At 32.2% G+C, this 63,737-nt stretch overlaps 2 protein-coding genes across 2 annotated transcripts; one reads left to right on the top strand and one right to left on the bottom strand.

Annotated features, from left to right (window-relative positions):
• Positions 1-6,167: 6,167 nt before the first annotated feature.
• Positions 6,168-21,275, top strand: LOC134690480 (C-type lectin domain family 19 member A-like). Its single transcript, XM_063550451.1, has 8 exons — positions 6,168-6,267; positions 11,057-11,180; positions 12,717-12,938; positions 14,533-14,648; positions 16,136-16,223; positions 18,579-18,692; positions 19,737-19,858; positions 21,155-21,275. The coding sequence occupies exons 1-8, from the start codon at positions 6,250-6,252 to the stop codon at positions 21,167-21,169; spliced, it is 819 nt and encodes a 272-aa protein (XP_063406521.1). The 5' UTR covers positions 6,168-6,249; the 3' UTR covers positions 21,170-21,275.
• A 21,075-nt stretch (positions 21,276-42,350) lies between these two features.
• On the bottom strand, positions 42,351-43,828 carry LOC134690180 (sialate:O-sulfotransferase 2-like). The gene is made up of 3 exons (XM_063550157.1): positions 43,509-43,828; positions 42,986-43,113; positions 42,351-42,497 (listed from the first exon to the last, which is right to left on the bottom strand). Exons 1-3 carry the CDS (start codon positions 43,813-43,815, stop codon positions 42,351-42,353), a joined length of 582 nt encoding a protein of 193 aa, XP_063406227.1. The 5' UTR covers positions 43,816-43,828.
• Positions 43,829-63,737: the final 19,909 nt, after the last annotated feature.

The raw sequence follows: 63,737 nt of genomic DNA, 5'->3' as shown, positions 1-63,737 counted from the left end.
CGCTAAAGCACGTTTTAACCATTCAAAGTCTCAGAAAATATCGATTTGTAGTCCAAAGGAAAACATTCACCCAAATGTCGTTATAAGAATATCCAAGAAGTCGATTATCAAGTTGATTTTTGATGGATCTGAATAGCATGCTTACATGAAGTTAGGAACACAATTTCGGATAACTGTAGTTTCTAACAAAATAAAGGACGGACAGATAGACGAATGAATGTAAATACTGACGAAGCGTTGAATGCAGGAAGAACAGATGAACGGACAGAATAACAGATAGACGGACAAACGTTAACAATATATATTCTCCACCTTTAACATGGGGTTATAAATAAAACCATAACATAGTTTAATCTTTGGACATGAGTTTTTACTCTTACACAATACACTATTGCAATTTCTATTATCCTCAAATGTTTTTAAAACAGGGACGAAAGATACCAAAGGGACAGTCAAACTCATAAAATCTAAAACAAACTGACAACGCCATGGCTAAAAAATGAAAAAGACAAACAGGCAAACAATAGTACACATGACACAACATAGAAAACCAAAGAATAAACAACACGAACCCAACCAAAAACGAGGGGTGATCTCAGGTGCTCCGAAAGGGTAAGAAGATCCTGCTCCACACGTGGCACGGTAAAATACAAATTCCAAATTATGTTCACCTATGCGCGTAAAAAGAATTACTGATGCTAGATTAATTGCAAAATGACAGAACTATTCTCATATGAAACCATTCTGTTGACATTAAACGATCTCATGTCTAATCTTTCAGTTTCAATTTTGAAAAGAAGAAGAAATATAGTCGACAGGTGTTGTATTGATGTACAGCCTACAGCTCTGAGATTTCAATATGATATCACATAATCTATTAATAGTTTTATCAAAACAAATTGGACTACATTTGTAATTTTGAGGCCGTTTATAGCTGACTATGCGGTATGGGCTTTGCTCATTGTTGAAGGTCGTACGGTGACATAAAGTTGTAAATTTCTGTGTAATGTTTATCTCTTAATGGTCTCATGCATATGGGCAATCATGAATCATTTTTTTTTAATTGACCATTAATTGTTAACTTTTTACAATTTGCAACTAGGAAAATTTAACATCACAAAGACAGTGAACTCAAAAATTGAAAGTCCTTATTCAAATGGCAAATCAAAAGCTGAAACACATCAAATAAATAGATAATCATGATAGCAACTGCAATGATAGGAAAAACTGTCAAAAATAGGGGAACAGAAGTCAACATTGTGTTAATGGCAATAAAACAATCAAATATTGAATTAAAAAGAAGCACACAAAGGCATATAGAAAAAGCACATTAAGAAATACGAAAGACGGAGAATACAAAAAAAACGATGGAGAGTTGTCTCATATGCACGTATACCATGTATTTTTATGTCTTTATACATTATTTTCTTGGTCCCTCTGAAACAAATATCTCTGTAGTAAAAACAATGTGTTTCAAATATATATTGGATTATGATTAAAATGTACACAGTACATTAGACATACTCTTCGTTCACCTTTCGTTTGGAACTAAATTTCTTTTCTTTATAATTACGGAAATAAAGAAAACAGTAGTATATCGCTGTTCAATAGTGCTACATTGATTAAGCGAAATAATTTCCGTGGTATTTAGTAACGTTTCAGACCATTGTGTATCTTATCAATGTGAACAGGTACAGACCGCTAACTTGTCTTATGATATTGAACAGATGCTAATGGACTGCAAGGAAGTTCTGAAATTTTTTGATTGATGAATGTCATTTTGCTCGTCAATCTGCACTCGAATACAAAAAATAAACTACCAGACTGTCTTTTACTATTTTTAACAGGATAAATAAGCTGCAAGCAATTTGTCTAGGTATTTCTACATGTATGTGATTGACGAATGTCATTTTGTCTGTCAATCTGCACTGATATACTAAAAATAAACTTCTAGACTGTCTGATAATATATTGAACATATATAAATAAGCTGCAAGCGAAATTGTCATGGTAGTTCTTAATTATCCATTGATCGATGTTTAAGATCTTTTGTGGCCAAAATGGTCGTTTCAAGAGTAAAAAAGTCCCTTATCAGATGGCAAAATCATTAGCTCAAACACAACAAATCAACGGTTGACAATCGTCACATTCCTGACTTAGTACAAGCATTTTCTGTGGTTGAAAGTTTGTGGATTAAACTTATACATGTTATAGCTAGCTGAATACTCCCACGTATATGACAATCTCATAGCATTCCATTATATTGATAACGATATCTGAAAAAAAAAAAACCAGTTATATATTCAGCTTTGAAATTTTAAAATTCTTTAAAAAAATTGTGCCACTCTGGTTTGGATATTTTTTTTCTCGTGGGATTTTGTCTGATGCTCAATCCGTTTCTGTGTGTGTTACATTTTAGTGTTATGTCATTGTTCTCTTATATTTAGTTTGTTACCCCGATTTTGTTTTTTTGTCCATGGATTTATGAGTTTTGAACAGCGGTATACTACTGTTACTTTATTTCTCATTCCTCATTGAATTTATTGCACATATATGATTTGTACTCAAGAATAAACCATCGTTAGAACAGTCATTGATTCTATTCATTTCCGGTCTTGTTTCATTCCCAATGTTTTGTTGTTTTTGTTGATGTTGTTGTTTTGAATTTTACTATTTATATTGTGCATACATTTCGTTCAAATTATTAGTCATTTCTCTATAGAATCAATGAAGTCCTTTCCTGGATTTGATTTATTAAACATTTGTGAACGAAAACACATGTTCAAAATAATTATGTAATATATGTTGTTAAATTTGCAAAAAATGACGATGCTTTTGCAATACAAATTCATTCATTAATTCATTCATTCATTCATTCATTCATTCATTCATTCATTCATTCATTCATTCATTCATTCATTCATTCATTCATGCATTCGTTCATTCATTCATTCGTGCATTCATACAATTGCTGTGTATCTCAACACATAAAATTTAAGTCAACTCAGGATAATAATCCAATTAGGTATTTGTCCAAATTAATATCGAGTACTGTAAACCAACTAATTTTCGCGAATACCGAATACTTTATGTCGCATTTAGCCTTTTCTTATCCAAATTCAAGGCGATTTGTTTACCCGGTTTTTGAAATTACTTGATGTAATAAGACAAGTGAAGATCAATGTTTTTAAATTTTCGCTACAATTTATTTTCGCTTTGTTTTTCATCTCGCGAAATTCGCGAAAATTATTTGGTTGACTGTAATATTATATGTGATCTTCTTTCTGCTGTTTACCTCAATACAAAGCATTTATTGTAATCCATGATAATAATTGAAAGAAATGTTTGTTGAGAATGATATCGAATATTATTATACTTCCTGTAAGAATGTCCTTCTATAATAAAGTTGTTCTATTTCTGTTTACAAAACTTTGAATTTTTTAAAAACAATAAGGATTTTCGCCCCATGCATAATCATAATCTTTCGATCAGTTTAATTGAAGTCTGGAGCTGGCATGTCAGTTAACTGCGAGTAGTCTGTTGTTATTTATGTATTATTGTCATTTTGTTTATTTTCTTTGGTTACATCTTCTGACATCAGACTCGGACTTCTCTTGAATTGAATTTTAAATGTGCGTATTGTTATGCATTTACTTTTCTACATTGGCTAGAGGTATAGGGGGAGGGTTGAGATCTCATAAACATATTTAACCCCGCCGCATTTTTGCGCCTGTCCCAAGTCAGGAGCCTCTGGCCTTTGTTAGTCTTATATATTTTTAATTTTAGTTTCTTGTGTACAATTTGGAAATTAGTATGGCGGTCATTATCACTGAACTAGTATATAAATAAAGGCAACAGTAGTATACCGCTGTTCAAAACTCATAAATCCATGGACAAAAAACAAAATCGGGGTAATAAACCAAAACCGAGGGAAACGCATTAAATATAAGAGGAGATCAACGCCGAAACGCAGAAACGGACCATGCATTAGACAAAAAACCACGAGAATAACAAATATAACATGAAAACCAAATACATGAATTTGGGATAGACAAGTACCGTGCCACGTCTTATCTCAAAAATAAGAGAAAACACAAACGACTCAACGCTAAAATGCAACACACACAGAAACGAACAATAATATAACAATGACCATCTTCCTGACTTGGTACAGGACACTTTTAAAGGGGAATAAAAGTGGTGGGTTGAACCTGATTTTATGGTATGTCAAACATCGCACTTTAATGGTAAAGTTAAATATAACATTAAAATGCCAACATAATATTACAGGACAACAATACAAATAAATAGGAGAACATATTAGACAAAGAAAAACATGATTAATAGATAAAAAAAAGCATCAGGTTTAAAATTCAATACGCCAAAAACGCGCCTTGTTAACACAAGACTCACCAGTGACGCCCAGATATAAAAGATCGAAAGTGAAAAAAGTACAAAGTTGTACAGCACTACAGATCAAAAGTTGAAAAGGTTTCGCCACATACGGCATCGTTTTTATGCCCGGGGTAAGAACATTCTTATTATATAGAACAATTCATGCTATTGCAAACGGTAAATTTTGTCAAATGAATAGGAAAGAGATATACACAAAGAAACTGATATATTTGTTTAGGGGCCAGCTGAAGGACGCCTCTGGGTGCGGGAATCTCTCGCTACATTGAAAACCTGTTGGTGACCTTCTGTTGTTGTTTTTTTATATGGTCGGGTCGTTGTCTTTTTGACACATTCCCCATTTCCATTCTCAATTTTATAGATTATCTTAGACGTATTTGGCACAACCTTTAGGAATTTTGGATCCCCAATGCTCTCTAACTTTGTACTTGTTTGGCTGAATTATAATCCTGGTACCTTTGCTAACTATTTGCATAGTTTTAAAAAGATAAATAAAGCGTTAACTGCACTATGCGAAGATAGTATGTCTTGCTTTTGCAACAGACTATGGATTTTCACGTCAACCATTTTCAATTTCACGTGCAAAAAGGCGAAGCGAAGTTGCTGTGACCGACAAATGGGATTGATTTATTAGCCTGATAATTAATTAACAATAACAATTGAAGAATACGGGAGAGATATCTTTTTACTTTTTCTGACATTTTAAGAGACTTTAAAATACTGCAGTTTCTGTTAGAACATTTTTGTTCTTTGTTTCCTTCTGCGTACTGCCGTTGAAGCCAAAATTGTTTGAATACTTTAGAAGTCGTTTGTAACAGATAAATAGTTATGATCTGATCACTGTTTTTTTGTAAGTTATTGAGTACTATGGAAAATTTTAATGACAATGAAATGGAAGGGGTATGGTGTAAACCTTTAAAGACAATACCATGCAATCATAGCTATGACACGATGCCTTTTTGGTACTTTTTCATCTTGAAGTCAACATGAGTTCATGCCTGCAAAAATGACCAAATGGAGGTACATCATAGCAAGTTTAAGAAAAACTCTAGCACTAGCTTAAGCAGAATTCTACTTTTTTATATTCAGAAAGAGTAAAATTCAATCATTTCAATTCAAAGCTCTTTTAAATCTATTTATTTGTAACTCTTTCTAACAGTCAAGTAGAAAAAATCAACATTCTTTAAAACAGCATATTCATATATGCAGAGTTACATAAAGGACTTTTTTGCATACATTCAAATTTTTTTTAACGTAGAAATACACAATTAGTACCAATTAAAATAGTAAACAGTCAGTATAAGAATGATATCAATGTTGTGTTTAAATTGACTATGGACAATTGTAGCCAGGGTGATAGTCAATAGTGCCCTTTACTTCTAGTCGAGCACCATCGAGTCTCACCCTGGATACTATTGTCGCATAGTCAATGAGAAACACAACACTATTATTTAAATATTATGGATGTCCTACCTGTAGATTCATGCTTACTTGTGTTTCGCCTAAATTATAAATAAATCTATTTTCAAAACCACCAAAGAGTTTATGGTGCACTTGATTTATCTTACATAATATTTGAATTATACAACATGTATGTATAGCCTGTAACCATCCGCGACAATCGGTGATAACACACGTAGAAATCGTCACCTACTTGGTTTGCATTGATTTTAGTGAAGATGGACATGCAAAATGACAGTCATCTATCAAAATTAAAAGCCAAGCGATTGGGTAATAATCAAATCAATTGAATTTTTAAAAATCTGTTCTTCCCTTTTCACGCTATATTTAAAATGTTATGTTTGGACCTTTAGTAAAACGTTAACCCGCCAGAAGGATGGTAAAGCAAAACAAGGTATGCATTTACATATATTTCTTAATGTTAAGTATAAGAATTTCACTAACTAGGGTTTTGATAATATTCGTACCTTTTCAAAACGCAAACCCGCGAGGAGGATGGTAAAGTATAACGAGGTATGCATTAACATATATTTCTTAATGTTAAGTATAAGAATTTCACTAACTAGGGTTTTGATAATATTCGTACCTTTTCAAAACGCAAACCCGCGAGGAGGATGGTAAAGTATAACGAGGTATGCATTAACATATATTTCTTAATGTAAAGTATAAAAACATCACTAAAAGGGGTTTTAATTATTCTTCTTAATTCATATCTTGTGCTATTCTATTAAAACATATATGTACAAGAATGTGTCCATAGTAAACGAATGACCCACTCGCACTATCATTTTCTATGTTCAGTGGACCTTGAAATTGGGGGCAAAACTTTAATTTGGAATTAAAATTAGAAAGATCATATCATAGGGAACATGTGTACTAAGTTTCAAGTTGATGTAACTTTAACTTCATGAAAAACTACCTTGACCAAAAACTTTAACCTGAACTTCGCACTATCATTTTCTATGTTCAGTGGACCATAAAATTTGGATCAAAACTATAATTTGGCAGTAAAATTAGAAAGATCATGGGGAACATGTGTACTAAGTTTCAAGTTGATTGAACTTCAACTTCTTCAAAAACTACCTTGACCAAAAACTTTAACCTAGAGTGAACGGACGAACGGACGCACAGACGAACGAACGAACGGGGACACAGACCTGAAAACATAATGCCCCTCTACTATCGTAGGTGGGACATACAAATGTACAATATGAAGGGAATTACGCAGCAGTATATTGAATTCTCGATTTCAAATTTGCTATGACAAAACGTGTTTTTTTCAGAAGAGTTTCCCATGATTTAGTCAAGCAGCTTTATTTAGAATATTTTATTTCATAAATTTAACTAATATGGTACTGTACTTTTGATAAAAACAGATGAATCAATTTGATTTTCATTTATTGAGTACATTTGAAAATTTTCATTGAAATAACATGTGCGAGTTTGACTAATTGCTAGTTGAATTGTACATGGTGCTTTTAAGGACTTCACGCTTTCAAATTGCTTTGAGTTTTGTATTTGTATTTATTTGTCTTACTACATAAAATATACCTGTGCTAGGGTTGTTCAATGATATACAAAAGTGCTGAGAGAGTTAGTTCTTTAAAAATCAGCTAAATGGTTTAATTACATAAAATTGGTATAGAGATATCAAACTTCTGAATGTTTATAATAAAGGTTTGTCAAACTAATATTTATTGGACAAACGTTTTCCGTTAAATTGGCTGGATAATTATTTTTTTTAATTTTCTATCTTCACCAACAAGTCAATTCTACTATTTTTTCAAACATTTATGAGCTTTAAAACAGACCAATAAAATTTAGTCAAAGTATTGAGTACCCTCTCAAATGAGCATTATAAAAATAATATGAGATTATATTTAGATCTTGAATTTAATGTGGATGATATGTTTGATTTTTGATGTCGCAATTTGATAAGGGATTTTCCGTTTTAGGATTTCAATGACGTTCGGTATTTTACTTTATACTATTGACCAACACAATACCTTCATTATAAATATTTTCATTAGTTAGATTAGTTTAGCATGTTAAAATGATAAAAGTATATACTAAAATATTATGTACTCCTATGAGCAAAGCGATTGGTGCCACATGTAAGGCAGGATCTTCCCACCCTTCCGACACACTTTAATGTATCAACGGTAAGATAAGCTTTGTATTTCTCAGTCTTTTGATTTTTATGCAGTGGTTTGTACAATATTGTTTGTTTTGTGGATGCTTTTTGTTATTGCTTTACAAATTTTCTTAGACTTGATATTTTGGAATTAATTGTGGTGTTTACGGGCTAAGGTTTAATAAAGTTGTGAATATATTGTCAACGCATTTGTTAATGTTCGAAAGGAGTTTTATGACATTAACGGTAATGAGAAAACTCTGCCAACTTGATATTGTGTTAAGGATGTATTTAAGTGAGGTTATGGAATTCATGTTCGGATTCCTTGGTGTTTTTCTATACGATTCAAGGTAAACTATATTGTCCCATAACATCTGTTTATCTTTAGATATTAGACTAAATTGCTCATAAAAGGTCATTTGACAAAATTTAAGCAGATTATTGATTTCCTTTCTTCAGATTTGAGAACAAAATAATACCAATGCAAATATAAGGTGAAAGTCCGATTCACACTTTTCCCGCCATATTTTATAAATCAAATATATCAAAAAGGAGCTCCATGACCTATCAATTTTTTTACTTATTTGGATCCATAACAAATACTCTCCCTGTTTCTAGTAACTATTTTAAATTCTTGATTTATCTCATTCCACCTAAATCCCCTAAGTACCTCCTTTAGGATGAAAATTTCAGGAACTCAATTTTCGGCTCTCCCTCGACACCATTTGCGAGTATGGTCTTGAGGAAACGATGATAGTCCGTCGGAAGGGGACGATAAATGGCTGACCCGTGTAAAGAGAGAGCCAGATCTCTTGCACGTTAAAGACACCCTTGTAGATTTCGAAAAAGAGTAGGATAATGCCGCTACAAGGCAGAACTCGCACCCGCAAAGTGGAAAGGGATTAATATAAGTTGCAAAACTTGTATCCCAATCCACTATAAATAAATATGTTTAAACTAAGTACCTCCTTGAAGCTATTTTTTTCACCATTTTGTCTTAAAATGTTCTGTACAAAGACAGGAATATGGCAGTTGTTGCCTTATATTTCCTGTCTGTGTGTGTTGCATTGTCGTTTTGGTATTTTTGCACTTCAGTGTTTCTGTCATTCATTGTTTCCCTCTTATTGTTTAAGTGTTTACCTCAGTTTTAGAGTTGTAACACGAATTTGTTTTTTCTTACTCGATTTATAACTTTCGAACAACGGTATACTACTGTTGCCTTCATTAAAACTGTAGATATGTTACTTAAACTTCTTATAAAGTTGATAATTGTTTGTCCTTTTCCTTTTTGACAATCATGACAATGGCGTTGTCAATTTATTTTCAATTTTGATTTTGAGTTTGACTGTCCCTCTGGTATCTTTCGTCCGTCTTTAAGGTTTGTTAATTCCTGGAAAAAATATATTTCGGTTATATTTGATAATCTCAACGATATTGATTTTTCTCGCTTTAGCCGATACGGTGAAAGTAAGAAAAACAATCGAGTTTAGATGACCAATGATAATCGGTGTATGGCTTTTTTTCTTACCTATGACGACGTAGTCAATTTCATTTCAATGTCCTTGAAAACGCCATGTGTCCCCACGCGACAACAGTTCATATTACTCAACGTCGCTGAGAAATAAAATTCTCATTCAACAAGGTCAAAGGAAAGATTCGTAAAATAGAGATTACATCCTTTCTATATGTAAAAAAGTTTAAAGTCAAAGCAAGGTTCAAACCTCTGGTTAATTTGTTACTAAGAAATTCTATACTGCAGTGGAAAGTAACTAAGACAGATAAATGTAATTTTTGTAAGCAAGAAGAAGATTATGCTCACTATGTTTTGAAGTGTAGATATTTGAATACATTTTGGCAAAAAATCTATGAACTCTTTAGAAGAAGTAAAATAGATTTTGATATGAAATTGCAACATCTGGTATTTGGATATAAAATCACAGATAGTAATTATTATTTTCTGAATTATATACTAACAGTATTAAGTTTTTCCATATACAAGTCATACTATGTATCCGAGCAGAGAACAAAAACTGTTGATGTCTTTAGCATTTTTGAAAATGAATTTAATAAAAGAATAGATGCATATAGATCAAGATGTCCAATATTATTGTCAATTAGAAAGAATGTTTAGCATTGATAAATCTCTGCATAAGACAACTATACAACTTTATATTATTTTTTAACTTAATAAGTTGGATCAGCTGTTTATTTCCCTGGATAATCAGTGGAGTGTAACAGGGTAAATCAAGAGAAGCTTGGACTCTTGGTGAAACTTGTAACAAGCAAGATTAGATGAATAAATATTATTATGTTGTTAAAACAAACAAAAAAAGAAATTCTATAGGTTGTTAAGGTGGTACCTAACACTACAGGGAGATAACTCTGTAAAATCAGGTAAACGTTTTAATGACGTTGTGTTGTAAAGGGAATATTAAGCTTCTCAATGATCAAAATTGGTGTTTGTCAAACTGCTATATAACCAGTGTAATTTTTCTGACAAAACGGTTGGTTCAAAATTATTGACATTTTTATATTTTTGTTAAAGGGTCAAAGTAAATACATTGACAAGATTTTATGAAAATTAAACGAGCCAAATTAATTTTAGTGAAAGTGTTGGGTACCACCTTAATTGCTAAAAAAACTAATTTGAATATATCAACATTTTGCTGTGAAAAAGACTAAATTGAGAACACATTTAAAACTATAATAATAATATTAAATGAATAATATCTTTATTTAGAGAACGTAAGTCATTTGAATATACAATAATAATTACATTAAAAATAAACAGTACATATTCAATAATAATGCTAAATAAAGATTAGATACACTTTAAAAATACAATAAACAAATCATAATATGGCATTACAGTACAAATATCATGGTGATGTTAAAAGTACATAGAATTGTATCATTAGATTGCGTGGTCATTACGCACTGAATTGACAAAATTGTAAAAAAATTCTAAAACAATTAGGTATCAGTTGATGTTACAAGTTTATGTTTATGAATATATATCATGTTTATAAAATGACTGTTTCAATTGTAGTTATTCCTGTTCATAACTTGGTTATTGCTGTCTCAAAGTGTATGCCAGGCACAAGTCATACCGTTACGGAATGTAGTTGACCAGCAGCAATCTATTTTTCTTATCGATGATGTTGAGGTTGGAGGTAAAAACTAATATTGCAAATCTTAGTATGGAAAACTGAATATTATTTTCCTTTGTAAATGTATACTTTTATAATAATGTTTTTATTCGTAATCACGTCTTTTGTATATTTGGTATGGTTATGCCATAATAGTCCTAGAAACAATTTATACTAGTCAACAACAGAAACGATGCAAGAATTTTTTCAAATTAAAGATAGAGTTTTCTGTTCATTGGACCAATATTGAAGGTAGTAATACTTAATTATTATGGAAATATAAATCCGTTAAAAAAAATTTTTTTTTTTGCTTTTGTGACGTTTTTTCGCAATTTTTTTTTTTTTTTACAAATTTTACATTAAACGACAATTTTTAAAACAGAAGTTCCGACAAATGATGTCAACCTCTCATTTAAAGGTGTTTGCCATCAATTTGTTTTTAAAAATCATTAATTTTTTTCGTTTATTTGTTAAGCAAAGTTTGGTCCTACGAGAAATCGTTGAAATGAATACAATCATTATCAACTGATTTACCATAGACAGTATATGTAAAGATGCTGAGATTTCAAAAAACACTTTTTTCCCCAAAAATTTGAAAAATCAATATTTCAACCCATCAGTTACATCATTAACAGAACTTGATTATCATATTGAATATTTTTAAACAAATTTGAAATTTAATTTAGTGCTTAGAAAATTATTTTTTTGCAACTTTCCGCAAAACTAATTTGTACCCTTTGATCATTTACACGGGATTTAGATACTTTCCGACCAGTTTTGATTTTCATTTTTACATGTGCATACATTTCAAATGAAAGCTTTTCAAAATAGTGTATCTCATTTTTTTTTTATATATTAAATACTTTTTGATTAATTTCATTTCAAAGTCGTGTATCGTTTCTTTTGTTGACTAGTATATTATAGTAATGCCCAATTAGAAAAATAAAGCGGGTGAATGTTACTATCTTTACAACGGGACATTGATTTAAGAACCCCCTTATTTTAAGTGTTAGCCTTTTAACGCATTTATTTGTTAAATCCATCCATATTAATTTATACGTTATATTCAAATATATAGTGACGTTTATGAAACGAAGGAGTTGATGAATATGAAGAGATTATTCGTCAACTACTGTGGATTCAATATTATTCGTGGGATACCAATTTTTCGTGGATTTTATTGGTACAGGCAAACCACGAAATTTGATGTTCAACGAATGACAAATTTTACAAAGGCTTGTATGCAGACTTCGGTAAAGCCACAAAATTAAATATCCACGAATATGTAAGTGTCTCTGAATCCACGAAAATTGGTACCCACGAAAATAAATGAATCCACAGTAGATCAAATGTCTGCTTTACATATGTTTATCCAATGCACATCTCTGATCCCAAACATTTGAGAATCACGTAAAGGACATATTCAATCTATTTACAGATGAATCGACTATAGAAACATTTCAAACCGTCTGTTAAGACAATTTGTGTCATCTAACGAATTCGTAAGAGCTTTATATATTTTTCTTCTTCATGTACCTCACTTAGTTTTATTTTAAAAAGACGACCAAGAACTTGGCATAGGAAGTGCTGCTCTACCTGGTCTTGCATCCTTTCCATTTCCTCTGATAATATTGGTTCCACTAATGACAATGATGGCAATGACTATGATGGAATCTATGAGTTTGACGGCGGTAGCACAATCTGTAACGAATCAAACCGCTGTGGAGACTGTGACGACCGCAGCGGTAGCTTGTCCAACACCAGAGCCACTTCCAGCAACAAGTGAGTTTAATCAAGAATGTTTTATACTCTTGTTGTTGGATTGTTTTTTTTTTTTTAGATATTTGGAACATCTTTGGTTTTAGCATTGTAGTGTTTTTGGACCACTTATCCCTACTTTCATTTTAAAGATGACGTTGCTAAGTTGAAAACTTGTGTCTAATCTATATGTCACTGTTGAACAATAAAATATGTTTAAACTAAACTAAACTACTTTAATTTCCATTATTTGATAACAAGTAGTTTAAAGTATCATCTTTTAAAATCTTATGATAGCTTTAATTTTTTTTTTAAATTTAAAAACAAAAAGGGGCTTATGTTACATGCATGATTTATCTAGAGAGAAAAGTAAACCACAACATGCACATCATTTTCAATGGCTTGTACAATATATGACGAAACAGCGAAATAACAAGACCTAATCTATATTGTATTTAATTAAAGAAGAATGAGTTTACCTTTAGTGTTTATTTGTAATTGCTTCGTGCTACTGAATAATAATCTTCATATTTTTTTTTATATAAAACAGCTGCAGCGGTAACTTGTTCAACACCATTGCAACCGCAGTCGACACATGTGTTGAATAATCGATGTTCGATTTTCTTGTTTTTTGAATTTTTGCCAGATATTGGGAATTCTCTGGTTTTATACATGTAGCGCCATTAAAGCCCCTACATTCCATAAACTGATTTCATATAGTTTAAGATGTCATTTCATTTAAATCTTATAAAATCCTTATTATTTTTTCAAATTTTCGCTCCTCCCGTGACTTTTATTTGTCAAATATTTGGAATCATCTGGTTTTATCTCTGTATTTTAGATTTTGCTCAATAACCCGTACTATTCTTTCCATAATTTGCAATTGATTAAATAGAGTACCATCTTTCAAAAACTTATAAAATCATAATTTAACGTTGTTTTAAAAAAGGTGCATGATGTTGAATGCATAGTAAATTTAGAGAAAATTTTACCCACCAATTTTTAATGGCTTGTACAGTTTATCTCGAGAACAAGAAAACAGACCCCTAATTGTTTCTGTCATTTTGGTTGCGTTACTCACATAATATCAATATATAACGGTCTTTTATAAAGCGTGTTATTTTGAACATAGAAGCGAACATCTTGAAAATATTACCCAGGATGCAAATTTAAATAATTCTAAGACGGCGAATTAACAACACTTTATTCTGTATTTTTATAATTTAAGGTCAATGAGTTGTCTTTTCGTGTATACTTAAAAACAAATGTTTGTTAACTTTTTTTTGTTAAAATGTATTTTATTAAAAAAATAACGATCGCCAAAATATAACCGTGTAATATAAAATTATACTATATAATAACTTTAATTCGATTCTTTGAAATATAAATCTTGAGTAAAAAAGTTAAGCAAATATAAAAAACAGAAAATTTTGTTTTTGATTGCCCGTGAGACAATTCTCTAAAAGAAACCAAATGCAGCAGAAATTAACAGCGATAGGTTGCCGAAAGGCCTTCAACAATGAACAAAGTTCATATTGCATTTTGTACGTTATCAATTTGTCGTTAAAGGTTAATAATTGATTAAGTAATATATACCTCTCGTTTGTCATTTTAACAGCTCCATGTGTTCCATCAAGTTGCCCTGAGGGGTATAGGTTGTTAGATGATCAAAATGTCAGCCCTAACTGTTACATGTTTAGTGGCACTACCAGGAAAAAATGGTGTGAAGCTCTTGTGAGTATATGTTATGTACGGCCTTATATTGTTCTCATTATTACCAGATGTCCAGATTAAGGATTTAAAAAAAAAGAAATTTAAATTGATTATATAAGTTAAAAGAGCATCAATTAAAGAACAAAATAAGCTTAAATGTTATATGGAGCTCATTTTTTGAGATATTTGAGTTTTGAATTATGGCGGGAAAAGACTGACTCGGACTTTTACCCTACATAAGCATTGGTTATATATGAGTCTCAAATCGAAAGAATAGAAATAAAGAATCTTCTTAAATTTTATAAAAAATGACCTTTCATGAGCTTTTAAAGTCTTAATGAAAAGAAAAGTGAATCATGTGAATGATATGGGGCAATACTGTTTTGTCTCAAAATCAATGTGTCTTAAAAGAAAAAAAAATCCCCAAGAATCAATTATGGTATGTCATAGAACAAATTATCAGCATTTTGTAATTTCAGTCCCTATTCAATAGTTATCAAAGGTACCAGGATTATAATTTAGTACGCCAGGCGCGCGTTTCGTCTACATAAGACTCATCAGTGACGCTCATATCAAAATATTTATAAAGCCAAACAAGTACAAAGTTGAAGAGCATTGAGGATCCAAAATTCCAAAAAGTTGTGCCAAATACGGCTGAGGTAATCTATGCCTGGAATTAGAAAATCCTTAGTTTTTCGAAAATTTCAAAGTTCGGTTAACAGGAAATTTATTAAAATGACCACATTATTGATATTCATGTTAACACCGAAGTGTCGACTACTGGGCTGGTGATACCCTAAGGACGAAACGTCCACCAGCAGTGGCATCGACCCAAAGTACCCTTTCTTCAGTGTCAGTCAAAATTTCCCGGACCATCCACCCGGATGGCCTTTTTTTATTACAAGACATACCTATTGTATTTATTGTTAACGCGTTCCCGACCTAAACATGCATGTAATATTTGCCACTGGACTTAAAGCAACCAACAGTAAATCAATCAATTAGCGGTTTGTATCAAACAAAAAACTGGACATGTACTTCACATATAAAACACCAAGTACCAATAACTTTTGCATTAGCAAAACAGCACGGTTTGAACTAACGATTAGAACCAAATCCATTAGACTATGAATTCAAGAGAAGTATAACATCTAGATGATTTATTGTTTCTCTTTAAAAAGATACTATCTAATTATTCAAGTCTTATGAGAAATACATCACGCTTTGTTCGCCTCTACTATGTCAGGATCATCTGTTCTATGTTAACAATGTATTTATGTTTTAATGTTAAATATTTTACCGGTTTTGGAGTTTAGAATGACGTCACATTTCACTAAACTAATACACACTTTTATTCAGGGGTAAAGTGAGGCCCAGCTCCTGGTGCGGGATGTTGTCGCTGTGTTGAAAGCCATTGTTCGACTGCGGCTGTTATCCGCTCTTTGGTCAGGTTTTTTGTCTTGTTGACATATTCCCCATTCACATTCTTAATTTTATATAAATTGTAGATGAAATGTACCATGACAAAAGGAGCGACTCTATGGGTACCAAACAGCGAGGCAGAGGCGAATGCTGTTAGAACAACATTTTCTATTCGTAAGATAAGAACAAACCGTAACATTTGCATTTGATTGTTGATGTTCATGAATACTGAACAAAAAAGTGCATTTAATTTAATGTTTGCACCTGTCCTAAGTCAGGAATCTGATGTACAGTAGTTGTCGTTTGTTTATGTAATATATACGTGTTTCTCGTTTCTCGTTTTGTTTATATAGATTAGACCGTTGGTTTTCCCGTTTGAATGGTTTTACACTAGTAATTTTGGGGCCCTTTATAGCTTGTTGTTCGGTGTGAGCCAAGGCTCCGTGTTGAAGGCCGTACTTTAACCTATAATGGTTTAATTTTAAATTGTTATTTGGATGGAGAGTTGTCTCATTGGCACTCACACCACATCTTCCTATATCTATCTACTGGCTAATAATTTTATGATGTTTGGTCAAATACGGCTAAGGTAATCTATGCCGGGGATAACAAATTACTTACTATTTCCGAAACCGAATGTTGGATGAAAATCAACGTTCTGTGACATATGCACACTCAAATATGTAAAAGTGAGAACTGCAGTAAATTATGATGCTACTCCATTTTTCTAAATGTTTTCAATATTTAATATAATGTTTAATAGCTCAAAATTATCAAATTTTGAGTGATATGAAATCAGTATTACAGAAATTGAATTTATGGAGTTGAACCTTTAATTCACCTACACGAAAAAGGATAGAGCTCCCTCTTACTTTGAAAGAAACAAATTTTGAAAAGAAATAATTTTATATTTTCAACGGGATATTCCATTGATTTAATTATGCTTAATTAAGTTTAATTCTTCATGACATTAGTAATGCTTGGTTTGCTTAGAAGAACATGTAACTGGCTTCAAATAATTCCTTATTACTACTAAGATAGCATTTTTGAAGAGTAATATATAAGAAATACAACTCCTCAATAATGTCTGAGTTTCCGTTGTCCTACTAAATAAATCAGCTAGCTTCATAATGATTCACTGTAAGTGGGGTAATACATTAGCTATCGACCAATTAAGCTATATATAATTGGGCGACATTTGTATTCTACTGTACAAAAGTAATAAATCGGTTGAGAGAAAACCGATGAAAACACATCCCCTTTCAGAGAAAAATAAAAAAAAAATAACAGAACACGTAATTCTAACAAAAAAGCAACAATGCAACATTCATAGAACTAAACTTTTAAATAACAACTGCTATGTTCCTAACCTGGAACATGACATTTAAAAACATAATGACGGGTTGAATCTGGCTTCAACATGCTCAGTATGCTTCTTACAAAGCTCGTACAAGTTAGAAATTTGTATGTAGAACATTGTGTGATTTTCAATTTCTTTAAATTGGACCAACAACACAAGAAAAGCATCTAAAAAGAGATACACTTAGATATTAATTTAAAAAAATGTAATACGTTTGTCTTCTCACTAACTTAAGGCTTTTCTACATCAGGAATATATCATCTTAGCTGTATTTAGCAAAGCTTTAAGGATTCTTGGTCCTCAATGCTTATCAACTTCGTACTTAGATTGGTCTTTTAACTTTTTACGATTCGAACGTCACTGATGAGTTTTTTGTAGACGAATAGCGCATCTGGAGTAAATATATTTGTGTTATTCCTAGTATCTACGATGAGTTTATTTATATCAAATTCGCCACTAGCATTCGAATCAACACTGTTGAAAAGCGAAAACCGTTGACAGAGGTTCTTTGTCTTTGTTGAAGTTTTTCAACCCGTGCCAGTTTTTCTTTTTTCTTTTATCTTTTCCGTCCTTAACATGCTTGATCAACTTGCCATTGAACATAAACGATAAAAATGAACGTTATATGGACGATCTTATGCTAATAATGCTATAAATCTAAGACAATATGATATAACTATTGTTTTACGATTAACTTAGCTGTATTTGGCAAAACTTTTAGGAAATTTGGTTCTCAATGCTCTTCAACTTCGGACTTTATTTGTCATTTTAAACTTTTTTGGATTCGAGCGTCACTGATGAGTCTTTAATAGACGAAACGCGCGTTTGGCGTATATACTATATTTGCCCTGGTATATATGATCACTTTATTTACAACTAGCCGTTTCAGAATCTAAAGAACGGTAATTTCATAGTTCGTACCCCAAAATGAAAATAACGTAAGATCATTGGATGCATTTCTATTGTTAATGATATTTTTAACCAAACACAACGTTTTGATGTACACTTTAAAAATATTACCCAGGATGCATTAGATTCTCTGACAGCGAATAGAAGGGGGGACGACTTCTACGCTTCTAGGATCCACTACTTGATTAAAACTATTATTTTTTAGTAGCCTGTGTCACCAGAATATAAAAAATTACTCAGAATGCATTACTGTTTTGTAGCCCCTGCTACCAGGATATGGACAGGGGGAAATGATCTGAAAGATAATAATGGAAATTTTGTATTTGCTATAGATAATAGTGAATTTTCATTCGATAACCTTGAGTTTGGAACAGGTAATTTCGATTTTATCATATAATTCAGTGACAAATGTAACAATATTATTTTTATTTTTTTTATTTGGATAACCATAGTTATTGTGATTCTGGTAGACTATAAGGTCAGGCAATTAGAAACATAAATCAGAAACTTTAAAAAAAAAAATGACAAAGACATGAAGAGGTCAATATATTGTGTTCAATAATCGTTTGTTGATTAACATATTATTATGTTCTACCATCCCTTCAGGTTTGTTTTGAGTTTGGGGTTGATTTTCCTGTCTGAATTAATTTACACTCTGTTTGGAACACTTAATAGCTTGCTATTTGGTGGTAATTATGACTCCTCTTTGCTGGCTGTATTTTGACCTATCACTGTTAACATGTCACAAATTATTACTTGGATGAAGAGGGGTTTCTTTGGTGCTCATACCACATCTTCTTATTTCTTCCAAGAAATTTTAACAGAGACAATATCACATGACTCATTTTCATCTGAAAACTTGAAAATAAACATAAGATACGATAGTAGAGGGGCATTATGTTTTCTGGTCTGTGCGTCCGTTCGTCCGTTCGTTCGTACGTCCAGTCTGTTACACTTCAGGTTAAAGTTTTTTGTCAAGGTAGTTTTTGATTAAGTTGGAGTCCAATCAACTTGAAACTTAGTATACATGTTCCCTTTGTTTTAATGCCAAATTAGAGAATTTATTCCAATTTCACGCTCCAGTAAACATAGAAAATGATAGTTCGAGTGGGGCATCCGCTTTCGGTGGACACATTCTTGTTTATTATTATTTATTATTGTTTTTGTAAAAGCTGACAAACAACCGACACCAAACTTGTCAAAAATTATTTTTATAACAAAAATACAAATCTCTGAGGAGCAAGAAAATTAGAAAGTCCCAAATCGAATGGCATAATTAAAAAAAAAAGAAATGCAATGAAATTGAAGATCCACAAGCGTAATGAGCGTGGTTTTTAAGTATTGTATTTTCTTATAAGGTATTGTGATATATTTTTTTTTAAAACATGACATATTTATAGCAACTTTTTTTTGTTCAGGTGACGACGGCCCAAAGGAATCTAATTGTGTTATTATAAGATACCTAGAAAATCCACTTCCTTGGCGTTGGAATGATAGAAACTGTGATCGTGATACGCTCTTCGTTTGCGAACTTCCAAGAGTAAGATAATTGACCCCCTCTCATATTACCCCCCTTTTTAAAGTAAAATAAAAAAAAGTACGAGGAAAATTCAAAACGGAAAGTCCCTAATCAAATGGCAAAATCGAAAGCTCAAACATATCAAACTAAAAGATAACAACTGTTAAATTCCGAACTTGGCAAGGCATTTTCTATTGTAGAATATGTTGGATTGAACCGGGTTTTATAGCTAGCTTAAGCTCTCAGGTTTATGACAGTCGCATCAGATTCCAAATGTCCCCTTCCTGCTGTGACTTATCTGTAAAATTAGACCTGCGATGCATAGAAATCAACCTTATGCAAATAAAATAAATACAGCTGTTAATGGTTTATGAAATGTCTACGGATAGTCTGAAGCTGATTAAAAATTGAATGATGTGTATAGATCCGTTCAAAACAGACTACGGATATGTGTGACAGAGCAGCTGTATATATACCTCTTCTTAACGATGTTCGTTGCTCAGTTTGAAAATAAATAACTTTTCATAAAATTAGTATGTATTGATAGGGAATAAATTGAGGAAACAAAAAAGCACAAAAATATAGAGGTCAATGTGCTTGTTTTCGAGATATTAGCCATTGAAATTTTGGAGGGAAAATGTTCTCTCTTGATTTTTCATAGCTTTATCATTGACCAGTTGAAGTTCTCAAATACTATTTAAAACTAAATACAATTTTATAATACTTTTACAAATGACTTATGGTTATACATGTAAAAGATTTATATAAAGAAAAATGGGGTTCATGGGGATTTTTTTTTAAGGCATTCAAATGAATACAATCAAAGAATCCGAAAATCTGACAAAAATTCCTAAACATGACAAGCAGACATCCTTAAATAAGTTGCGATAATTTATAAACATGCGAGGTTTGAACAATTAGAATATAACCTTGACTTTATTTTTATTTTTTTTTTGTTCCAGTAGTAATTTTTCTAAGGTGTACATTTTAATACCATGCCATTTGAACTCCATATGTGAATGATTATCCAAAGTGTGATATAAGGACTGAACTTTATTATACATTATATTTATATATATATTAGTAAAATAAAATAAAGTAAAATAACAAAATATATATATATAAAGGTAGTTAGGATAACAGTTGATAATAGAGAAAAAGTCTTAACTATTTGTATAGTGTGTTTACAAAATAAAACAATGAGATTAATATGTTGATCAATTTATTTATAGTGAAACCTGATATAGAATGTTTTAACACATTTCCGTCATCCACGGATACATTCTCAATAAAACTTTATCATATTGTATATTTCAGACACCTTGTCCATAAAGAAACGTGAGCTGTAAAAGCAGTACAGTACATGGGAAAATACATCGCTATGATTGGTGTAATCATCTGAATAAAAGAAGTGCCTACTTATGTGCTTCGACTTCGATATTGTTGTTTTTGTGCCTGTTAGTGGGGTTGTGGAGCGGGAGAACAAGGAGTAACACGTTTAGTTTGGTAATATGTGTGCAAAATGTGTGCAGGAAGAGCTGGAGTTTTTAATTCAGAGGTTGTCAATTCTTATCTAATGCAAATTAAAATTACATATAACGGCTTACATAACCCATTTTCCCCATAAAGGACGAGTCTTAATCGGATCAACATCAGCGAGTTATATGAGAGTACTCAATACACAAGCAAAAGTAAACAAAGGAATAGGGATAGGGACGGATATATTTGAAGCAACCTAATTCAATAAAGTCAACGGTGTTAAGCTATAAAATGATTTTATATAACTAAGGAATACATTTATTTTTATTGAAGACTGCTGATTATCTAATCATATCGAAATAAAAAAGATTTTTTTAGTCTATTTTTTTGTTATCTGTTTTGTTTTAATTTTAAACATATTAATTCAAAATATAAAAAAGATGATAAAGTTTCATTTGGAAATGAATAGATAACCAGTAATTACAAGGGATACATTGAAACTTCTTTTCTTCGATATTAGTTTTATTATTATAAAAATTATTCCCTCGAGGGACCAAATATACACAAGGTTAATAAATATTTTGCAAATATGGCATGTTTGTTAGAGAAATAATTTGCCCGCAATCAGGAAAAATATTTGTATATTGAAAACCATGAATCTGGTACCCAAAGAAACTAAGATTCACCATAAACCATGAACAATTCAGTATACTTAAGAACAATCTTATTTATATAACGTTATTAATAAAGAACAAAATACATCCATAAGAGGGCCAAAGGTCGTAAGTTTTTTTTGTGAAATCGACTCCAGACTTTAAGAAAACTGACCATGATTATCTTGATTTAATTCTCCTTTTTGAAACAGCTTATGATACACATTTTAAACAGACAGATTCAGATGTAATAGTTTTTTCTAACTTATCATGTACACAATGTAGTGTTTCTATGGGTACATTATGCTAATGAATCTTTTTTTAGCAGTTCTAAGCATTGCAATATAAAAACAAATAAATAGGTATATTACGCATTAAAAAATCCATTATTGATACATAATAGGAATTTTAATAAAATGGGATATTACGCATTAAAATATCCATTATTGATATATAATAGAAATATTGTAATAAATATTTCAAAACTTTGATTTTATTGAAGTGATACTTCTCCAGAAAAGGACATATATGAACGGGTTGCTCTCGCTTTCTTGACACATTCCCCATTTTATATATCATTTGACTAAAAATCTTGCACTATATAATTAGTTAACAAAGATACCGGGCTTATAATTTAATACACCGGACGAGCTTTCGTTACATAAGACTGATACGTGACGCTCAGATCAAAATAATGAGAAACTAAACAAGGACAAACTTGAAGAGCATTGAGACCCCAAAAATTCAAAAATGTTTACAACAGAGAAAAAAAACACCCAATCACACAATAAGTAATTCATCATACATGTAAATTCGAGTCCTACATTACCTTATATGTCTTGTTCACAGTCAGTCCAATTATATTTCCCAACAGTTGAAAAATGGAGAGTACACCTCTCTAAGATTTTTCAACGATATGTCAACTTCCTTAGACATTATACTTTGATTTTGAGTGATTTTGAACTGTCTAGACTTCTACAATATATCTTTCAGGTATTACACATTTGCAAGTGCGAACATTTACCTCTGGCAAATTTAAATCTACTTCCTGACAGAACGTTACAAAATGAGGGTCTGAGTTGGGGTTGACAAAAAAGATTTCAATGGACTAATTGTTTGTCAATCGGACCTTGTAGACAGTGAAGTTGAATGTCAGTTCACAATAAACTAATTAGATAGATACCCCAATTGAAATATTCCCTTCTTGTAGTGAAAATTTATTCAATGTATTTATCATTATGGATAAGAACGTTTTTAACAAGTCGGAGAAAAACTTAAGATAAAACAATGTGTATAAGCCACACTGTGTTTTTGTTTGAAATATTTCTTTCATATGATAGGTTAAGCCTTAAAGTTTTCAACTGATTTTTATAGTTCGTTCTTATGTTGTACTGTTACACCAGTGTCCCAGGTAAGGTGAGGGTTGGGATCCCGCTAAAGGTTTAGCCCCGCCACATTATGCATGTATGTGTCTGTCCCAAGTAAGGAGCCTGTGAATCAGTGGTTGTCGTTTGTAGATGTGTTACATATGTGTGTTTCGTAAATATTTTTTATATACATTAAGGTCGTTAGTATTATCGTTTGAATCGTTTTACTTCGTTATTTCGGGGACTTTTATTTCTGACTATGCCATGTATGCGGTATGGGCTTTGCTACTTTTATAAATTTTTACTTGCATTTTTTTAGACACGGAAGTGAAAGTGATATGTACATGGAACACCTGGTATATATGAAAGTTTTGATGTAGTTGTCTAATATCAAATCAATAAGTAAACATGTGATTTATGCTTGCTATGTTATTTTGTCATTATTACACAAATATTAAATCAGCACTGAACTAATCGTCACCAATGAACCTTACGTAGAAGCGTGTTTTGCATATTATTATATTCCTGGTACCTTTGCTTACTATATTCAACATATTTAAAGTATATAGTACTAAAAGAGGGACGAAAGATACTAAAGGGACAGTCAAACTCATAAATCTAAAACAAACTGACAACGCCATGGCTATAAATGAAAAAGACAAACAGAAAAAAATAGTACACATGACACAATATAGAAAACGAAAGAATAAACAATACGAACCCCACCAAAAACTAATGGTGATCTCAGGTGCTCCGGAAGGGTAAGCAGATCCTGCTCCACATGTGGCACCCGTCGTGGTGCTTATGCGATTACAAATTCGGTAAATAGTCGAAATCTGTAGGTTACATTCATGAAAGGGAAGGGGATTGTAGTTACGACGTAAGGAACATATCCGATATCATTTGTGACACGGTTATTCCATAACGGTCAACCAACTCGTGATGGCGTCCGTAAAATTTACAAAGGAATGATTTCAACTTCACCATTTGGAACTCTTGGTTTAATAGCTTCCTTTTGAGCAGCAAACCTCTATCAAGAAAATCATGATAGGAAATGCAAGCACGGGAATATCGTATCAATTGGGAGATGTGTGTCTTAATTTGAAGGAAAAGTTACACGACATTCTGAATGATACCCTTTTTAAAAATCAAAACTATTCGACTTTTTGTTCATTTTCTTACATAGATAAGGCCGATTGTTTTCTCGTTTGAATTGTTTTACATTGTCTTATCGGGGCCTTTAATAGTTGACAATGCTGTATGGGCTTTGCTCATTGTTGAAGGTCGTACGGTTACCTATAGTTGTTAATGTTTGCGTCATTTTGGTCTTTTGTGGATAGTTGTCTCATTGGCATCAAACCACATCTTCTTTTTTATATATTCATTGATTTGTTTTAATTCATTTTTAATATACTCCTGATATTCCGTAAATTGTCGAACATTTTTCGACGAATTCTTAACACAAAAAACTGTTCCGAATTTGAATTTGAATCAACATATATAATATCATAGACTTACAATATATTTAATATCATTGTTTTGATATATGAAATTAATGTAGATGCCTTTTGGTAACTGTGTTGTTGTTGTTTTTCTTTTTTTTAAACGGGAAAAGGGGGGGGGGGGCTTATTTACGCTTATTCCACGTCTTCATCTTTATTTTGAAATTCCCCTCCATTTCCGTATTCCAGAATGTTAGAAAATATTTAAATTGTATATTTGTTTATAATATCACCAGAAATGTAACATACGATTTAAGGTACCAAAATATATTAAAAAAACCCATTTAGAATAATTAAAGTCTACTAAAGGATATATTATCAAAATCATACAAACATGTAGAAAACAAAGGACAAAACACTACACTTGACACTTTAGATATAACACTCCATATAAAAACCTATGATTAAATTACACTAAAAAAATCGACAAAAAACAAAAAAGAAAATTAAAAAAATATTTTTTTGAAAGGATATTTTAAGCATCATTCAAAGGAGTATTTTTCTTCCTATTAACAATGACCTGAATTTCATGATCAAATTTGAAAGAAATTTACAATATATGTTATTTTTTGTTTTTATCTTACTTTGATATAAGAAGATGTGGTATGAGTGCCGGTGAGAAAGCTCTCCATCTGAGTCACATTTTGCAAAAGGAAACACCATTATTATAGTTAAAAGTGCCGTCTTCAACACGGAGCCTTGGCTCACAGTAAACAGCAAGCTATAAATTACCGGACGGGTATGAAACAATTTAAAGGGCAAAAAGTTATCAAAGAGGGACGAAAGGTACACGAACACCACCAAAACTAGGGGTAATCTCAGGTGCTCCGGAAGGGTGAGCAGATCCTTTTTCACATTTGGAGCCCGTCGTATTGCTCATGTTATAACAAATCCGGTAAATAGTTTAATTCGGTAGGTCACATTCATGAAAGGTGAGGGGATTTACATTTTGGTTTATATCAGTTTCAATACATTTTACCTGCCGACTTTTAAAACATTAACACACAAGCGTTTTGTTTCTACGTTGATATTGATAACATACCTCAATATACATTTAACAAATGTCTTTTAATCATTACATTTCGTTGGGTTGTTGGTCGTTTCAGGTATCTAATTTTAAGTACAAATAAAAAAATGGCGTATATCTAAACGATCGCGTAGGTGTAGAGTAAATAAAATAATTTTATAGCTCTTAGTTTTTTTATTTCTGATCTTTGGGATACTGGTGAACCTCTTGTTCATGTAACGTCCATCTTGCGGAGACAGATATTATCCATAAATAGTTGTTGAGGTTTTTAATACAAATATTTTCTTAAAAAGCCGTACGCTGACCTATCGTTGTTAATATCTTGGTCATTTGCTCTCTTGCGGAGAGGGTTTTTATTGGCATTCATACCATTTTCATATTTTCATATTGGCATTTAGCTATTCGGTAATTTCAAGATATATGGTTAAAGAAGATTTTCCCTCATGGTATGCTTGAAAAAATTCTCTTATTCGCGAATTCCGCAGAATAGAAATACACGTATAAGGGGATATTCATCAATATGAAGATTTTGTTTTAATGAATTTTGTGTCCCATTTGCAATGTTTCAAAAACACTATGTATTTACCTCATGTTTCACATGGGAATGTGATGGAGCCCTTTATTGGCTACGGAGCAAGGTTATAAAATAAAAAATAAAAATGGAGAATGTGTCAAAGAGACAACAACCCGACCAAACAAAAAACAACTGCAGAAGGTCAACAACAGGTCTTCAAAGTAGCGAGAATTTCCCGCACCCGGAGGCGTTCTTCAGCTGGTCCCTAAACAAATATATACTAGTCCAGTGATAATGAACTCCATACTAATTTCCAAATTGTACACAAGAAACTAAAATTAAAATAATACAAAACTAACAAAGGCCAGAGGCTCCTGACTTGGAACAGGCGCAAAAATGCGGCGGGGTTAAACATGTTTGTGAGATCTCAATCTTCCCCCATACCTCTAACCAATGTAGAAAAGTAAACGCATAACAATACGCACATTAAAATTCCGTTCAAGAGAAGTCCGAGTCTTATGTCAGAAGATTTAACCAATGAAAAGAAACAAAATGACAATAATACATAAATAACAACAGACTGCTAGCAATTAGCTGACATGCCAGCTCCAGACCTCAATTAAACTGACTGAAACATTATGATTTCATTATATGAACATCAGGCACAATCCTTCTTGTTAGGGGTGTAGTATCATACCATCATAACATATATGAGAAGAACATAACCCATGTCATGCCAACAACTGTTTTGAGAATAAATGTGTTAAGTTCCGATGCAAAGACCTTACTAGTGACTCAATATTAACGCCAAAATATGCAATCTTTAATGACTTGACAACAGTTTCGTAATTATATCCCTTCTTAATAAGTCTATTCAAAGGTTTTGAAAGTTTCTGAGGTGAATACTGACACTTTTGTGCTTTATGAGGAATACTTCCATAAAAAATTGGATGTGAAATACCTGAACGTATTAGAAGTCTGCATGTTGAGCTATATTTACGAATGATGTCTTTATACCGATGATAAAATTCAGTAAATGTTTTGACTAGTTTGTGATATGGAAAACCCTGGTGTAATAATTTTTCAGTAGTACATAAATTTCTCTCGTTAAAATCTAAAACATTGTTACATACACGAGCGAATCGTACAAGTTGAGATATATAAACACCGTAAGATGGTGACAAGGGAACGTCACCATCTAAAAATGGATAATTAACGATAGGAAATGAAAAATCATCCCGTTTATCATAAATTTTAGTATTTAGCTTTCCGTTAGTCATATAGATATCAAGATCGAGAAAAGGGCAGTGGTAATTGATAGTATTAGCTTTATTTAAAGTAAATTCAACAGGATACATTTCATTAATATACATACTGAAGTCGTCATCATTGAGAGCCAAAATATCATCCAAATATCTAAAAGTATTATTGAAATTGGTTATCAGAAGTTGTTTCGATAGGTCTTTGCTTATTTTTGTCATAAATTATAACTCATAACAATACAAAAACAGGTCCGCAATAAGTGGTGCACAGTTAGTCCCCATTGGAATTCCGATAATCTGACGATATACGTAATCCCCAAAGCGAACAAAAATGTTATCTAGTAAAAATTCAAAGGCATAATTGCATAGTATCAAAGAATGTCCAATTAACATAGTTTTTTGTTTATTGCTACTCAAAAATGACCTATAAGAGTTTAAACATATATATTCACATTCTGATTTTTTGAATGCCCAATAGTCCACTTGAAATGTCAATCGACTAGTATTTACCGGTGTTTGACAATACAGTTCTGTATTTATCTGGCATGGAAATAATAGTATTGGTAGCTCTTCGCGAATATTTTTGTAATTAACAAATTCTAAAAGCACAAATAAATGTTGAGTCTGTTTGCTTTTAATACTTATAAAATTGATAAATTCATTAGAATTAAACCCGTATTCATGTAGTTTGAAATAACAGTTACCCGCTGTTTCTTGAAACAATTCGTAATAGATAAATATGTTATAGGAAAAGTGTAATTAAAAGTTAATACTGATATTGAAAAAGTATCGAAAAAAAGGGATTCAATATTTGAGGAGACCATTTGGTAAAGAGGTCTTCAATTTCAATCTTAACTTTCATTGAACCATAATGCAGATGATTTGGCTCCTTTATGATATATTTAAAATATCTAAATATATTCTTTCTTTTCATGCTATATGAAAGAACATTCTGTTGTTTTCTTGACTGAATAATGTTCCTCGTTTACTAGATATGTTAACATTATTGTTTTTTTTTAATTTAAAACACGGAAGTTCGTGTAATATACGAATTGTACAAATGGTATGTCATATATGCAAATAATGTTGATGCAGTAATCTTAGATTAAATCGATATAACAACACGCAATTAACACTTGTTATTCTTGTTAAAGGCCAATGGTACCACGTATTCCATATTGATTGAATCTGAAACTTGTAAACTGCTTCCGCATTGAAAGCATAAGATTGTCATCCTAAGTTGCATTACTTAATTTCAATTACATATACCATTTAGATTCCTTGAGTTTACAAAATTTACTAACTATATTGAACGCATATATCCCATCAAACCCAGAAATAAAGAATACAACAGATAAGTGTAGTCTGCCTCATATCTTGACTTACATCAAGAAATGGACAATGCCAGTCGGTTGAAAACCAAAACTTTACGACAACAAGTTTTCCCTAAAATGAACTTTCCTTTTCTATTTTTCAAAATTGCAACAGTGCTTGCACATGTAGTATATTATTTTCTAGATTATAAGATATTCAAGGAATTGGTTTTCCTCTCATGATTTCTTTGGAAGAGGCTGCTCACACGGACGTTATTGCACTGATATTAGATAAGTTGCACACAACCCTCTTGTATGTTACGGACGGCACAAGTTTTAATTGAATCTGTACAACTTCTTTGTTACAACTGTTTTAACTACAATCCGTCCCTGTTTCCCGAATTTTAACGAATTAACATTGAGTTTGTACTCGTGTGCCACATGTGGGTTTTGACGTGCTGACTCTTCCGGTAGCACACGATTTCATCTCAAAGTTTTTTTATTTTCTTGTGTTTTTTTTGGTGTGTGTGTGTGTTGGGGGGGGGGGGGGTGTAATTTATGTTATTCAGTTTTTAGTATTATTTCGTTTTCAACCAAAGTGTGGTCAGTTATTTCTTTTGAATGAGTCTGTGTCCTGTGATAATATTCTGAGCTTCGTTTATAATACTCGACTTTGTTTCATAAAACTGTTTATTTGTTTTATTTTACGTATACATTGGTAGTATCTTCTTTGAAAACGAATTATGAAATATGTGTGTCCCTTGAAAGGGGCACTAGCTACGAGATATATAAAAAATCTAATGAAAGTGAAATAGTGAAATTATGATTTACTTTTTGCAGCTAAAATGGTTCAATTTTGTCAAATTAACCTAATATCAATTGATAATGAGTTATTCACTTGCAAGTGAATAGTTCGACCTCATTAAACCTGTATTCATGTGAACTCCAATTTAACCCCGTAGAAAGAGATAGAATAACGCATGTATTGTCCGTGTACGGTTATTCAAAGGAAAAGAATGTCAACATTGAAAGTGAAACAAAGGTAAATAATATGATTGATTGATTCGATCTACAAAATATCACTCTAAATTAGGAAAAAACCACTATCAATATCAGTTTTTAATCTATAATACAAAATTTATTAAACCTATAAAAATCAAACTGCACGAGTTGCTTAATCTATTTTTATCTATGCTTATGTTTAAATCGCTTATAATGTCATAGCGGGTCAACAAAGGAGTAGGTCCAGTAAGACTCCTTTTTGGCCCCAAAATATTGCATTTTTTCAAAATCGTTCAATTGTATCCTTTTAGTTATATATTGGACAAACGAATGCTTCTGCTACATAAATATGGGCTGTTTTTGACAGCACAATGCACATATACCGGGCACAAGCACCATTAAGTCTTCACAATTTTAGCATTTAAGTTAAATTTTAGACAGTTTTCGTGTAAAACGAAACTGGCCGCATTCGTGTTCAATATTAATATTGAAATGCAAGTTGTATTAATTTTAATGATAATACATAACATATATAAAGGTTGAGGATGAACAAGGATGCGGCCACTTTCATTGTTGACAAAAACCATGTGAAAAGTGACGTTTTTCGGCATATTTGGTGGATTTGTCATATGTTAGCTTGATCAGATCGTTTTTTATGATAAAATCAGTTAAAATTGTTCATATAAACTAATTGATTCAAATGAAATAGACACTTCAGTGTTTAGAAAGTGGTAAAAATCTTTCGCCAGATGAACATGAAATTTGAGGCTAAAATCGGTCCTTACCGGACGTACTCTTTTTCATACATAAAAAATTACATTAGATGTTTCAAAATAATACTTTATTCTGATTGGCTAATTGCACATCACATGTTATTTCTTCAGTAATTGCATCACTGAATAAAACTAATCATCCATGATAACACGTGGTCACACAATTAAGTGCATAGGTGAATTAAAATAAAAAATATATACAATTCGTATTTAACGACCATTCTGTTAAAGAACAAATTCCTGGATATTTTGACTGAGCTACCTCTTATTTGTTATATTTACAAAAAATCTACCCGGAAATTTGTGTTTAATTATTGTCAATTGTGTAAAGATGTTAACATAAGTGAAAATACACCTACTTCATGTAATTGCAGTAATTCCGAATATATTTATGGACCCATTTCCCATGTTATAACAGGAGATCTTAACATAGTTCAAGACCGAGAGTTAAAATCATTCCTCAGTAAAGGACCTAAATATCGTCCCCCGTCAATTATTAATTAGAATGAGTGTCGTAATATTATCTACGACTTACTTCATACTTACTGTATGAAATGGATAAAACGGGAAAAAAGCTGACAAAAAATCTTTGGACTCTTTTTTTAATTCAGTAATGAAGATAGTTGATATACGTATTCAACATTTTAAAGAACATTTTACTATTAACAATAACCACAATAAACCTATTTCTCGTATCAAACATAAACTAAAAGAACTAGCCAAGGAATTTGTTTTTGTCCCGGCCGATAAAGCTGCTTATAATATTATTATTGTTTGACGTAAATTTTTCATTGAGGTTCTGATAAAGGAAATTACCAATTCACCAACATTCCAACTGACTCCATTTTCAGAAAACGAAATCTTTAACAAACATAAACTTTTAGCCACCGCTTTACAAGCAGAGCCAAATACAATGAAAGTCCCAACTATGTATGGGCTTCCGAAGCTACACAAAACCCCTAACACATATAGATTTATTTCGTCTTCAAGCCATTGTTCAACTACTCAATTGTATATTCTTCTTACCAGCACACTTGGTACAATTAAAAACCTGATAATAAATTGTTCAAATAAGGCCTTCGAAAATAGTGGAATAAATTAATCTTGGAGTGTCAAGAACTCGTTGGAAGTACTTGATAAATTGCATGCTTATATTGGTGATTTTGAATCTGTTCACAGTTTTGATTTTTCTACCCTGTATTCCACATTGCCTCACATTCTCATTAAGAACAAATTCACACACCTAATTAAATGGGCATTCAAAAAATCAGAATGTGAATATATATGTTCAAACTCTTTTAAGTGATTTTTTAGTAGCAATAAACAAAAAAACTATGTTAATTGGACATGCTTTGATACTATATATGCCCTATATAGGCTCCTAACTTGGGAAAGGCGCAAAATTGCGGCGGGTTTAAACATGTTTATGAGATGTCAATCCTACCTCTATACCTCTAGCAAATGTAGAAAAGTAAACGCATAACAATACGCACATTAAAATTCAGTTCAAGAGAAGTCCGAGTCCGATGTCAAAAGATGTAACAAAAGAAAATAAATAAAATGACAATAATACGTAAATAACAACAGACTAGCAGTTAAGTGACATGCCAGCTCCAGATTTCAATTAAACTGATTGAAATATTATGTCTTCATTTTATGAATATCAGGCAACAATCCCTCCCGTTAGGGGTTTAGTATCATACTATCATGAAATATCTGAGAAGAACATAACCCGTGTCATGTCAACAACTGCTTTTTAGAAATAAATGTGTTTAGTTCCGATACAAAGACCCTATAAGTGAATCAATATTAAAGCCAAAATATACAATCTTTAATGACCTGACAACAGTATCGTAACTATTTCCCTTTTAAGTCTATTTAAAAGTTTTGTTTGTTTCTGAGGTGCATACTGACATTTTTGTGCTTTATAAAGAATATTTCCATAAAAAATGGATGTGAAATACCTGAACGTATAAGATGTCTGCATGTTGAGTTATATTTACGAAATGTTACCTTTTACCGGTGATGAAATTTAGTAAATGTTTTGACCAGTTTGTGATATCGAAAACCCTGGTGTAATAATTTTTCAGTAATACATACATTTCTCTCGCTAAAATCTATAGGTACAAGAAAAATCGACTGTTCAACTATTTTGTACATCAAATATTGATATTGTACAGACAGGGAAAACACAGGTTTTCCCCACAAACTTTCCCCGCCCTGGTATGACTTTGCCAACCCTTAGACAGAATACACACAGGACTTGACAGCTTTTCAATGCAGTAAGATCATATAGAGAAACTAATGTATTTTGTAAATAATAATTCGAAGGTCACTGATGCAGAAAAATTTGTTCCGTGAGTGTTTAGTTAATATTGTAACAATTCAGAAAAGTACATTGTGCGCTTACCCTTTATAAAATGTTTTACTCATTGTTATCATACATTAAGGTAGAATTCCTTGACCTTTCATTAAATCTTCGTCTTAGCGGATACGTAGCTGCTATCAATATCTATGTAGCAACGAAGTCTATAGCTACACGTTTAATAGTCAAAATCTACATAGCGCTAGCATGACTAAGTAGCTGCTCCGATATTGAACTCAACTCATATCTCCAAGTCTTAAAAATTAAAACTATGTGACTGGGTTTCGTTCAAAATCGTAGCAGCTAAATAATGATACGTAGTGCTACGTATATTTATGACTTTTGAACGTGTAGCTAGTCTAGCTGTTATCAATATCTACGTAGCAGCTATGCTAGCTATCCGTTCAATAGTCATAAATCTACGTAGCCCTGTGTAGCCGCTACGATATTGAGAGCAACCCAGTACCCAGCAAAACATGTGGTGAATCAATGAATGAATGAACTCTTTTCTTATAAAACTACCGTGATTTCATAGTTAAGCTCATGTTATAGTATATATAGCCATTTAATCCAAAATTTCATTATTGAACAAATGGCAAACGCACAAGTAAGAGTACAACTAATTCCTCATGCCATAGGACACTACTTAGCAGTTGTAGGCTACATACACTGTGTTTATACCAGGGAAGCGTTCAATATCGTGGCTGCTACATACATTTTTAACTTTTGAATGTGTAGCTAGCCTATAGATTCTACATATATATTGATAGACAATACGTAGCTGCTACGATATTGAACACGACCCAGAAAACCGGGCAGAGATGCACAACATGTATACTGGAAATGTACAGAAATCGACTGCCCTGGCACCATGCACACCAAAGATAATCTAGTTACCAAGAGACCACAACCACCCACCGTCACATGCAGATATCAAAGCCAACTATGTTTAGTAAAACGTGTTCAAATTATATTTTGTCCCATTTGGATAATTTGGTCAGAACAACAGAAAAAAAATGAACCAGTAGGATCTATTAAACAAAAAAGCTCCATTTCATTGACAAATCTCTTCATGACTAAAAGTGTAACTGAAATTTTTCTATCCAATTCACATTTTAATTGATGGTTTATTTACTGACGGGTTAAAAAAAATAAAATTACCTTCAAATGATTAACATTACATTAACTAAATGTCTGTTGCACATTTTAACGTGCTATGCCAAATTATACCACAGAAAATGTCATCTGGAAATAATTTTCAGTCTTATTTTTCACCTGTCATTCAACCCAAATTCTTATTGAAAAACCCGTTGTTCTTGATAACCTTTGATCTCATCCATCCAACTTTATTTTACCTGTACTACCTTTAATTTTAAAAAAACTTGGATAAATGAGAATGAACCGTTTACACAATCTAAGGAATGTAAAGATCATTAACGATGTAGTTTGATAATTTAATTTGGTTTTTCTTCTCCAAAAAAAAGTTTGTCCGTTGTATATAGAGGTACCTTACTACTGAAGTTAAAATAAATTAACAATTATAACAGATATCCATATAAATGAATACTTGTGTAACTTTCAAAATGCAATTCATGGCATATATTTTCAATGTGTATCGATTCAATTTTATCATAATTGAAACTAACATTTTGATGATTATTATCATGATTAGATTCAGATGATAAGACTACAAATATACTTTTAATGAAATACTGGTTGATAAGTTATTCTTTTTTTTCAAATAGGAAATTTAATGTGATAACAATTACCGTAACAATTTACTCGCAACAGATGCGCATTTGACAGTTGTTTTGATGTAAGTATTTGAAAAACTGTTATCTAATATGATATCGATAACTTAACACGCTATTTGTGCTTGATATATAATTCTCAAATAAGTAGTCCGTTCACATTACTATCTATATGAAAATGTCATCTTAATTAATAGTTTTACTTTTGACATTACAAACCGTTCTCGTTTGCAGTTTAAGTGATGTCTACTTTGGAAACTGGATGCGGTTTCAATGGAAGGACAGACGGTCGAAGACAAATACAATTTTGAAGGCTTTGAAGGATATTTCCAAAAAAAATGATTCTATTGAGTCTGATCAAGAGGATAAAAATGGTAAGACTCTACAAATAAATTATAAATTGTTGTGTATTTGTCATTATCATTGTCTTTGTCATAAACATCGACACTTTATTTCTTATGGTTTTTTGTGGTTTCTTTGTTTCGTTTTCGTATTTTATTTGTAATTCTATGGGGTAAAGCTTTTTGTTATTTAATTGTGAAAAAAATCTGTTTCAAGTTGCTCATCCATAATTAAATAAATTTTTATTGTAATACTTGTAATAATTATAAATGTATTTTAAAATTTACTGTTTAAATTTTTTTGAATTTTTGCAATAATAAGGCTTTTCTACCTCAGGCATAGATAACTTTAGCTGTATTTGGCAAATCTTTTAGGAATTTTGGTCCTCAATGCTCTTCAACTTTGTACTTTATTTGACCTTTTTAATTCATTTGGATTCGAGCGTCACTTGTGTGAGTCTTTTGTAGTCGAAACGCGCGTCTGGCGTATATACAAAATTTAGTCCTGGTATCTATGTTTTTTTTCTAATATTATAATAATTGTGTATCTTATCAAGAAATATTATTTAGAAACACGAAGAACAAAAATATAACGGACACAAAAATAAACTCATTATTCATATTTCGTTTCAGGTTAAATCGGATGCTTCCTAGATGATAGCAGTCGTCAGCTACCATATAACTATAAAAACTTAGGCGAAGGCATTACCTTGGCAAAGTGTAGGGAAAACTGCAAAGGTTACAAATACGTTGGCCTACAAGTAAGTTTATATATATACTTAACAAAAAAAGCATGACCAATATACATGTATAGTTATTTGCAGTATTCAAGTTTGGTAATACTTTTTGTCATGTTGCTGTAGCGAGCTTGTCTAGCATGGTCATTGGTTTGCTCCCATGTCAAACTTATGATTCGAGAAGTGTGTATGTATTTATTCTCCTATTATCTGAGACCAATATTTCGAGTAAACACTAGTCAGCTCGTAGTAGGAAGATTGTGTCCGATTACGTTATTTTTTGTGAAATAGAAATTTTTAATCCGTATAAGCGTGTTAGTCTAGAACAAAGAATGTACTAAGTATGTTTGTTAAACATAACTTAATATGCCAATCTATCTGAAAACTTATTTATAAGATAAACAGTACTAGTATTTGGACTTTTATTGAATGTATTGTATATGCACACCAACTTTCACACATGATTCGCATTCCAAAGATAGTTTATATTTCCAATATTTATTTGATCTATCAAGGTCCTTGAATCGGGACGCTTCAAGTTTGTTAATACTTTATGCACAGCTTGATTTTTACATGGGTTTAAATTGGAAACATAGGAAATAAATAATAATAATAAAAAAAAAACCACAGAATTAGATAGATTCGACGACTAATAGTTTAATTTATAAATTTTTCCAAAACATTAAAAATATAAATATTTTAAACAGTATAGAGTACAGTGCTTTTGTGGAAACCGGCTGGAAAAGACAAGATATAAACAAAAACCAGAGTCTGATTGCAACATGAGATGTCCAGGAGAACTGAGTAGGATATGTGGAAGTGCTGGTAGAAATTCTGTGTATTTAGGTATGAACCAAATTTTGACATATTCTAAATAAGATGAAATTTGGAGTGGTACAAAAATGAAATATTAACATAATAAGAAAAATATCTAAACAATGAATAAGGATGCACAAAAAGTCTCTTTTTGATACATTTCTTGTTCAATTCTGAATTTAAACTTAAATGCACATTTAACATGTGAGCATCAGCTAAGTAAAATTTAAGATTAAAACATATATTTTTTTACCTGATAACATCATAAATCGGCATATTCAAATTATTGGTATCTGATTAATCACAAGGGACTATATCAACTTCAGTATTTAAGTGCATTCTAAGTAATGATTGAAGTCAAACCTTTGAAAAATTATCTTACATTGTGTACCTAATATTTAATAATAAACCCAATTTTGTATGTTAAAATTCCATGATTTATCATTTATAACAGTCACTTTATTGTAATACATTTTCTATATTTCAGTGCAACAATAGAAAAGCAAGAACGCAAAAGATCCAACCGGTTAACTATTAAATGAAATTTTCAAAATTTACCCTCTTTTTCTCTTTATTTGTAAAACTATTGGATACCGAATTACACTAGGTGTATACTAAAATAAGAAACACGTGTGGATCAGGTTTAACTTACACTTCTGGATTACGGACAAGACCACCAACTTTTGGTGGGGTTCGTGTTGCTCCGTATCAATTTTTCCTATGTTGTGGTTGTGTACTATTGTTTGTTTGATGGTTATTTTCATTTTTTTGTCATGAGGTTTTGTCATAGTCAGTTTCTTTTGTTTTTTTAGTTGTAATGTCACTCATACAATTTTTTGTGTCCCTTTCCAATGCACCTTTAGTTCCCCCTTTAATGCGTTTTTATTTTATTCATGAAACAGCTCGACTCAAAAAAATCAATGTTACACGACTCATGCGACTAAAATGATGTCTTATTCTACAATTTAGCTTAAATCTTCGGGAGAAAAGTGAAAATAGCCAAAATTTTCAAAACTGATAAAATATATAGTAAGGTGTATTTAAAAATGTTAAATAAGCAATGCACTAATTATTCATCAATTTCTTTCTAATGAACAAGATATGCAATTTTTTCATTGTTCGATGCCAAAAAAAAAGATACTTTACCATTGACAACGTGCGCAATGTCTTTCATATTATGATTTTAAACTGTTTTATTTTTTTAAAATTCATAAAAACATTCTAATTAAAACTAAAGGCCCTCAAGAGCCTGTGTCGCTCACTTTGGTTTATGTGCATATTAAACAATGGACACAGATAAATTCATAGCAAAATTGTGTTTTGGTGATGGTGATGTGTTTGTAGATCTTACTTTACTGAACATTCTTGTTGTTACAATTATCTCTATCTATAATGAACTTGGCCCAGTTAGAACAGTGGAAAATATTTTCTAAGAGTCTAAAAAAAATTATGAAAAATGTAAAGCAATGACTATAAAGGGCAATAACTCCTAAAGGGGTCAACTGACCATATCGGTCGTGTTGACTTATTTGTAACTCTTACTTTGTTGAACATTATAGCTGTTTACTGTTAATCTCTATCTATAATATTTTTCAAGATAATAACCACAAACAGCAAAATTTCCTAAAAAAATACAAATTCAAAGGCAGAAACCTAACAACCGGTTGTTCGATTCATCTGAAATTTTCAGGGCAAATAGATGTTAACTTGTTGAACAATTTAACTTCGGGTCAGATTTGCTCTAAATGCTTTGGTTTTTGAGTTATACGCCAAAAACTGCATTTTACCCCTATAGTCTATTTTTAGCCATGGCGGCCATCTTGGTTGGTTGACCAGGTCACCGGACACCATTTTTGAATTAGGTACCCCAATGATGATTGTGGCCAAGTTTGGGTTGATTTAGCTCAGTAGTTTCAGAGAAGAAGATTTTTGTAAAAGATTACTAAGATTTATGAAAAATGGTTAAAAATTGACTATAAAGGGCAATAACTCCTAAAGGGTTCAACTGACCATTTCGGTCCTGTTGACTTATTTGTAAATTTTATTTTGCTGAACATTATTGCTGTTTACAGTTTATCTATATTTGTAATATTATTCAAGATAATAACCAAAAACAGCAAAATTTCCTTAAAATTACAAATTCAGGGGCAGCAACCCAATAACAGATTGTTCGATTCATCTGAAATTTTCAGGGGAGATAAATTTTGACCTGATAAACAATTTTCCCACATGTCAGATTTGCTCTCAATGCTTTGGTTTTTGAGTTATAAGCCAAAAACTGCATTTTACCCCTATGTTCTATTTTTAGCCATGGCGGCCATCTTGAATGATTGATCGGGTCACCGGACATATTTTTTAACTAGATACCCCAATGATGATTGTGGCTAAGTTTTATTAAATTTGGTCCAGTAGTTTCAGAGGAGAAGATTTTTGTAAAAGTTAACGACGACAACGACGACATCGACGACGATGGACGCCGGACGCCAGATGCAAAGTGTTGGGAAAAGCTCACTTGGCCCTCCGGGCCAGGTTAGCTAAAAAAGGAGGAGCACAAGTAAAGTTTCACACGTTATCGTTTTGCATGACATTGATTTCGCAAGAAGTGATGGATGACGGATTGTTGTCAGATTGTTGAGTTATCAGTTATCCATGACCTATATATCAAATAGAAGATGTGGTATGAGTGCCAATGAGACAACTATCCAAAAGAGACCAAAATGACACAGAATTTAACAACTATAGGTCAACAATGAGCAAAGCCCATACCGATATACAAGGCCCCGATATGACAATGTAAAACAATTCAAACGAGAAAACTAACGGCCTTATTTGTATAAAAAAAGTTAACGAAAAACAAATATATAACACATAAACAAACGACAACAATTGAATTACATGTTCTTGACTTGGGACAGGCACATACATAAATAATGTGGCGGGGTTAAACATGTTAGCGGGATCCCAACCCTCCCCCTTACCTGGGACAGTGGTATAACAGTACAAATAAGAACAAACTATAAAAATCAGTTGAAAAAGGTTTAACTCTTCAGACGGACAAAAATACATGTGGATTATTTTTCGTATTTGACGATTTTGGTATATAAGAGTAAAAACCGTCAATTAATTATACATTTTCGTGATTCATTTCGATCAAAACATCATCCTTTTATGAGGCATGCTTTCCCTGTGTCTTTTGTGAAAAACAGGCAATACATAACTTTTCAAAGGTTATTGGTCATATCTTATACTTTTTTGTCACACGAAATGTTAACAAAGAAATTTGACACCTATTCAGAGAATCAAATTGAATTTCCTCTCGACATATTCATTTGGATTCCATCGCTCACTTGAATCATGATCTGTAAGGTTCTGAAGCGTTTCTATAGTACAGAGATTGACCTTTGAGAATTTGAATGTGGTCATATATTTGTTAAAGGCAAGAATAGGTAAACAACCTGATGTAGATAAAAATAATCCTTTCAGTCCTCAAAATCACGGTAAAGGCAAACGGGATTTATAAACTATCAAAAATGACACCGTCAACTTGTAACGACAACACAACGTCAACGCAATGCCATTTGAGAGACAAAGGGGAAATTCCGAAGGTTGATAACTGAACTGTAGATTGAGAATCATGTTGTAACTACGTCATTCTATAATTAGAACATGGATGTTATACATTTTATAACTAGCAGTAAATGGAGTATAATACACTCAAAATACTGAAATACTAGGTAGGAATCTAAAGAAAGTTTATGATTCCAAAAACTTGGTTTTAGTCATGCACCTGCATTGCGCCAAGAAAGAATTACGTCTCCTTATTCAGATGCAATACAAACAACATATGTGTTTTACCAGAAAAAAATGTGTCGGTTAAAGCAGGTTGTTTGAATACTTATGTGTCGGATTAGTCAGGTTGAAATGTAAATCATCAACATGCAATAATTTCAATATACAACACCATTGAAGTATTATTATTTTATTCTGATATCAATCTCTGTTTTTTCCGAATTTTTCTTTCTGCTTACGGTTTAACTGAAACAGAAATATGTATATGTGTTATAATTGATAATTAATGAATCAAATCAGTGTTTGTTTTTATGAATAAATGACGTGTTCTTTAAGAGTCATCGTACTGATGTATGAAGCAAGCAGAACGCAAATAAACAGTCATGTTTCTATAATGCAACACAAGTTCTGAATACATACAAAATTGAACATAAACTAGAGGCTCTAAAGAGCCCGTATCGCTCACCTTGGTCTATGTGAATATTAAACAAAGGAAGCAGATGGATTCATGACAAAATTGTATTTTGGTGATGGTGATGTGTTTGTAAATCTTACTTTAATGAACATTCGTGCTGCTTACAAGTACATCTATATGTAATGAACTTGGCCCAGTAGTTTCAGTAGAAAATGTTAGTTAAAACTTACAATTTTTTTTAAAATTGTTAAAAATTGACTTTAAAAGACAATAACTCCTTAGGGGGTCAATGACCATTTCAATCACGTTGACTTATTTGTAAATCTTACTTTGCTGAACATTATTGCTGTTTAAAGTTTATCTCTTTCTATAATAATATTCAAGATAATAACCAAAAACAGCAAAATTTCCTTAAAACTACAAATTCAGGGGCAGCAACCCAACAACGGGTTGTCAGATTCATATGAAAATTTCAGGGCAGATAGATCTTGACCTAAAAAACAATTTTTACCCAATGTCAGATTTGCTCTTAATGCTTAAATTTGGTTTTGAGTTATAAGCAAAAAACTGCATTTTATGTTCTATTTTTAGTCGTGGCGGGCATCTTGGTTCGATGGCTGGGTCACCGGACACAATTTTTTAAGTAGATACCTAAAAGATGATTATGACCAAGTCAGAGGATAAGAAAAATTCACTCAAAGTTGAAAAAAAATAATATAAAGGGCAATAACTCCTTATGGGGTCAACTGACCATTTTGGTCATGGTTTTCCCGTTTGAATGGTTTTACACTAGTAATTTTGGGGCCCTTTATAGCTTGTTGTGAGCCAAGGCTCCGTGTTGAAGGCCGTACTTTAACCTATAATGGTTTACTTTTTATCTGACAATTTCAGGGCAGATAGATCTTGACCCGATAAACAGTTTTACCGCAGTCATATTTGCTCTAAATGCTTTGGTTTTTAAGGCAAAAACTGCATTTTACCCCTATGTTCTATTTTTAGTCATGGTGGCCATCTTGGTTGGTTGGTGGGGTCACTGGACACATTTTTAAACTAGATACCCCAATAATGATTGTGTCCAAGTTTGGTTTAATTTGGTACAGTAGTTTCAGAGGAGAAGATTTTTGTAAAAGTTTACGATGCAGGACGACGATAGATGACGGACGACGGACGCAGAACGACGGACGTCAGATCAGACGCAAAGTGATGGGAAAAGCTCACTTGGCCCTTCGGGTCAAGTGAGCTAAAAACATTGAATTTAAAAGATAGACATGAAGGTTACAGCTTTACATTCGTTACTGGTTTTGTTTTAAATTGTTATATTTTGACGCACGAAATTTTTAAAATGTTATATCTAATTTCTTATTTATAAAAAAAACCATTATTAATGGGCAAACTAATCATTTTGCTCTAGTTACCCAAATATATCGAATTTCTTAAGCCACCTCCGCACATTCGATTAGTTTCACCAGCACAAGGCATGTTACAATCTGATTCTGGTACCCTTGGATACTGTTTGTTTGCTAGTTTATTTCCACAAAGACAATAAGACCGAGCCTTAATTGCAAAACATATTCGAATGATTAAGTTATAATTGATTCATGTACAAAATGAAAGAAATAAAAAGACGTTTTTTAGGATTATTAAAAAAAATAATTATAATTTTACAATGTAACGTTACAGAAATAATATCAATCCACACATTATATTAGACATATTATTTGTTTTTTTTTGTGTATCATCTTTCAATTGCCTCGATCATGTGTAGCAATAGCTGCGAAAACGTAGCTCTTAATGTCCTGTTGATGATTTTGATGTTTGCGCACCAAAAAAATATCAAAAAAAATCAAAGGACAATAGAGCTACGTATTTGAAGCTAGTGTAGTAATAAATATATATAATTAAATAAGTTATTGCGATCTTAAAATGGATTAAAATGTCTATTTCAAATTACGCATTTGATTTTTTGCAAGGCAAATGCATCTTTTACTTGATATAATAGTATGGTTTATTTTTGAAATGTTGGTTTGTGAAAACAGACTTACCTGCAAGCCTGTGTATTTATATCCTTTACAATGTTCACGGCATTTAGACAAGGTTATAGAATTCCCCAGGTCTGATATTTTATATTTGAGATGTCGATTACCGTCGTCCATGTAACATCCAATGTAACCTAAAACATAAATAAGTAATACAATAAAATACAGTAATCCTTTTTTTTAAATTTCAACACGCGTTGTGTATCTTTATTGCTCCGAGGCGAACAATTATAGACTAAAGACTTGTTCAATAATCACGAGAAGATAGTACGAACAGTGCTTTTACGGTCCCATTTGTTAAAATATAACGTACTTTTAATAAGATCTCGAACTATACTGTAACACTTTGTACAGTAACTGTAAGTTTTAGTATTGTCACAGTGACTGCAAAAGTGGAGAACATTTCAAAGACTACGTTCGTCTTTTTTTGCGCTCAAACCACAACTTCCGCATACACCTAAAACTACATTACTTGAGTGAACACAATTTTTGAAAGTTTTACTTAAAGTTTAATTTTACGTTTACAAACCATCACTTGCTGGATCAGCCTGCTGGACAGTTGTTTTTAACAAGCCATTTACTGCCTTACTGAGGTCTGTTAGTGTAGATTTAATTGCAGAAATGCTTTCGCTATTTTGCTTCGAAATTGCCTTTATTTTGTCCAAATGATTTGTATTCCCATCGTTTATCCAGTCTGACTTCGAATTGTCTATCAAGAAGCCACTCACTGGTATTTCTTTTCCAGCATTCAATGTAACAGTGACCGGTTTGCGTTTTCTCAGACTTGCAACTATTGCAAGTTGTAAGAATGCAACAATAACTACAAAGGTCTTCATTCTGTCGATCGACGTCAACAATACCAGGAGTCCTAGATTTTGAATGACAATAACATGATATATATAATTATTATATATATTACATGCATAAATATTGATCACGTATGCAGCTGTTTGGTATATTATATTAATATGGGTAACGTATACAGAGGAAACTAAAGGTTGTTAAAACAAAAATTAATGATTCCACATTGACCATGACATAACTTTCAGACAATTCCACCAAATACATGTAAATGTAACTATTGAACAATGGCCTTTTAGCATGAATGACCCAATCAAAATACATTCAGACATGATAAAGAAAATTTATCCTCAGCACACTTGTATACATTTTCTGCAAATAAAAAACGACACAATCAAATTTCTTTAGTTTGCGAACTGCATGAATAAAATTGTTCAAAAACTATGATATAGAATTGTTTATACTTTCAGACACACCTCTAAGAGTAAAGTCTTTTCACAGGGTCAGAATATTCCAAAGAAAATTTTAACTACAGAGTCTTTATTATATACTTAAAACCAAATTTCTCAATTTTACATATTTCCATTCAACATCTTAAATTCAACGCTTTGTTATACTGTTTCAAAGCAATTGGATAAACTTTGAACATGAATTAATTCATATCCAAAAGGAAATGCATAGCTTTAACTTCAACACAATTTGTTATTTGATATTAGTGTCTTTTTAGCATATTTTTGGTATGAACAACCAACATTTGCCAAAATATTCATGACATTAATGATCCGGTGAAAATAAGCCAGAATATTATTGGACACATCTTCAATTGGTGATAATATGGATGCAATTCAAAATTAAACGACTTTGTCCTAGTGTGAACACATATCAAAGATACTAAGATTTTGTACTCCCCTTAGTAACAGTATACCATTTTCACCTTTATTTGGGATATAGTAATTTTATTAAATTTACTGTGTATTATTCTTGATAATAATGATGTTTTCGTCCCAGACGGATAACCATGGCCTCAAAACTTTTTGGAACTTTTGGTCCTCGGCGATCTTCAACTTTGTAGTTGTTATGGCTTTCAAACGTTTGGACGTAGCGCGCGCCTGGCGTATAAACATATTTTTAACCTGTTATTTTTTTATGTCTATAATTCGTTTGTTTCTCTGTCCTATATTTTCCCCCATTTATCTGTTTATTTATTTTAACCCTGTCGTGTACTGTTGTCATTCTAATGTTATAATTTACACTGCCATTTAAGTCTTTGGTTTGACATGCCACATGCCACAAAACCAGGTTCAACTAACCATTTTTTCATAAAATGCCCTGTACCAAGTCAGGAAAATGTCCTTGTTACATTATAGCTCGTTTCTGTGTGTGTTACATTTCGGTGTTTTGTCTCTGTTGTGTCGTAGTTATCTTGAATTTCATACGTTTCCCTCAGTTTTTGTTTGTAACCCGGATTTTTTTCTCTCTATCGATTTATGAATTTTGAACAACGGTTTACTTTTGCTGCCTTTATTTATAACATTATCTCAACATATATCTCAAAGTATACTGTTCAAAGGTTGACTTCAGAGACTTTTTTTTAGCATTGTGTTTTCAACACAGGTTTATTTTTCAATACATTGTTGATACAGATGTAGTGGCTGTTTTGCAGTTGAGTTTGAACCGAGTTTATCTTGATTCATTGATAACTTATACTGCAGATATTATTTGTGATGGTTATATACAATTTTATCAGGTATTTGTTTCTTTATTCATATTAAATCCCGGATGTCTTCGTAAGTTTCGATTGGGCGTTCGGCAAAAAGATTAATATTTGTCAATTATATTATTTACCATTTTACTATTTACGGGCTACACACAAAAAAAGTGACAACATAAGTAAAGTGTGTATACATATATTATTTAATTTCCACGTATTTACAATATTTTGAAATATGTCTATTTTTAATAATTATGTCATCGATTAAATTAATGTACCTGAACAAAACAACAAAACAACTAAACAACAAAACAAGACATCTTGTGTTGTTTTTATCTCACCTGGCCTAAAAGGCCAAGTGAGCTTTTCTCATCACTTGGCGTCCGGCGTCCGTCGTCGTCCGTCGTCTGTCGTCCGTCGTCGGCGTTAACTTTTACCAAAATCTTCTACTCTGAAACTACTGAACCAATTCAAACCAAACTTCATCTGATTGATTGCTAAGATATCTAGAATAAGGTTTGTGTTTTAATCCTCATTTCATAAAAAAAACCATGGCCGCCATGGCTAAAAATAGAACATAGTGGTAAAATGTAGTTTTTGGCTTATAACTCAAAAACCAAAGCATTTAGAGCAAATCTGACATGGGAAAATTGTTTCTCAGGTCAAGATCTATCTGCCCTGAAATTTTCAGATGAATCAGACAACCCAAAGTAAGATTTACAAATAAGTCCCCTTTAGGAGTAGTAACCCTTTATAGTCAATTTTTAACCATTTTTCGTAAATCTCCATGATCTTTTACAAAAATCTTCTCCTCTGAAACTACCGGGCCAAACTAATCCAAACTTGGCCAAAATCATCTTTAGGGTATGAAGTTTAAAAATGTGTCCGGTGACCTAGCATTAAACCAAGATGGCCGCCACGGCTAAAAATAGAACATGGAGGTTAAATGCAGTTTTTGGTTATTACTCAAAAACCAAAGCATTTAGAGCAAATCTGACAAAAAGTAAAATTGTTTATCTGGTCAAGATCTATCTGCCCTGAATTTTTAACATGAATGGGCAACTCGTTGTTGGGTTGCTGCCCCTGAATTGGTAATTTTTAGGAAATTTTGCTGTTTTTGGATATTATCTTGAATATTATTATGGATAGAGATAAACTGTAAACAGCAAAAATGTACAGCAATTTAAGACTCAAAAATAAGTCAAAATTACCAAAATAAGATTTACAAATAAGTCGACAGGACCAAAATGGTCAGTTGACCCACTTAGGAGTTATTGCCCTTTATAGTCAATTTTTAACCATTTATCGTAAATCTTAGTTAACTTTACAAAAATCTTCTTCTCTGAAACTCCTGGACTAAATTTTACCAAACATAGCCAGAATCATTATTAGGCTATATAGTTTAAAAATTGTGTTTTGTGACCGGGCAATTCAACCAAGATGGCTGCTACGGTTAAAAATAGAACATAGGGGTAAAATGCAGTTTTTGGCTAATAACTCAAAAACCAAAGCATTTAGAGCAAATCTGAAGAGGAATAAAATTGTTTATCTGGTCAAGATCTATCTGTCCTGAAATTTTTAGATGAATCGGACAACTCGTTGTTAGGTTGCTGCCCCTAAATTGGTAATTTTAAGGAAATTTTGCTGTTTTGGGTTATTATCTTGAATATTATTATAGATAGAGATAAACTGTAAACAGCAAAAATGTACAGCAATTTAAGACTCAAAAATAAGTCAAAATTACCAAAATGGTTAATTGAGCCCCTAAGAAGTTATTGTCCTTTATAATCAACTTTTAACAATTTTCTTAAAATTTGTAAATTTTTACTATCATTTTCCGCTGAAACTACACGGACAAGTTCATTATAGATAGAGATAATTGTAAGCAGCAAGAATGTTCAGTAAAGTAAGATGTACAAACACATCACAATCACCTAAACACAATTTTGTCATGAACTGTCTGCTTCCTTTGTTTAATTCATATATACCAAGGTGAGCGACACAGGCTCTTTAGAGCCTCTAGTTTATTTCGTGCGTCAGTAAGGTGTAATACCATCTATCGAAATCATTCATAGAGTATTACTTATGGTTTATAGTAGTAAGTCTCTTATATAAACTCGAGACGTTACGAAGCACAAGTATTTTGGAATTCAGTGGGACAATCATTTTCACCGAACTACATTTGTAGTACAAATTTTTGTTTAGAGCCCAACTAAAGCTTGTAAACAAAACAAAAACGCCAATAAAGAAGGTATAGTGCATAGTACATTTGACAATTACTTCAATCAAAAATTGAATAGTTCTATAAAATGAGTATTTGCAATATCACATTCGCATGTACGTGATCAGTACGTAACTAGTTGTGAACCATTTTAAGAGTCTAAACCACTGTTGACCGAACCATATTCTTTCAAGTCTGAACCACATTCCCTCAATTCAAGTCTGAACCACATTCCCTCAATTCAAGTCGGAACCACATTCCCTCAATTCAAGTCTGAACCATACTAGACCAAGCCTGAATCATAATCGACCGTACGTCGTTTAAACCCGAGGGTAACCGATGCAAAGGTCGGCAGTCATGTGTTATTTTTTTTATATATATTATATGTAGATCAATAAAATTTAAGATAGCTACACTTTTTTAGCAGGTTCTATAAGACAAACTTGTCAGGCATTTTTGATTTGAAATGTAACATTCGAGTGAATTTTCAATTTCAGATGTTGGCAAAAGGAAGTACTATATTAGTAGAAAATCCCCTGGAAGATAGGAATCTTAAATGACAAAAGCAATAATTAATCTCGTCACTTATAGTAAAGTTGTAACTATACACGTAAGGTGCAATAAAAACCTACACAGGCCGAGAGGATCACTATAGAGACATCAATTTTATGTCAAAATGCGGATCTTGTGCAGAAAATGTGTACTGTTGATTTATTTACTGTCAACAACATTTAGCCTTGACCATACTAATATATATAACCGAATTTTAAAGTCGTAAATATAATATATATATAAAGTAACTAACAAAAGCCTTCAGGCAAATGTATGTATTATAAAACGTCACATGTATTCTTTCTTGGAACTGTTTACGCTTACTGAAAAAGTTCTTTTTGTCATATCGACCTTGTAATTTTATAATATACTTGAAAGAATTAAAAATATTGTTTTCTTTTGATGTGTATGAGCTTTAGATTTAAAACATTTGACTAGCGACTTTCCGTTTCTGAATTTTCCCCCGAGTTATGTAGTTTTAAACTATGAAATAAAACGAAAATACAATTATAGTATAAATGGTTTTTGTTCTACATTAAAATACGCGTGTTAGATATATATATAGCCCAGGTGGTCGTGTGGTCTAGCGGGACGGCTGCAGTGCAGGCGATTTGGTGTCACGATATCACAGTAGCATGGGTTCGAATCCCGGCGAGGGAAGAACCAAAAATTTGCGAAAGCAAATTTACAGATCTAACATTGTTGGGTTGATGTTTAGACGAGTTGTATATATATATATATATATATATATATATATATGTTTTTCGACGAGAATACAATTATACAATAAATAATTGTTCAATAATCACTAGAAGAAGAGCCGAACAGTGCTGTTACGCTCCCATATGTAAATCACTAACATACTTCAAATGAGATTTCTAACTGTGATAATATAGTTTGTACATTAACTGTAAAATTTAGTATTTTCACAGAGATTGAAAAGGCCGAGTTAATATCAAAAGCTACACATGTTGGTTGTTTTTAACCTTCAAATCACAACTTCCATATGCATCTAAACAACATTATCTTAGTGTACACAATTTTTTAAATGTTTTATAAAAGTTGAATCTTACTTATACAAATAAGGTAAAATCACAAAAATACTGAACTTAGAGGAAAATCAATTCGGAAAGTCCATAATCACATGGTAAAATCAAATAGCAAAACGTATCAAAAACAAATGGACAAGAACTGTCATATTCCTGACTTGGTATAGGCATTTTCAAATGTAGAAACCATCAGTTGCCGGATTGATATGTTGACCAATTGTTTTACGCAAGCCATTTAATGCCTTACTTAGGTCTGTTAGTGTAGATTTAATTGCAGAAATGCTTTCGCTATTTTGCTTTGAGACTGCCTTAATTTTGTCAAACTGATGATTATTCCTCTCTTTTATCAAGTCAGATTTCGAATTGTCTATTAAGAATCCACTTACTGGAATTTCTTTTCCTGCATTCAAGGTTATACTGACCGGATTGCGTTTTCTTAGACTTGTTACTATTTCAAGTTGTAGGAAAGCAACAATAACTATGAAGGTCTTCATTCTGTCGACGTCAACAATACCAGGAAAACTAGATTCATATGGCAAAATTTGGGGTAATATGCTAATTTGCATAGCGGCCATTTTGCCTTTTCATGACGGCAGCCATTACAATAGGATTATATAAGCCCCTTAAATAAAAATACCAATATGCCAATGCCTATCTCGAATGAACAATTTGTTCGCATATAGGTGAATTGTAGATGTTTTTAGGCGTCTGTCTGTATACAAATGGACATTGTCTACTCTGAAATCTTTCGGCCTTTTTAGTTTAAAAATCGGAAGCGTAGTCATAGTATAATTGCTATATAAGATCATATAAAATGACGGAAAATCGTAAAATAGCAAGATTCAAAACAGAAATACATATGCAAGAAGATATTGTTCATGATTTGTTCGCATATAGGGAAACACCTTACAGGTTGAATTTTAAAGTCAAATAACTTTAAACTTACCTGCTATCTTAAGTTTTCGGCCAAATTCTTTAAAAAAAACATGATGATTTCAACCTTTCCATTTCGTAAAAAGTCAAATTTTAAGCATTTTCCCTTAGATTTACACAGCATTTTTGTAAATATCCGCCAAAGGAAGTTTTTAAAGATACATTAGTTTAAGATACATGACCGAAAAGGACGTGATTATCCGCAAATCTAAAATAAATTATATTTTCAATCTTAAGCTAAGGGAGGTAATTTGATCAAAAAGGACAAAGTCACGTGGTGCAAATCATTTGAATAAAGTACCTTTGATTTTGCCATATGTTTAAAATGACAATAACATAACTATACTCTAACATAGTTAGGTTGATTTTCGAGGCACTTTATATATATATATATATTTTGCAGGCATATATATTGATTACTTATGCGACTGTTGTTTGATATAGTCTATTGGTATATGTTTTGTATACAGAGGAACATATTGGTTGTATAAAATAAAAACCATTGAATCCACATTGAACGTAACAGAACTTTCAGACAATTGACCGTTTCAGAAAGGGTAATATTTTCAAAAGCGTACATCAAAGCGTTTTGATTGGTTTAATACGTTTTAAACAATAGAAATGCAACCAATGACGTGACGTAATTTTCACTATGGGGTACGAACAATTAAATTACCTATGATGCTTTAGATTCTGAAATGGCCAATTCCACCGATTGCATGTAAAATGTAAAAACACAAAAATACCGAACTCCGAGGAAAATTCAAAAAGGAAAATCAAAAATCAAAAAGCTAAATCAAAAGTCCAAACACATCAAACGAATGGATAACAACTGTCATTTTCCTGACTTGGTACAGGCATTTTCTAATGTAGAAAATAAATGTAACTAATGAACGATGGCCTTTTAGCACAAATGATCCCATCAAAATACATTCAGACATGATAAAGAAAATTAATCATTAACATCCTTGTATATATTTTTGCAAAAAAAATACGATACAATCAAATTTCTTTAGTTTGTTCATTTTGTATTTATGTCATAATATCGAACTGCATGAATAACATTGTTCAAAAACTATGATATAGGATTTTTTATACTTTCAGACACACTTTTAAGATTAAAGTCTTTTCACAGGATGAAAATCTTCATAAGGAAATTTTAACTACAGAGTCTTCATTATATACTTAAAAACAAAATTCTCAATTTAAAATATTTCCATTCAACATGTTAAATTCAACGCTTCGTTATACTGTTTAAAAGCAATTGGATAAACTTTCAAAATGAATTAATGTATATCCAAAAGGAAATGCATATCTTTACAACACAATTGTTATTTGATATTGATGTTTTTTTAGCACATTTTTGGTATGAACAATTAACATTTTCCAAAATATTCATGACATGAATGATCCGTTGAAAATTAGCCAAAATATTATTGGGAACGAAGTGAAAACATCTTCAATTGTGATAATACGGATGTAGTTCAAGATTAAACGACTTTGTCCTAATGTGAACATATATCAAAGATACTAAGATTTTGAACTTCCCTTAGTAGCAGTATACCATTTTCACCTGCATATGCATAACGTGAGCACAACGAGCTTATAGCGATTATTTGGAGTTCGAAAAGCCTACCTGAGTGTTTATCGGGCGTTCAAAAAACGTATGGTGGCGTTTGCCTGGCGATTGTCTGCGAAGGAAAAAAGTTCCTTGAACGTATCTTGGACGTTGGTTGTAACAAACACATCCGCATACGTTTAAGGTAAATTTGAACGATCGTGTAGCGTATACAACGTGTCCTTGACGTTTCTCATACGTATATGTAGGGCGTTAAACGTGCTTTTAGTGTAAATATAGAGGTATACCATTCACCAAGCAAATACATTTGTATGTCGACGTACTACAAACTTGCATCGCGCGTTTAACGATTGCTTAGCGTTCTTCTACTACTCTAAAGTTTAAAGCAGTTATGAATTTTTCAAAACAATCAAAACTTAAAAAGCTGTGTAAGCTCATTAGAACCATTTATACAAAAATGGATTCTCTCTGATAAAATGGAAGCCTCCAAACTATGCATTCTTTTCTTCTCTATTTGCTGTAACCTCACCATGTTTTATAATATTATTGTGTATGTCTATGTATTTCTGTATACCATTGTATCAACATAGGTTCTTCAGAATAAAATATATATATGTCTAGCGTGCAGCTAACGTATACTGACTTTGTCAATTTTCTCTGTACGTGTGGTGCACGCCAGTCTATACGCCAATGAGCGACGCCTGCATAATAGACCTTATAAAACGTCAACAGTGTCTGAGCAGGCACTTAATGAACCTGGATTATGTCAAAGATCGCCTCGTCATTTTACTAAAAAAAAATCTTTGAAAGATACCAGACCTCATTAATATATATACCATATCAATTTTACACATAATTCATAATGATTCTATGTACTGGCGTTGTACTGACGTCTGCAGTGATAGATGGTCTTCGGAAATACTGTGATATTAACCATATGTGTGTTCTTAAAATCTCTACAGAACTTAAAACTTAAACGTAAAATTGAAATCCACGTGTTGAAATCTCGATCTTGTTCAAGTTTTTTCAAAACTCTAGATTTGTCAATAGATATATATAGGAAGATGTGGTGTGAGTGCCAAAGAGACAACTCTACATAATTGAAAAAAATAAACCAATATAGGTCAATGTACGGCCTTCAACACGGAGCCTTGGATCACACCGAAGAACAAGCTATAAAGGGCCCCGAAATTCCTTGTGTAAAACCATTCAAACGGGAAAACCAACGGTCCAATCTATATAAAAAAACGAGAAACGAGAAACACGTATACATTATATAAACAAACGACAACTACTATGACAGGCTTAACTCAATCAAAAAACGTAAATTAATACACTATGAACGAATAAATTTGATCTGTGATATCTGAATGCAGGCCAAAAAGCAAACACACACGTCCAAACAAAGCCATGGCAAGACACCACTGCGAAATATTTAACCCTTCTAAGATAATCACTTTTGAAAACAAACCGGTTTTAATAATGCAGGTACATCTTGAAGTGAAAATAAAGTGAAAATTGGAAGATATTCCAAATAATCACAGGTGGTATAAAGACAAGAACCATATTGATATAAAATAACAAAAAAGCAAAATAAACAGTAATAACAGGTCGAATTACCAAGAAAATGCAGTTACTGACAGCTAGTTAAAAGTCAAAATCAATTAGTAATAAAAAAAAATCATGCATCAGAGACTAAAATCAACTAAAACACATCCCATGGATTTAGTATTTTAACGTTATGGACAGTCAGAGAAAACATGACTTGTGCAATGCCAAAAATAAATGTATCGACAGGTAGTACGATAGTGGTGAGGTGCGACTTCTATAGAGATAAAAGGTAAAGTGTCTGTGTCTCTTTACATCCCTCCTCAAAAGCAGATAAAATTTAGTTATGTTTTAATTTGCTAATGACAACATCGATATTAGTGCCAATGTAAACTATATTCTGAGATTAAATTACAATATTGGTACGATATACAACCCTGTATACCAGAATACCGACATAATTGTTAACAGTGAACAAAAAGGTAAACGATGAGCAAGTGATTAGTATGCGGTATTTTTTAAAGTATATTGGATTGCAGTTTGACAACCGTTTTCCCCGAACTACATTTAAGTACACATTTTTGTTTTGAAGACCCATAGGTGACCGTCGACTTTTCTACTATTGACGGGTTCTTGTCTCGTAGCACATTATCCATTCCCGTTCCCAATGTCACTGCAGATTTGCAAATATTTAACTTCTTAAAAGTGTTTTTGTCTTTGACATTCTTAATTTGTAATTAACTCGGTAATTAAATGTCCATGATTTGAATCTTTGATTTTTCAACTGTGCAAATCTGTTAGTTATAATCCTTACATTTCCCCTCATGTTCTTAATTGTATGTTTGTGATATTTACTTTATAATACACAATTTTCTGTCGGGATTCGGGACACTACCTGCGATTTGTTCACTGTGTTACATGTATATTTATTCGTGATCATTACACGATCGCATAGGATTATTAATCTGTCAAAAAATAAAATTATACACAGTACTGGAACCCCCCCCCCCCCCCCCCCGATAGATTTGTAAAAAGGTTATCTTTCCAAAATATATAAACGTAAGGTGTTCAAGAACATGAAGAATAGTCGTTCAGATTTAGTTTCAGGGTTGGCATTATGTCAACTGATGACCTTGATTCCGTTCTGATACATGCATTATTCTGTATTAAGTTAATCAATTTCAAGAACAGCTCATTATTAATTTCAAATGTTGCCATTCTTGAAATTGATTTCATTTTGTGATTGGAACCCATCTCTTAATAACTCGTGTTTGTATCAAACCTAAAACGTTGAAATGACGTTTTTTTATTTGTTGATGAGCTACAGTCTAATTATATGTATGTTCATATTGACCACATACACTATACCCCTTGAATTGCTAGGGTCTTTTCCCCCCAAACGAAATTGGCATCTCTTAACCTTTTATAAATGACCACCCTGAACACATTGGTTATATTTCAACTGTTTTCGATCTCAGCCTCTTTTATTTTCGTTTCTATTTTACTTCTGCATGTTCTGGCAGTCTTTTTTTTCTTGGAAATTTTTCTATATTCTTTATTTTTATTTTCCCATTATTCTTATTCATTCAAATCCCCTCTTTTATTACACGTGCTATATACATGTACAAGTACGGAAAAACAAAGCGTTCATATCTATAATATTTGATCCTTGATTTAAAGCAGCAACGTATTAATCAACCATTTTTACTGTGATAATTTAATTTACATTGATTGAAGTGAATTACCGTGATTTCCCAGTAAAATAAAAAACCGATAATTTCACATGTGAAATACACTTGATAATATGACTCCTTTGACGTCATAAATCGATAGACGTTGTAAATTCGTTGATAATGTTCTTAACATTTCCTCATGTTTCTATTAATTTTCCATTAAAAAGGCCATTGTCAATGTAATAAAAAGAATAATTAAACAATGAATTCAGATACCGAAAAATATTGCACTCGTGATCAACCAATACCGATTATTAACTCATGCGCTACGAGCATTCGTGAATTAATGTGTTGTTTGGTCAGTCGTTGAATATGGTTCTTGATTTGAATTCTGCGATTAGTTATTCTATAATTATCTAATTTTTTTAAGTTGTATATATTTAATATTTTTATCTATTATAATTGAACTCGTGGGGATGTTTTATCCGGTTGTAGACTCAGTGGGAAAGGGTGGTGGGCGTTTTGGACATACTCTAACTTTGATGGAAACCATTTTGTAGCATAAAATCGTCCAAAGATTTATCGTGTGCGTTTTTGTTACGTCCTCCCTTTCAAAATTCCTAAGCCTGTATAAAAATATTGGGATACAATATTTTATTATAGTTTAGATAGAATAAACAGGGGTGAAAATCAAAAGTACTGTGGATTCATTAATTTTCGTGGATTTAAATATTTGGTGGATTGAGGAAAATGTGCATTTTCTCGGATATTTAAATTCGTGCTTTTGGCACATTCTGCATACATTTCTTTAGAAAATTTGTATTTCGTTGAACATTTAAAATCTTGATTACCCTGTAACAATGAAATTCACGAAAAATGGTATCCAACAGATATTGATGAATCCACAGTATTCAGATAAACCAAGCGTAAGTCGTTAGCCTGGTAGAGATGAGCATTATATACACATTATTGTCATTTCATTCAAAACAATTCTCTGTCCTGATTTTTTTTTGCATATATTTGTGCTGTAGTACTGTAGTTCTGCCATGTACCGTTGTAATTTAATGATGAAGTTGGAATCATCCCTTCGTAAATGTTACGGACGCCATCACGAGTTGGTTGACCGTTATGGAATAACCGTTTCATAAATGATATCAGATATGTTCCTTACGTCGTAACTACAATCCCCTTCACTTTCATGAATGTGACCTACCAAATAAACTATTTACTGGATTTGTAATCACATAAGCAACACGACGGGTGCCACATGTGGAGCAGGATCTGCTTACCCTTCCGGATCACCTGAGATCATCCCCAGTTTTTGGTGGGGTTCGTGTTGTTTATTCTTTAGTTTTCTATGTTGTGTCATGTGTACTGTTGTTTTTCTGTTTGTCTTTTTCATTTTTAGCCATGGCGTTGTCGGTTTGTTTTGGATTTATGAGTTTGACTATCCCTTTGGTATCTTTCGTCCCTCTTTTAAGTGTTATATTCAACATCATGGTTAAAGTGCGAGGTTTGGTTAGCCACAAAACCAGGTTAAACCCATCATTTTTTCTTAAAATGTCCTGTACCAAGTCATGAAAATTGTTTTGTTTTCTTATAGTTCGTTTCTGTCTGTGTTGCATTTAAGTGGATCTGTTGTGTGGTTGTACTCTTCTTATATTTGATGTGGTTCCTTCAGTTTTGCATTTGTAACATGGATTTGTTTTTTCTCATTCGATTTATGAATTGTGAACAACGAAATTCTACTGTTGCCTTTACTTGTTTTACATGAGATACATGTACATGTAAGGTGCAATAACAAAACACAACCCGTCCTCCAGCATCACTGACGCGACATTTATTTTCAATATGCGGTTCTTGTGCAGATATCTTGGTACACATTATGTTGTTATTGTAAACAAAATTTAACCTTTGACATGTATTAATAGATGTCCAATTTTTGTAGCAGTTTCTATGGCATATTTTATGTAATGAACAAATACTTTATTTACAGGTATAAATTGTAAAGCGTCATACGAATTTATCCTTGGAAACGATTTTATTTACTCAGAACATTCTTTATATCGTATCGCTGACATTGAAACGTCAAACCATATCTAACCTTTTAACATAATCTTATTTAAATTTATTTCAGATCATGCAAAAATTAAAATCATAAAAAAACATCAAGGAAAATTCAAAACAGAAATCTCCCAATCAAATGGCAAAATCAAATGATAAAACACATCAAACGAATGGACAACAATTGCCATATTCCTGACTTGGTACAGGTATTTTCAAATATAGAAAATAAAGGATTAAATCTGGTTTTATAGCACTAAACATATCACTTGGATGACAGTCGCATCAAATTCGATTATATTTACAACGATGCGTGAACAAAACAGACATAACAGATAACATTGTGTCACAATCTCAAAGCAAAGATGAAAAAAGCATCTATAACATTAAACACCTATATTTGAATTAAAAATGCATCAAAGGAACCTGAATCGCTTACCTGGCACCCTATAATACACATAAGAGATGAACAAATAAAAACAACACGTTACCAATTAGATGCGCTCATAGTGCTTTTATCTATTTAACTTCATCAGTAACGAATATTGGTATTTGGTGGGTAGTTGTCTAATTGGCAATCAGTCCACATCTTCTTTTTTTATATTACACCATATTCCGGTAAATTCATAAGCCAAGGCCCCCAGTGTTTTGCGGACTTTTAACACGAGGTTAATATAAATATTACGACCATTTGATTTGATCCTAATTATTGTCGCATTAACTGATTTGTTGCCCAACCACTTTCTTAATTTAACATTTCTATAAATAACTCTCACGAATATCAGAGGTTAAACTAGCCATACAGTCAGGATTAAGACACCATTTTGCTTTCAGAAAGTCATGGGTATGACATTTATTTTCTTTTTGTTTTGTTATTGATGAAATTAATTTTTAAACTCAATTTAGCATGCTCAGAGATCGACATTTTTGTTGATACTTTTGTTTGACAGTTTTTGAATTCAATCTTAAAAACTGCTAGAGCTAAAGGAATAATAGTGTAATATAAAAAAAAGATGTAGTATGATTTCAAATTAGACAACTATCCACCAAATACCAAAATGACACAAACATTAACAACTATAGGTCACCGTACGACATTCAACAATGAGCAAAGCCCATACCGCATAGTCCGCTATAAAAGGCTCCGATAAGACAATGTAAAACAATTCAAACGAGAAAAACTAATGGCCTTATTTATGTAAAAAATTTAACGAAAAACAAATATGATAATACATAGCGACAACCACTGAATTACAGGTAAGTGAACATGCATCACATACGTTTCATAATAAGTCGAAATATTTGTGATATTGAATTATTTATGTTAACAAATTAAGCCCACACACATGCAAACCAGTTTGAATAAGTCGAGATGATACATAACTATATAATGTTAATTTGTTTTACTTAATTCGTTAAACAGACATATTTCCTTAATTATCATTTGGTTATGAAACATATTTTTATTGAGGGTCTGATTGGGGTTTACATAATAAAACGAGAATAGAGAATAAAAAGTCAATGTTCCAAATATATAGGTGAGAGAACAGCAAAAAAACAATAGAGAATAAGTGGCAAAAATACCAAATGAAGAAAAATTAGAAAATTGAGTGATCATTTGTAATCTTTAGGATCTAGATTGGGTTTATAGAACAAGCTTGATGTATTTCTTTTTGTAAAACGATTAATTAGTTGAATGTAGAAATTTGTTGTACATCATGCATTAATTCAGCTAAACAACTGCGTCGTTAGTTATCTTGTCGGTTACGATTTCAGGAGGTCGCGGATTCTCTCTCTGCGTAAAATGTAATCATTTAAATATTTGTTTCTTACCGGATATGCGGCTTTGATTGAAAAAAAAACTAATGCTAATGTTGGAAAGAATGCTAGCCATACTTTTAATGAAATATTGTATATTTGTCATGTGAGACAAATCTCCAGCCAAGTCACAAATTATAAAAATAAACATGTAAAGTTTAGAGTACGGTCGTCGACAGGGAGCCCCGGCTCACATCGAACAGCAAGCTTTAAAGGGCCCCAACAATTACATCCAAACGGGATAACCATCGGCCAATCTATATAAACACGAAGAAACGAGAAACACTTCTCAACCACATCATCAAACGACAACTACTGAACACCAGATTGCTAACTTAGGACAGGTTCAAACAAATGCAGCGGGTTTAAACGTTTGAATAGTACCAAATTTTCATCCTTATCTAGTGTAACATCACAACATAGGAAGACACATTATAAAATATTAATTGAAATGGCCTCACGCAATCGGAAGACCAGGTGTTAACTTTACTATAAGCAGCATTTTATGAGGAAGTTGCATTGCATTATATCAGTAATTAATGTTAAATCATTTTATCAAAAAAAATAACGTGAAACCTTCCTGAAAAAAAAAAACCCAATTTGATATCTTTGCATGAAAACTTGCTAAGCGTTCAATGCTCTGGCGTTTACATATATCCAAATCTTTCGGTAGCAACTAATTATCCAATAAAGTACAAATGTAAGCGTGTGTCAATATAGATACACGAAGATGTAGTATAAGTGCGAATGAGACAACTCTCCATCCATGTCACAATTTGTAAAAGTAGACCATTATAGTTTAAAGTCGGATGTTACAGTCAAAAAGAAGTTTTCATATGTTTTGTCCAACTGTCGATGAAAGAGATGATGGTTATTGGTCGCTTGATAATGTACGTCAAAGGCATCTAATTGGGAGACTCTAAAATGTAAGGGTAGCTGATAATAAGTTGTAGTTTTGAAAGAGGGGCGAATGATACAAGAGGAAAAATCAATCTTATAAATCGAAAACAAACTGACAACGCCATGGCTTAAAATGAAAGCGACAAACAGAGAAATAATAGTACACAAGAAACAATAAAAAAAACTTTAGACTGAGTAACACGAAACCATCAAAAACTTGTGATCTTTCTGTAGGTGCTCCTGGAAGGGTAAGCAGATTCTGCTGCACATGTGGCACCGGTCGTGTTACTCATGTTTGACAAACCCGGTAGTCATATTCGGTAAGTCACTCCATAAATAGGAAGGAGATTGTAGTACCGACGTAAGAAACATATTGGATGTCATCTGTAAAACGGTTAATACATTTTAACTAGATGCGTTCAACAAAGTCACCAAATTTTGAATTATTTAGTCAGAGAACATCATCTATATAGCGGAAAGTAAAGGAAAAGGATATTGCTAACCTCTTATTTTTCATTCTAAGAAATTCCTGTACGAAGACAGCCTCATAATGGTAAAGAAACAAGTTGACAAGAAGAGGGGAACACATGGTTCCCATTAGAATACCGACAGTCTGTTGAGAAAACACATCATCCAAACGTTACAAATATGTTCTTTATTTATAGCTAGAAATGAAGCATCTTGAAGATGTCAGTTTCAGAGATATTTTTGTCTGAATAAGTGTGAACCTTTTCTATGTAGTATCTAAACCTTTCTAAAAAGGATACTTGTTTCTACGTTGACCATTCTTTTTTTTTAAACAAAGCAATACCAACTCTTCACTTTGTCTATTAAGTTTGGAATGGGAAATAAATGTGTGAAGCGTAGAAAAGTCAAATGCTTTAATATTATTGCAAGATGAAAGAGAATAAGATTGTATTTACTCTAAAAGATCTTTGGATTTTTTTAGTATCCACATCTGATTCACGCCAGCTCTAGACTATGCAGTTTCACAATAACTTTGAAGCCCGGCTTAAATTACTGATAAAATAGATGTATATAATTTAGAAAGAGGTTTTGTGGAGCACTTGGGAAACCCAGCAATATAACGCTGTGTGTAAGAACACTTATCTCGTTAAGGCATTCAAAACAGTGATGGGAGTTCCAGTTCTTCAAATTGTGTTGAAATTCCAAAGTAATACGGAACAGACCTATAATTATCCAGGATTTCCTCTTTAATAAGTGTTGTGAGAGTATATGTTGAGTTTGCAAGTGAATTGTCAAGACCTAATTCATTTGTCAAGCAGTTTATGAAATGAGTTTTACGCTCAAAAACTATTTTGTTTGGGATTTTATCTGCGGGGAAAAAACATATGTGTCATGGAGGTTGGACAAGAGTTTTGCAACCTTTGGCTCTTTCGAGATAGACTTAGCATCTGCCCTCCGAACGTAGTAAGTATCTACGTCTTCCTTCTCGAGCTTAGCGCATTGCCTGGCATAATCCTCGACTGCGGACGCCAGTTATAACGCGGCCAGCTGGATAATATGTGAATTGGGAACTAGCACAAGTGTAATCAGGAGGTTTAGAATTGAAGTCGTCAATACTGAGACCCTGCAAAACGTGTTTGTCATTGAAAATGTTAGTTGTAATTGGCAATGATTGTTTTGATATAAGTATAAAAGGGGGACGAAAGATACCAACGGGACAGTAAAACACATAAATATAAAGCAAACTGACAACGCCATGGCTAAAAATAAAAAGACAAACAATAGTACATATGACACAACATGGAAAACTAAAGAATAAACAACACGAACCCAAACCAAACACTAGGGGTGATCTCAGGTGCTCTAGAAGGGTGAGCAGATCCTGCTCCACATGTGGCACCGGTTGTGTTGCTTATGTGATAACAAATCCGGTAAATAGTCTAATTCAGTAGGTCACATTCATGAAAGGGAAAGGGGATTGTAGTTACGACGTTAAGAACATATCCGATATCATTTGTAGAACTTTTTTTTTTATAACGGTCAACCAACTCGTGATGGCGTCCGTAAAATTTACGAAGGGATGATTTCAACTTCACCATTTGGAACTCTTGGTTTATTAGCTTCCTTGTGAGCAGCAACACTCTATCAAGAAAATCAAGATAGGAAATGCAAGCACGGGAATATCGTATCAATTGGGAGAAACATACCCCGTATGCAGGTGCTGCAGGAATGTTGCAACTTAGAAATGGACAGTTCCGACTCTCATTGTCTAGATGTAAGTCAATATATGAAGCCGAATTAACTGTATCTGTAGTATCCTTTATCTCTAGTTCGATGGAATAGATGCGTTCCACATAGTCACCAAATTTTGAATTATTTAGTGAAAGAACATCATCTATATAGCGGAAAATAGAGTAAAAGGATACTGCTAACTTCTTATCTTTCTTTCTAAGAAGTTCCTGCATGAAGTAAGCATCATAATGATAAAAAAAACAAGTCGACAAGTAGAGGTGCACAGTTTGTTCCCATTAGAATGCCGACAGTCTGTTGAAAAACACGCCCTCCGAACGTAACAAATATGTTGTCAATCAAGAAATCAAGCATCTTAATAATATCAGTTTCAGAGAATTTTTTGTTTGAATCAGGGTGATCCTTTACAAAGTAGGATTTATCCCTCCCTAAGACAAGATACTTGTATCTACGTTGGCCATTCTTTTTTATGAAGCAAAGCAATACCAACTCTTTCAATTTGTCTTTAAGTTTTTAATGTTGAATACTTGTGTAAAGAGTAGAACAGTCAAATGTTTTAATACTGTTACAAGATGAAAGAGATTTAGATTGTATGTATGGAATTTATAAGTATCTATATAAGAAATGATAGTTTCAGACATAATTAATTTAAGTCTAAATCGAGGCCATCAAGACCTTTGACGTGTAGTTGGTTATTCATCCTGTGATATTGTCAATGAAAGGATGGCTGGATAATAATCCGGTATCGTGTCTTTTATTTTTATAAGGACAATTCACAATAAAATTGACATTTGTTGTCATTTTAAACAACATTATCTCATTAAAGATTGATTTATTATAAAATGTCAAAAGATTTGTGATATGAATAGTCTTAAGTTATGCCATTTTGAACTACAATTTGGAAAAATACTAAAATTTACACTTTTAATCAAGTGAGCCTACTTTTGGATTCTTAAATGTGAATATGTGTGTAATAAGTATTCTTCATATATTTTTGTTAATGCATAAAAAACTTCGTATAAAAATGAGTGTGTGTAAACGTGACAATGGTTTCCTGACCAATGAACGAAGTTGGTATGAACATACGGACAGTCAACCAGCAAATAGCCCAAGGAACCTGAAAATATAAGCTTGATTTTCCTACACATAATCGAACTTTGAATGCTTGATTAGCGATCAGCTGTCTTAACGTGAGTTGTATACACAAACACTTTCATCTTTGAAAGTATACTTGGACCAAAATGCCAAATACCACAGTGTGTATTCATACCTGACTGAAATTTTACCATCCACTGTTTTTTTTAACCTCGAATCATGCAGAGCTGTACTACATATAACCTGACTATGTCAATTATCATCATTAAAATTGTCATTATTATTAATTAACTGTTCACAATATTTTTTCTTAGTTCTATTGATTTTCCAAACCAGGAATAATTTACATGAGTTGTATCTGACAAAACCTTCATAATTTTGGGTTCTTAATGCTCGTCAACTCCTTACTGCATGTACTCTTTGATTCAGGTGTCACTTATGCAGCTGTTGTAGGACAAACGCACGTCTGGCGAACCCACATTATTACTTATTGGACACTTTCTTGAAAGTCAGAGTATCCTGCGGGTGTTGGTAGCAAGGACAGATAATTTGCATATATCCCCACAAACAATTATTTCGGAGGGATAATGGGTGACT

The sequence above is a fragment of the Mytilus trossulus genome, chromosome 11 (assembly GCF_036588685.1).
Source record: "Mytilus trossulus isolate FHL-02 chromosome 11, PNRI_Mtr1.1.1.hap1, whole genome shotgun sequence".
Classification (NCBI taxonomy): domain Eukaryota; kingdom Metazoa; phylum Mollusca; class Bivalvia; order Mytilida; family Mytilidae; genus Mytilus; species Mytilus trossulus.
The sequence above is the reverse complement of the archived record's forward strand: the minus strand, read 5'-3'. Positions and strand labels throughout refer to the sequence as shown.

What these genes read in the sequence shown, in the direction of transcription:
- LOC134690480 (XM_063550451.1), top strand. An exon ending in AAAAATGGTGTGAAGCTCTT is followed by an intron (nt 14,649 to 16,135) that starts GTGAGTATATGT and finishes TATAAATTGTAG; the next exon opens with ATGAAATGTACCATGACAAA. An exon ending in TAACCTTGAGTTTGGAACAG is followed by an intron (nt 18,693 to 19,736) that starts GTAATTTCGATT and finishes TTTTTTGTTCAG; the next exon opens with GTGACGACGGCCCAAAGGAA.
- LOC134690180 (XM_063550157.1), bottom strand. Translation starts at nt 43,815, where the DNA reads ATGAAGACCTTTGTAGTTATTGTTGCATTCTTACAACTTGCAATAGTT. An exon ending in GGCTGATCCAGCAAGTGATG is followed by an intron (nt 43,114 to 43,508) that starts GTTTGTAAACGT and finishes TTTATGTTTTAG; the next exon opens with GTTACATTGGATGTTACATG. An exon ending in ATAAATACACAGGCTTGCAG is followed by an intron (nt 42,498 to 42,985) that starts GTAAGTCTGTTT and finishes TTTGCAATTAAG; the next exon opens with GCTCGGTCTTATTGTCTTTG.